This window comes from Oncorhynchus mykiss, chromosome 27 (genome assembly GCF_057628025.1).
Source record: "Oncorhynchus mykiss isolate SJ-2025 chromosome 27, ASM5762802v1, whole genome shotgun sequence".
NCBI lineage: Eukaryota > Metazoa > Chordata > Actinopteri > Salmoniformes > Salmonidae > Oncorhynchus > Oncorhynchus mykiss.
This window is the reverse complement of record NC_143048.1, coordinates 14,807,929-14,880,017: the sequence shown is the minus strand read 5'-3', so window position 1 is coordinate 14,880,017 and position 72,089 is coordinate 14,807,929. Positions and strand designations below refer to the sequence as shown.

The window sequence follows — 72,089 nt, the reverse complement described above, 5'->3', positions numbered from 1 at the left end:
CTCAGTTTGGCCCTTTAGTGGGAATCTGGCAACAGTAGCTTGGTGTGATAGCCTGTGATGATGACCTCATGTATCTGTCTCCTGTGATCAGATGCGTGTGCCAGCATCGCTGTGTACCAGGGACCTCCGAGGGAGCAGGACGACTACTCCCTGTTCACCATCCAGGACCCCAAGGAGACATTCCACACAGTGCAGCAGATCACACACATCCTGGAGGAGCTGCAGAGAGAGCACGACACTCGCAGCGGCACCGCGCAGTACGGCAGCCAGTAAGTACACGCACGCACTCTCAAATATACACATACATTTGTGTATACACAGACACTTTTTCACATGTACTGCCATGCACACATGGATACACACATGCGTAGACAGCCACTTAAATATTTATCCTCTTTGCTTTTCTGTGTCTTTCTAGAGAGAATCCGATAGTTGGGAAGACATCCTAACCAGTCTAGGTGGGTCTGTCTGGCCTGAGTTCAACACTGGAGCCCCAGGGTGGCACTGTCGGGATTGGTACTGAGAACGCTGCCTGCCTCCGCGAATACCAAGAACGCATTACCCCCAAGGTTGTGCTCTGCACCCCCTTCCCCGTCCACCACCGTGTGACTGGACGGACCGTCCAATAGAGGAAGTTAGAATTGTCACCTGACCCTGACCAGAAGCTCTCATTGGTTCAGAAGAGGAGACCCTTAGTTGTTTTTTTAAATTCTCTTTCCCCGCCTGTCTCCATCCCTTTCTCGTTCTCACACACCACTGCCCTAATCAGAGGAGAATGTGCTTGCTCTCGTCTTCTACTTGATTTGCACAACAAAACTCAATCATTTCATTGTAATCTCCCCTTTTTCTACAGTTCGGTGAAGACCAGACAACATCATTAGTTGGTGTGTGTGTGTGAATAGGCTGCTAAAAGAATCCCTTTTATACACTCAATGTTTTCGATCATCAACCATCAAGATGAAGCTCTCAATCTCTTGGGGCTTCACTGTTTGACGTCTGTTTACAACTAAACAGCAAGCTGATTTTGTTTATCTCATTTTCTATAAAAGGGAATTTTTCTCTCCTTCCTCCTCCTCTACCCACCTCTATATTTTGTGCTTTGAACAAATGCAGGTGTTTCAGAGTACAGTTAAGTGGATGAAACCGATCTGCCTTATTTTTCTTAATGGATGTATGTGTAAAAGTCTCTCACATCCGTCCTCGGGTTAGGGAATAATGCCCAAGCACTTTACATATTTGGAATATTCCAGATGGCATCATTTTAGATACGTGGTATCAGTAAACCCCCCCACATTGATCAGTTAAATGATCTCGTTTACGTTCTCGTTTCCATTCCTGTACGATGACGTTTATAGCCTGTAGATTTTAATAGCTATTTTTCTTACACCAAAGATGAAAATTTCGTAGGATCGACTTGGGAAAAAAGGGTATAAATGTATTTTGAATACAGACTTTTTGAAAATGGAGAGAAATGCAGGATATATTTAGTTCATGTACATTTTGGTAAATGCATTGTTCCTCCTTTTAACGATGTAGACGATTTGATTGAGTAACGTTCTAATGTTCTCTGGAAATGCAGAGGGACCGTGGTCGGTAGTCTGTGACAACCGCTTCACCATGTAGTGATGTCACTGCATATCAATCACCATAAATCACAACAAGATAGACAATCCCCTTCACTTGCCAATCTAGCCCCTTAGATAGCCATCACTGCATCACCGGCCCACATTAACTAGTAGTCAAAGCTCAGGGATGATAGACGAGTTTCCCACTAGTACACTGAACAAAAACATAAATGCAAGATGCAACAATTTCAAAGATTTTCCTGAGTTACAGTTCATATAAGGAAATCAGTCAATTGAAATGAATTCATTAGGCCCTAATTTTTGGATTTCACATGACTGGGAATACAAATATGCATCTGTTGATCACAGATACCTTTAAAAAAAAAAAAGGTAGTTGCGTGGATCAGAAAACCAGTCCGTATCTGGTGGGACCACCATTTGCCTCATGCAGTGCGACAATTCTCCTTCACATAGAGTTGATCAGGCTGTTGATTGTGGCCTGTGGAATGTTGCCCCACTTCTCTTCAATGGCTTTATAAAGTTTCTGGATATTGGCGGGAACTGGAACACGCTGTCGTACATGTCGATCCAGAGCATCCCAAACATGCTCAATGGGTGACATGTCTGGTGAGTATGCAGGCCATGGAAGAACTGGGACATTTTCAGCTTCCAGGAAGTGTGTACAGATCCTTGCGACATGGGGCCGTGCATTATGATGCTGAAACATAAGGTGATGGCAGCGGATGAATGGCACGACAATGGGCCTCAGGATCTCGTCACAGTACCTCTGCATTAAAATTCCCAACGATAAAATGCAATTGTGTTCGTTGTCCGTAGCTTATGCCTGCCCATACCAAAACCCCACCCCCACCTGTGGCACACATTTATATCAGCAAACCACTCACCCACACGACACCATACACATGGTCTACCATCTTCCCGGTACAGTTGAAGACCAGGATTCAATCCATGAAAAGCACACTTCTCCAGTGTGCCAGTGGCCTTGGAAGATGAGCATTTGATGTCAAACCCTGGTGAGAATGAAGAGCACGCAGATGAGCTTCCATGAGATGATTTCTGACAGTTTGTGCAGGAAGTCTTAGTTGTGCAAACCCACTGTTTCATCAACTGTCTGGGTGTCTTGTCTCAGACCATCCCGCAGGTGAAGAAGCCGGGTGTGGAGGTCCTGAGCTTGCGACGTTACACGTGGTCTGTAGTCGTGAGGCCGATTGGATGTACTGCCAAATTCTCGACAACAACATTTTGGTAGAGAAATTAACATTAAATTATCTGGCAACAGCTCTAGGGGTCATTCCTGCAGTCAGCATGCAGATTGCACGCTCTGTGGCATTGTGTTGTGTGATAAAACGGCACATTTTAGAGTGGCTTTTTATTGTCCCCTGCGCAAAGTGCACCTGTGTAATCATCATGCTGTTTAATCCGCTTCTTGAAATGCCACACCTGTCAGGTGAATGGATTATCTTGGCAAAGGAGAAACACTCACTAACAGGGATGTAAAGAAAAGTATAAACAACATTTTAGAGACAAGCTTTTTGTGCATATGGGAAATATCTGGGATCTTTTATTTCAGCTCATGAAACATGGGACCAATACTTTACATGTTGCGTTTTATATTTTTGTTCAGTGTAATTACGAGTTGGAGGGGCGTTCAAGTGGATTTTTTTCCCCCCAGTCGTATGTGGTAAATGTTTTTATTTGTTGCACACATAGATTCGCAGATGTTACAGCAGGTCCAGTGAAATGCTTATAAAGGATGCAGGTCAGATAAGTCTAATTTCTGGTGAGTGACCACCGATTTAATGTCCCAAAGTTGTTTTTGGTTGTAGGAAATAATACTACCTAATTCTACCACCTTCCCACTTGGTTATGAACACAGCAGTAGTCCACATAGTCGCACCGTTCTTTATCATTTTATCAGTCAACCCGTAGGAACGACAGTGTGTAAACAGTTGCCTAGAAACTTGATCTTGGATCAACAACAAGAAGGGAACGTGTATCACCGTTAGTACAGGGTTAACCATGTTTCAGATATATTTTTGTTTGGCTTGTGGAACTATTTGCTGTCAGAAGTTTTGTCTTTGGTCCGTCATATATTCCCGACATGCATGTCCTGTATATTTAACTGTATATTTTTTTATGAGTACATTTTGTTTGTATGTATGTTTGTTTTTTTAACACTGCAAAAAAATGTGTTGGTGTGTTACGGCACCTTGTTCTTTGTCTTCAGTGGTACTAGGAAGCTGGCTGCTTTTCATGTCAGTCTGTTTGGTAGCTTGCTGCGGAGTCTACATCTAATAGCTTATGCAACGTTACAGAATTTAACGTTGTCTGGAACACCAGGGTCGTGTTCATCACAGCACACAGCGGAAAACTTTTTGCAATGGGATAAAGAAAATGAGTATCTACCTGTTTGTCTGTTTTCTTGCGTTTGGTGCCTAAATGAACACAACCTAGGTTAGGTCCCACCTGACTTTGTTTGTCAGCAGTGTTGCTGAAGGCTCTTGGCCTCATGGTTCTTGTCCTTTGTCAGCCTATTCTAATGTGTAGGTAAAGATGTCATCATGAGTGAGCTTGTTGGTTCATTGGTTGTCTTTCACCAATCTCAAACGGTTTTCAATCATAAGGGAATTTTCAATCACCGCATCATCTCCTCACCTTACCTTTGACAGTCAGACGTTTTATCATGATGTATCTTTAACGTTGTCAGAACCTTTTTTGTTTTTCAAGCCATGAGAAACAGGCCTTGACTAACCCCCCCCAAAGGGAACAAGGATTATCAGAAACATGTCTTACATTATCTGTGTGTGTGTGTGTGTGTGTGTGTGTGTGTGTGTGTGTGTGGCCCATTTAACAAAACATGGGAAGTCGAGTGATGGTTAACAGTCGATCCCTCGACAGGCCTTCATGTGAACAGTATCTGTGAATTCATCGCCATGACATAATCAGCAGTCTTTTGAATGTTAAATTCAATCATTGCAAAGAGAATCGATTATTTTCATATTTCACCCCTGTAAACCTACCATTGCATACAGGACTGGAGTACCTATTTTTGTTATTTAAACTTTTTATTTTATTTTCCACAACCAGAAAGTCAAATCATATCTCCTGTTTTTTTGATTTGTTCATTTGAAATAATTTACAATAAACATGTTGCCAACCCTTTCACTTCGTGTGTGGTCTTTATTAAATGTCAACTCTAGGGGAGGCGGCGTAGAGTAGAAACATTAGCCTGGACCCAGATCTGTTTGTAAAACTTTGCCATCTCCTATGGTCATTGGAGTTGGTAAGATGGCACAAACAGATATGGAACCAAGCTATAAAGACATTGGGGGGAGAACACAAGAAGGGGCAATAGTATGTAGCAGGTTGCTGTTTTGGGATGAGTTTTGTTCTGGAGGCAGAACTGAGCGATTTCCACTAGATGGGCTGGCTGCGTAGTCAAAATTGGCTATATTGTAAAACTAAATGAGCTTATTGGTCAGAGTTTTAGGTTAGGATTAGCAGTGTGGTTAAGGTTAGGTTTAAAATCAGATTGTATGACTTTGGCTGACTGCTAGTGACCACTGCAGAGCTACCTGCAGAACTAGATTCATGATGCAATGCTAACCTTCTATCCTTTTCATGAGACCATTAGAGAGCTGTACAGTCAACTAGCCAACAGTGTATACTGAACTCTGCGATGTAGAAGTTGTTTTCAGTTTGGGAAATGGGTTTACTATTGGCAGCACTTCACATGGAACAACTAATCATCTGCAAACCTTCCCAGTAATTGCCTCTGTCACTTCAGTGGACTCGTCTCAATAAGAATGACTTGAACGTCTGTGGCATGTTTGGATTTAAGTCTCTTCCCCCAGATGTTCTCTTGCTTTTGGAAGTACTGTAGATGCTGTAATGTAGATTTGTAAATCAGTCTGTGTAGATCAGGGGTGCCCACTTGGAAACCCCTTAAACATGGTTTATCAATATATAAGATCATTCTGGAAGACTAGCAAGCCCAATCTAATTTTGTTGGGGGCCATGTTTGGCCCGCAGGCCCCACTTTCTGCTGTAGATAAAGAGGGAGAGACAAGGAATAGTGTGACAGCCCGCCTCCCCTGTCCTAACCAAGGACTGCCCATGTGCACAACAGCATAAGTTACTCTTTAGCCCTGGTACACTTTTCAAGCACCAGCTGCATTCTGCTGAAGGCACATATTGGACTGTCACTTTTGATAACTTCCGTGACCAACAAAAAGTACATCTTAATACATTCATCTGTGTGAAGACAAAGGCCGTTCTCTTTACACAACAAAGTTGTAACTGATTGACTAAGTCAGAACATATGTTGGCTGTTTTCTGCATTTGTTTTGTCCCTGTCATCGCACATTGCTTTGATGTGTTATTTCGATGTCGACCACATAGGGTGAGACTTCTCAATTTCCACCTGCAGTCTACTCTTCCCCTGCAGATTAACACCAGTCTTGCTTTTCAAATGAAAGGAAGCATGTAATATCAAAAACATGTTGCAACAAATCTTTTTATGATGCCAGAGCATGGCTTACGACGGATTTGGAAGCCATCCTTTTTCTGACACCAAACCAATTCCTTAAATAGCCTATTGAGAAAAAAATTACACTTGCCAAGAACAATGACTTTAAAATGGGTCAGTGTTCCCTCTGTGTTTGGACCAAAGAATTACATAATAGTGTCCAAACCACAGACGCTATCTGACACACACAAACACACACACCTCCTTGACCCAGACATTGACCTCCCCATCATGGTTTATTTGGTTGGCTCATCTCCATCCTTATCTGCCAGGGCCAGGTTTGCCGAACTCTGGGAAAGAGACCAATTTCTCAAGACTTCTCAGCTTCCCTGTATCTCTTGTCTCATCAGGTGATGCTCCAGCCCAGTACATAGTCTAGAGGGCCAGACGAAGGACCAAAGAATCGGACTTGAGACGAGCATACAGCATAAACCCCTCAAGGAACGTCTGGTTAAGAGAATCAAGCACCCCAAAGGACAGTGAAAAGAAGTAGACGGAAGTAGATTGTTTGCATGGAAGAGGTTAGTGCTAGCACTGCTGACCCTAGTGATGTGGGTTCATCCAACGCTTGAACGGATACTGGAGGTAAGAGACGAAACAATGACATTATTTTACTATATGGTTTTACTCACACAGGGTTGGGGAGTAACTGATTGCATGTAATCTGATTACAAAACGGCATCAGTTACGGTACCACCAAAAATATTTGAATCAGATTACAGATACCTTTGAAAAAGTAGATTACTTATTAGATTACTTGTCAATTCAGAAAGGATGTTTGTGAAAAAAATACGTGACACTTTCTGTTTTCTCAATGATATTCAATTCAGCATTGAAAAGGGTGCACGTTTGTTTGTTCCAGCTGAGCGAGTCTGACCACAAATCAGAGACGAATAGGATGACACACCAAATGCATTTTATGGATCTATTTTTGTCTTCTAATGCATCTTAAGGGGAAAGTAGTACAAGTAACAAAATAATCAGATTATGTTACTGAGTTTGGGTAATCCAGAAATTAGGTACTGATATTTGGACAGGTAAGGTAACTAGCAACCATAACGGATTACATTTAGAAAGTAACCTACCCAACCCTGCTAACACAGTTACTGTGAGTACACACACACACACATACACAGGTTTTTTCCTCCATCTAATTAGTGCAGCAATTGTTAGAAATTGTTTGGTTATGTAAACGTCACTCTTGTTGGTTTAGCTAGCGTTCCTATCATCACAAATTGTGCCTACATGAACAGTACTCTTGTGTTGTTTCAACCCCATAGCCATCACCGGAATGATACTCTTTTGTCGAGTCCAGGTCCTCATATCTCCTCTACACTAGGAAGAGCTTTTCTGGACGACAAGGTCACAGAGTTGACCAGGTAGACTATAGGGATCATGACACCACTGAGCACCCCCCCTTTCAGAACATTTAACCAGCCGGGGCACATCCGGCTGAACCACACTGACTGTACCAGGTCCCAACTAGTCTCTCATTTATATACACTGAGTGTCCAAAACATTAAGAACACCTTAACACAATCCATGTCTCAAGGCTTAAAAATCCTTCTTTAACCTGTCTCCTCCCTTTCATCTACACTGATTTGAAGTGGATTTAACAAGTTACATGAATAAGGGATAATAGCTTTCACCTGGATTCACCTGGTCAATCTATGTCTTGGAAAGAGCAGGTGTTCTTAATGTTTTGTGTATGCTCAATAAGAGGTAACGCTGTTATGATAATGTCTGTGTTTTGACATGTCTGTCCATCTGTAGCTTTGACTCTGGGTTTGAGCTGCGTACTCTGGACCCGGGGGGGGGGGGGGGGTGATATTCTTTGGGGACATCGACGGGCAGCAGAACTACTTCCTGCTGGCGGTGGTCCATGGAAACCTGAGCGTCCAGACGAGCCGCGGGGACGGACAGGTCCTCGTCACCTCAGGGCCAAGATTGGTGATGGGGAGTGGAAAAAGGTGAGGTCCAGGAACGGTACCCTCTAAATTACTTTGTGACAGTAGGCTATGTTATAACCATAACATAATTACCATGTGGAAAATGTACAGGTAAATGCCAAAATAAAGGAAACACCAACATAAAGTGTCTTAACAGGGCGTAGGGCCACGACAGCTTCAAGGCGCCTTGGCATAGATTCTACAAGTGTTTGGAACTCTATTGGAGGGATGTGACACCATTCTTCCACGAGAAATTCTATCATTTTGTGTTTTGTTGATCGTGGTGGAAACACTGTCTGGCGCGCTCCAGAATCTCCCATAAGTCTTCAAAGGCGAACATGGCGAACATGCATAAAGATGTCAAAATTCTAATATGACTTCATTGTTTTACCAGCATGCAATGAGGTTTTGAACTACGGCGCACAATATTGTTCAATGTGCCAATAAATCAGCATAATCTACTTTTTCGTTTTTTCTAATTGCCGGCATCTTGAAACTAAAATGGGGATCATGTTTACTGTGCTAGAGTAATGGATAATATACAGTCGTGGCCAAAAGTTTTGAGAATGACACATATTAATTTTCATAAAGTCTGCTGCCTCAGTGTCTTTAGATATTTTTGTCAGATGTTACTATGGAATACTGAAGTATAATTACAAGCATTTCATAAGTGTCAAAGGCTTTTATTGACAATTACATGAAGTTGATACATAGAGTCAATATTTGCAGTGTTGACCCTTCTTTTTCAAGACCTCTGCAATCCGCCCTGGCATGCTGTCAATTAACTTCTGAGCCACATCCTGACTGATGGCAGCCCATTCTTGCATAATCAATGCTTGGAGTTTGTCAGAATTTGTGGGTTTTTGTTTGTCCCACCCGCCTTTTGAGGATTGACCACAAGTTCTCAATGGGATTAAGGTCTGGGGAGTTTCCTGGCCATGGACCCAAAATATCGATGTTTTGTTCTCCGAGCCACTTAGTTATCACTTTTTCCTTATGGCAAGATGCTCCATCATGCTGGAAAGGGCATTGTTCATCACCAAACTGTTCCTGGATGGTTGGGAGAAGTTGCTCTCGGAGGATGTGTTCATACCATTCTTTATTCATGGCTGTGTTCTTAGGCAAAATTGTGAGTGAGCCCACTCCCTTGGCTGAGAAGCAACCCCACACATGAATGGTCTCAGGATGCTTTACTGTTGGCATGACACAGGGCTGATGGTAGTGCTCACCTTGTCTTCTACGGACAAGCTTTTTTCTGGATGCCCCAAACAATCGGAAAGGGGATTCATCAGAGAAAATGATTTTACCCCCGTCCTCAGCAGTACCTTTTGCAGAATATCAGTCTGTCCCTGATGTTTTTCCTGGCGAGAAGTGGCTTCTTTGCTGCCCTTCTTGACACCAGGCCATCCTCCAAAGTCTTTGCCTCACTGTCCGTGCAGATTGACTCACACCTGCCTGCTGCCATTCCTGAGGAAGCGCTGTACTGGTGGTTCCCCGATCCCGCAGCTGAATCAACTTTAGGAAATGGTCCTGGCGCTTGCTGGACTTTCTTGGGCACCCTGAAGCCTTCACAACAATTGAACCGCTCTCCTTGAAGTTCTTAATGATCCGATAAATGGTTGATTTAGGTGCAATCTTACTGGCAGCAATATCCTTGCCTGTGAAGCCCTTTTTGTGCAAAGCAATGATGACGGCATGTGTTTCCTTGCATATTTGACAGAGGAAGAACAATGATTCCAAGCACCACCCTCCTTTTGAAGCTTCCGGCCTGTTATTGGAACTCAATCAGCATGACAGTGATCTCCAGCCTTGTCCTCGTCAACACTCACACCTGTGTTAACAAGAGAGTCACTGACATGATGTCAGCTGGTCCTTTTGTGGCAGTGCTGAAATGCAATGGCGAAGTAGTTACCCTGGGGGTGAGTCTTGTTAACACCCACCTGACTGACAGGGAGTAGAATGGGAGGATGTGAGAGGACCCATGGGAAGGAATGTGTCTAGAGAGGGGTTAGGACCTAACAGACACAGCAGGGTTGCAGACAGGCTGGAGGCGGGGGTGAGAGATAATTAAGGTGTAGAAAGGGTAGTGCTAGCATGTTGTGGGAGGTTTTTGAAGGGAATTTGTGTCTGCACAGTAAAGGTTAGGACCTTTACATTCCGTGGTTAGGAGCAACAGTAATAAAACACAGGGTTGCAGATGGGGTAGGAGGCCGGTGGGACATTAAGAGAGAGCGTGAAGGGGTAGTGGTAAAATGTGAAGTGAGGTTTTTGGAGGAATATGTGTGACTGCAGAGGCCTCTTGAACAATGTTAGTAAGTACACTGGGGTTGCATCACAAAATACACCCTATTCCCTGTGTAGTGTACTACATTTGACCTATAAATCCAATTAAATGTCACATGCGCACAGGTGTAGACCTTACCGTGAAATGCTTACTTACAAGCCCTTAACTCCCGAGTGGCGCAGCGTTCTTAGGCACTGCTTCTCAGTGCAAGAGGCATCACTGCAGTCCCTGGTTCGAATCCAGCTGCATCACATCCAGCCATGATTGGGAGTCCCATAGGGCGGTGCACAGTTGGCCCAGCGTTGTCTGGGTTTGGCCTGGATAGGCCCTCATTGTAAATAAGAATTTGTTCGAATCCAGGCTGCATCACATCCAGCTGTGATTGGGAGTCCCACAGGGTGGTGCACAATTGGCCCAGTGTTTGATTAGTTTAGTTGTTCAGCAGTCTTATGGCTTGGGAGTAGAAGCTGTTAAGGAGCCTTTTGGTCCTAGACTTGGCGCTTCGGTACCTCTTGCCTTGCAGTAGCAGAGAGAGCAGTCTGACTTGGGTGACTGGAGTCTTTGACAATGGAATAACGTGCCATTTGGGACACAGCCTGGGTTGCGGAAGAAGAAGGGCATAGGGTGAAACATTGAAGGCTCACTAGTGGGACACTAGCTACTATGCCCTCCTTAATTATTGCGATAGTCAAGCATTTTTCATATTTTTTGGCTCTATACAAAAGTCTAAATTGAGTGAATTGGACCATTTTCCTGTCCTGCTAAGCATTCAAAATGTAACGAGGACTTTTGGGTGTCAGGGAAAATATAAATAGGAAAGTACAGATACCCAAAAAGTACTTTAAAGTATATTTACTTAAGTACTTTACACCACTGACTGTCTGTGGAGATGGGAGTTAACCAGGGATCTGTCTGGTTCTCATAACATTAGCTTTGCTCATCTAATCTGTGTGCAATGATAACCACTGTGCTCTTTCAAACACTAATAATGATTTTCAGAGTTGGGACCGCACAGCCTGAGCCGGTTCTCTGACACCAACTTTCTCACCATGATAAGAACAACAAGATCAAAGCAGAGCATATCCATGGTTAGGAGCAACAGTAATAAAACACAGGGTTGCAGATGGGGTGGGAGGACGGTGGGACATTAAGATAGAGCGTGAAGGGTCTCCCGGGTGGCGCAGTGGTTAAGGGCGCTGTACTGCGGCGCCAGTTTTGTCCTCAGAGTCCCTGGGTTCGCGCCCAGGCTCTGTCGTAACCGGCCGCGACCGGGAGGTCCGTGGGGTGACGCACAATTGGCCTAGCGTCGTCCGGGTTAGGGAGGGATTGGTCGGTAGGGATCTCCTTGTCTCATCGCGCACCAGCGACTCCTGTGGCAGGCCGGGCGCAGTGCGCGCTAGCCAAGGTTGCCAGGTGCACGGTGCTGCTGGCTTCCGGGTTGGATGCGCGCTGTGTTAAGAAGCAGTACGGCTGGTTGGGTTGTGTATCGGAGGACGCATGACATTCAACCTTCGTCTCCCCTGAGCCCGTACGGGAGTTGTAGCAATGAGACAAGATAGTAGCTACTACAACAATTGGATACCACGAAATTGGGGAGAAAAAGGGGTAAAATTAAAAAAATATATTAAAAAAGAGAGAACGTGAAGGGGTAGTGGTAAAATGTGAAGTGAGGTTTTTGGGAGGAAAATGTGTGACTGCAGAGGGCTTGGGAACAATGTTAAGGTCAACTACCCATAAATGTTTCCAAGGACCTAAAATATAGGTCCCAGAATTTTTCCCTGTCAGGGTGCGTGGTCAGAAAAAAATCCTGAGGGTTAAAGCCAACAGAGGCGACTCCAGGAAAGTAGGACCCAGGGGCAATATGGAATCCTGCAGGGTCCGCTCCAGGACGCTGGAGTCCTGACTGACCCAGTCTCAGCTCCACATGCAGCCATCCAGAAGAGGGTTCAGCTTGACAGACAGACAGACCGAGAGGAAATTGTATAGAAAAACAAGCCCCATGTGATTGCCCTTCACTACATAGCACTGTTTTTAGTCTAATTCAGATTAAGAGGGACAGTGGGTTCATTCAATGAACAGACACATGCTGTTTGTGTAGAGTATAAAATACAATGTTAAAATGATATGAACTGCAGTTCATGCTGTCTCAGGAGTGGTTGAACTCTGAGCTCTGCTTTGATCCTGTTGTTCTTTTCATGGTGAGAAAGTTGGTGTGTCAGAGAACTGTCCCAGGCTGTGCGGTCCAACTCTGAAAATCATTATTAGAGTTGACAAGAGCACAGTGGTTAACATTACACACAGATTAGAGAAGCAAATCTCACGTTATGAGAACCAGCCAGATCCCTGGTTAACTCCCATCTCCACAGAGAGTCTTGCATTCTTCATATAGTTAGTGTCCCAGTAGGAAAGCTTCAAAGTTCCACCCCATGCCCTTCTTCTTCTACAACCCAGCCTGTATCCCAAATGGCACCCTATTCCATTTATGGGTAAAACATAGGACACTACACAGGGAATAGGGTGTAATTTGTGATGCAACCCCAGTGTACTTATTAATATAAGTACTTTTGGGGGGATTGAAACAGTTCTGTTTGTCAACAATATCACTCAAAAATACATGTTTGACTTAGAATTAAAGATTTTGGTAAAGAAGTTTCCAACGATTTTATGTCATAGCTTTCATACTCCCATTCCATGCATCATTTTCTTCACAGGGCTTTACGTTAGAGCCTGTATCTGAATTTTTTTTTTTTTATGTTATAGATTTTCAAATATGAGAACAAAAACGGAACAACCCCAACCTCTCATTCTCTCATCCATCCATCCCTACTTCCTACCCTCCCATCTATCCTTCTCTCCAATCCATCCTCCCTTCTGCCCTCTAATCTACCCTCCCTCCCTCCAATCCACCCACCAACCAAGGCATCATACCAAGGATATACTATTAAAGTATGGAGTGGCAGGTAGCCTAGTGTTAAGAGCGTTGGACTTGTAACCGAAAGGTTGCAAGCTCGAATACCTGAGCTGACAATGTAAAAATCTGTCGTTCTGCCCCTGAACAAGGCAGTTAACCTACCTACTACTTCTGTTCCTAGGCGGTCATTGAAAATAAGAATTTGTTCTTAACTAACTAATAAAGGTGTAAATGAAATAGGACAGGAGCAAACAGAAAAAACGTTCATAAAAACAATAAAAATTCTTATCAGCACAAATGGCCACCAGAACAGACATGACTGCTAACCAAACTATGCAAGTTACTCTAAGTAAAAGACAGGCTCTCATCGTATTGTATTAAGTCAAACTTATGTTGGGACCCTAACCTTCCCCAGAGGCAGAGATGACATCACCTCCTTAACACACTGCATAAAGGAGGGCGGCTTTGCAGACTTCCAGTAAAAGAGGACAAGGCGGCAAGCCAGCAGCGGGGAAGTTCCCCAAAAATGGCAGTGAACGGGTTGTATTACACATGTGAGAGTGCCTAAAAAATGGGGTCCCACAGTCACCGGATACTTGTATTTAAATTCTAAGCGGAAACACAGAACTTCTCTCGCAGGAAGAAAACAATTCAGATTGGGTTAAAAATGTGTAAAGAATGGACCCTTTAAGAATGGGCCGCTGGTTAACTCCCATCTCATTTACATTTACCTCATTTAGCAGATGCTCTTATCCAGAGCGACTTACAGGAGCAATTAAGGTTAAGTGCCTTGATCAAGGGCACATTGGCAGATTTTCCACCTTGGCTGCTCAGGGATTTGAATCAGTGACCTTTCGATTACTAGCCCCACGCTCTAAACCATCTCCACGGAGAGTCTCACATGCTCCCATACTGTAGCTACTGTCCCACTGCATTTCATTCTTGCCATTACTTCACTAACTTCTGAAGCTGAAGTTTAAGTACTTGGATCTGGTACTTTCCTTGTTTTGTCAGTAATGTAAAAAGGGTGACGACATTCAATGGTCTGTTAAAGGAACACTGCATGGTTGTAGGAACAAGAAAGTGCACCGGTTAGGGTGCAGAATGATATGCATGTTATGTTTGTCTTTGTGTCTGCAGTGCTGCTGGGAAGCTCTTCAGCTGAGCCAGATGGTGCAGACTGGACTCTCTCTGTGGAGCTAGCTCTCAGAACCGTTTCAGCCAGAGGCTCTCTCCTCATCCTCGTAGACACTCAGAAGGACTACATTCTCTCCTTGAAACTCAACCACCCTTCACAGGTAACACACCGGAACTATACAGCCTCACGGCCCAACTGATCTGGACCAGCTTTTTGTTACGTTATAGTCTCTATCTTCTCTCAATCCTTCACTATTACTGCTTTGGAAATGTTTATGATCTTGAAGAATGGTACAATGGCAAATCCTAACAAATGGCAAAGAGATGGCCAACACATACACACAATACAGGTAACCTTATTTAACTAATACCTATTTTACAATGGCTGCCTACCCCGGCCAAATCCTAACCCGGGCGACGCTGGGCCAATTGTGCGCCGCCCTATGGGACTCCCAATCACGACCGGTTGTGACACAGCCTGGGTCACTCAAACACACATGCATGCATGCCCACACCCACACACACACACAGCAGCAGGTCACAAAGAAGTCTCTCACACACACACACTCCTGCCTCCATGGAGTCTGGGAACTGACTTGATTAGCCCAATGCTCGCATGTTGTGATGTCATGCCAAACATGAAGAGGTCAAACTTTCCGAAAGAGGCTTTGTTCAAATGATGTCACTGTCAGCATGCCATACTTTAAGATGATTTAACTCCTGGAAATCCAGCCACATATATACATGAACAGATCTCTGTTGGACTTCAACACATATTCTTTCTGCTGTGTGGAACAAACCCTGACTTTTACCTTTTACATCTTTTTAAGGCACAAACAGATGTGTTGCTGTTTCCTTTTGCAGGTTGTTTTGTTGATACCGATTGTTGATCTGGCATTCGCTGTCTCTGTTTATGAAATTTGTATCCATTTGACAATGAGTTAACAATTTTTCTGGACCAACGGAGATCCTATTAAACCCAAATGAAGCATTACCTCCAATCCCTATCCGAACACAGCCTTATGGGGTGATATAAAGCAAAAACAATCTCTCCTGGGTAAGTTTGTATTCATCCATTGTTAGTGTTTCCTGTGCCCTAGGAACTGATGTTGCGTTTGAGGGGGACTCTATTCTAGTTGCACAGCTACCCCCAGGCCCTCTGCTCTGGTGAGAGTCAGTTCCTGCAGCTGCAGGTGAGGCCAGGACAGCTGGTGATTGGCATGGGTGTAACCAAGGCAACCATGAAGTTGACAGAGGGGACTATGAGCTCCTGAAGAGGGTGTTGAGCCAACCAGGGAGCATGGTATACCTGGGGGGCGGGCCAGGTGAGAATTGAGACTCAAATGACACCCTACTCCCTAGATAATGTACTACCCTAGGCCAGATACTTTCTCTTCCAATCCTATTCACACTGTCTTCCCATAACAACTGATCCTATTCCTCTTACTCTTTCACCATTCTACTCTTACACACTTAAGAAGGCCCCAAAGCCGAAACATCTGTGTACGCTATCCCTGATGCAGTGAAATGAATCAAATCTAAAATAATGTAACCTTTATGCAGCATATTTTTAAGTGTGGACCCATCACACCTTTTTACTATTCTACTCTTCCCAGACTCTCTCACCCTCAACCTTTCCTCTTATTTTCAGCTCTCTCCTTCGTTCCACCTCATTCTTCTTGTTTCATTCTTTCTCACATACCATGTCCCAGAATCATTCTCTCTATCTCCTCACCATCTATTGTCCACTACTACTGCCCTCCCACTTTGCATAATTTCAACCCACATCTCCTCTCCATTATTTTCATCTCGCTGTGTTCATGTTTCCTGGATCACCTCACAAATCAGATAAACTAATTATCCACGTTTCACCCCAGAATGACCATATGCTTCCTGGTCATGTGGTGACATATAACCAATACAAAAAGGGTGACTACAGTACGTTCAGATGTCAAAATAAATAGAAAGAAAGTGCATTCCTTCCTCCTTTAAATGATGATTGCAAGTTGTGCTCTACAGTACCTGTCCAGTCATGTCTCATCAGTGATTACTTCTAGGAAGGAAGGAAGGAAAGATGCACAACTCAGATACTTGAACAGGGCCTCTCTTTTACCTTTGACTGTGTCCAGAGGGGGAGTCCAGCTTCCACGGCTGTGTCCAGGCCAAGATCCAGGGTGTCAACGTCGACCTTGACATGGCAGAGGTCAAACACAGGGATGTCCGATCTCACAGCTGCACGGCCGCCCTCGACATCCGAGATGGGAAGTGGAGACGCTGTTACACAGCACTGCTTATAAGACGACATGAGACCACTTAAACCACTGTTTACTGTTTGGCCATTGTCTGTCTCTCAACGTTTCACTCTGTCTCATATGGCTATCTATGTAACATCTGTAACACATGTTACTGCAGAGTGCATTAATATTGTATTTTCTAATAGTTGTAATTTTATTTGTATTGAAGCATCTCTAACATGTGAGGGATGTTCATTTGAAGAACAAGCAAAGGATTGCATTTTCTTTGTGTAGATCGTTTGGTATAACTTTTTTGGCAAACTTTGGTACGTTACCACAAAACCACAGCATGGCCTCTCACTTTATTTGCTGCATATGTTTCTGTCATTTCCAGCAGAATTCCCCTCTGAGGTAAAGCTAAACGGTACAGCTGAATTACCATGTCCACTCTTAAGTCTGCGAATGGCAATAAAGCATTTGCTGCTTTTTATAGCTATTTGAGTAGCATTGCATTTTTTACAGACGTGCTCAAATGTGTTGGTCTCCTTACAGCTGATTGCATTGATGCTTAATTCCTCCTGAAAATTGATTAAATTAAAAGCTATTTTATCATATATACTTGCATGCCTTTGGTATGTCATAGAATAAAGCAAAGAAGCTGTGAAAAGAGATTAATTGCTGTTTATTCTACAAATACATTCTAAAATGGCCTGGACACATTTGTTTCTTTAATTAGTATCACACACACGTCTCCAATCATGTAATCAGTCATTCAGCCTATTTAAATGGAGTAAAGTAGTAACTGTGCTGTTTGGTGTCATTGTGTGCACCACACTGAACATGGACCAGAGTAAAGTAGTCACTGTGCTGTTTGGTGTCATTGTGGTCACCACACTGAACATGGACCAGAGTAAAGTAGTCACTGTGCTGTTTGGTATCATTGTGGTCACCACACTGAACATGGGCCAGAGTAAAGTAGTCACTGTGCTGTTTGGTATCATTGTGGTCACCACACTGAACATGGGCCAGAGTAAAGTAGTCACTGTGCTGTTTGGTGTCATTGTGTGCACCACACTGAACATGGGCCAGAGTAAAGTAGTCACTGGGCTGTTTGGTATCATTGTGGTCACCACACTGAACATGGGCCAGAGTAAAGTAGTCACTGTGCTGTTTGGTATCATTGTGGTCACCACACTGAACATGGGCCAGAGTAAAGTAGTCACTGTGCTGTTTGGTGTCATTGTGTGCACCACACTGAACACGGACCAGAGTAAAGTAGTCACTGTGCTGTTTGGTATCATTGTGTGCATAGCTACTACAACAATTGGATACCATGAAAAAGGGGTAAAAATTCACAACAAAAAAAAGTTAAGGTCCATGGAACTGCAGCCAAAACTGCAGCCAACCTCCCTGGGCGCGGCCGCAAGAGGAAAATCAACCCCAGATTGAACAGAAGGAGAGTGCGAATGATAGAAAAATAACCAAGGATAACTGCCAAAGAGATCCAAGGTGACTGTTGTCACAGGAACGTCAGTTTCTGATCGCACCATTCGTCGCTTTTTGAGTGAACGTGGACTCCATGGAAGAAGACCCAGGAGGACTCCACTTTTGAAAGAAAAACAAAGCCAGACTGGAATTTGCTAAAATGCATATTGACAAGCCACAATCTTTCTGGGAGAATGTCCTTTGGACAGATTAGTCAAAACTGGAGTTTTTTGGAAAGTCACATCAGCTCCATGTTCACAGATGGAAAAAATGAAGCTTTCATAGAAAAGAACACCATGCCTACAGGGATGGTCTGTGGCTGTTTCGCTGTGCCTGGCACAGGGTGCCTTGAACCTGTGCAGGACACAATAAAATCTCCAGAATGCCTTGATAGTCTTTAGAGAAACGTACTGCCCAGTGTCAGAAAGCTCTGTCTCAGTTGCAGGTCAATGGTCCTCCAACAGGATAATGTCCCAAAACAGGATAATGTCCCAAAACAGGATAATGTCCCAAGAATGGATAAGAACAAAACATTTGACTATTCTGAAGTGGCCTTCTGTGAGTCCTGATCTGAATCCTATCAAATATATATGGAAAGAGCTGAAACTTGCAGTCTGGAGAAGGCACCCATCAAACCTGAGACAGCTGGAGTAGTTTGCTCAGAAGAGTGGGCCAAACTACCTGTTAACAGGTGCAGGGGTCTCATTGAGAGCTACAGAAAACGTTTGATTGCAATGATTGCCTTTAAAGGTTGTGCAACAAAATATTAAGTTAAGGGTCCCATTTTTGTCCATGCTCTTTTCATGTTTAATTATTTACAATATTATGTTGAGTAAAAAAATAAAAAGCAAAGTCTGATTTCTATTAAATATGGTATAAACAATGGTAGACCACTGTGTTGTTATTTGACCCTGCTGGCCATCTATGAACATTTGAACATCTTGGCCATGTTCTGTTATAATCTCCACCCGGCACAGCCAGAAGAGGACTGGCCTGGTTCCTCTCTAGGTTTCTTCCTAGGTTCTGGCCTTTCTAGGGAGTTTTTCCTAGCCACTGTGCTTCTACAGCTGCATTGCTTGCTGTTTGGAGTTTTAGGCTGGGTTTCTGTACAGCACTTTGAGATATCAGCTGATGTAAGAAGGGCTTTATAAATCAATTTGATTTGGATGCCAATCACTTTTGTCAGTTAAGTTATTTCAGAGAATTGTGCATTCTTGTTTTTTGTGGCTGGGTGCCAATACATTTGAGCACGTCTGTATATGTTGTAATTTCCCCCAAAGCTGTCCAGATGGTCAAAAAACATTGTATTCTTTCTCACACTAAGTTCCTGAACCATTTCTTAATGTACTGTACGGATGAGATGCAAGTGTTCTGTGTATTACCTTATACTGCCTATGAAACTAACTAAAGCAAGACAGAAGCGCCTGAGACAGAACAACTACTCTATATTCTTCATTGACATGAGAGTGACATGAACACCAAAACACAAGGCACTCATCTTCTTACCAGACAGAAGCTCTCACATCCAGTTGCAGACCTGGATTCAAATTTAAATAATTTCAAATGCTTTAGCTGAGCTCGATTGAGCTTGCCTGGCGCAATGGAACCAATAGAATAGTCACGAAGGTGCAAAACCTGCCCACCTGGCACTCCAAGCAGGCTAAAGCAAACGTGCAAAGTATTTGAAATATTTCAAATAGTATTTGAACCAAGGTTTTCACAGTTGCCTGAGAAAGGGAGGAGTCTAAACCAATGTTCTTCTGTTTTATTTTTGTCCTGCGAAATTCTTTGAGCCCTGGTGAGGAAAGAGGTTTTTTTTATTTGGAAAGAAAAACCCCAGATAATTACTCCATCCATCTTCTGTTTGTACATTTCCACAGTAGTTTCAAGTGGAATTGTGCAAGCAAATTACATTTGGATTTTGGGTTTATTGGTTTTTAGCCCTCACGAGTGGAACGTTTTATGAATCTGTCTTCGCTCCTTAAAATCAAAGGTGTATGTGTGTGAGTATGTCTGTCTGTCAATCGGAGGGGACATCTTGGGGAATTTTGGAGAATTGTCTCAGCTCTGTACCTTGTGTTTCTGTAACCAGGGGAAGCACATGGCAAACAACATGTCTAAAGAAGGAAGAAAAGACACACAGAAGTTTCAGTTTGTGAGGTATGCATTGATTGGCTACGGGCTTGATACTTCCGGACACATCCCCCTCTATGCCTATTGGGCTCAAAGAAAGAACAAAGTTCTTATCACTTAACGAGTTTTGGGCCCTAATGAAATAAAGGTCAACAATGTTACGGCAATGAAGAGGCCAGGCAGGCAACATCAAGCAGCATCTCTAATGAATATGAGTGTCAGTGGGCAGCACAGAAGAACCTAGAACAGTATGGCTGTCGGTCCATTAGTTAATTTAATCAGAAAAACAGACTTAACTAACATGACTTGTTATTACTTTATTAGCAGATACAGTTGATTTTAAGATGTAGTATAAAAAAAGTACATGTATTTTGTCAAACCACACATTTCACAAAAGGTCTTAAATAATGAGCCTTTTCACTCGTTTGTAGAATGCACATCATAAGACCAAAATAATTGACAAATCATTTGAAATAGCTCAACGTATTTACATTTCATATACAGACATTTTACACCATACACAACAACTATTCTAAAATAAACTCCAAAATACAGATCCCCCTGGATGTCTTGTGACTGTCATGTCTAGGGCCAGGAGTGCCTGGAGGAAACTCCTGGCCCTAGTTGTATGACAAGTTGGCAACGGAACGCTGGAATAGGGAGGTTCATTCAGACAGAAAAGCTCTGTGGTTTGTAGGGCAGCAGGTTATAGAGCGGGGCGAAGGGAGGGGGGTTGGGGTCGGGACGGAGGGGTACTGATGGATCACTCTGGGGGAACTCCTTCCCTGCCGCTGGGGCAAAGTATAAGGAGGCTCTCTGAAAGACGGAACAGAACAGAAAACACAAGCTTAGTTGGATTCAGCTTAAACAATATTGTTCCATTTGCTAATTTGCTCCATTTATAACTACACTCTACTTCTAGGTAAAGAATAGGTACAAAAATATTTAGAATTGAAACCCATGACCAGTTTGAATGGATAAGCAAATAAACGTAATAGATGCCAAATCAAACTAATCTTCATTTTAGGGAAAAACAATATTGTTCTATTTGTAACTGCACTAAACTTGGGAATAATTACAAACAGCAGGCTTTGAACATCACCTCTTTGAGTGGACAAAGGATAAGAAAGAAAACAAAGTTTAAAAGATTCCAAATTAAAAAAATTAGATTCCAAATGGAGGTAGGTCTAATGTTTCTCAGACAAGTTCTTGTTTTCTGGGGGTTTAATGGTTGGACCGTGTTCTTGTTGGATGCATGAACCTGGTATGATCTACTAGGGCTACTTGGTGCTTTCTGCCTTTCAAGCAGCCAGTAGTTGCAAAGCTGGGTTTTAATTCAGAGGGTAAGGTAGACAGACGGTGGGCAGAGGAGGGGAGGGCAACAGGACAATATGGGATGGTAGAGGGAGCTGAGTCCTCCCAGAACATCCGTGAGTTTCCATCCAATGTACTGTATCTCACTCCTTTCTCTCCCCTAGGGTTTTACAAGACCAATTACCAGTAACAGGACGACTTGAGCTCAAGACCGAAACATAGTTGCTGTTGAAATATAGTGCATTTGGATAGTATTCAGACCCCTTCACCTTTTCCACATTTAGTTATGTTACAGCCTTAATCTAAAATGGGTCAAATAAAAAGGGCTTGTAAGTAAGCATTTCACTATAAGGTCTACACACCTGTTGCATTCGGCGCATGTGACAAATACAATTTGATCTGCAGAGAAGAATGGAAGAAACTCCCCAAATACAAGTGTGCCAAGCTTGTAGCGTCATACCAAAGATGACTCGAGACAGTAATCAGTGCCAAAGGTGCTTCAACAAAGTACTGATTTAAAGGGTCTGAATACTTATGTAAATGTGATTTATTTTATTTTTATTTTTTATACATTTGCAAACATTTAAAACATCTGTTTTGGCTTTGTCCTTATGGGGTAGTGTGTGTAGATCGATGAGGGGGGGGGGGGGGATTCATCCATTTTAGAATAAGGCTGTATCGTAACAAAATGTGGAAAATGTCAAGAGGTCTGAACACTTTCCATATGCACTGTACATCTTTGGCGTCCTGGAAAAACCTTGGCAGGCTCTATTTTTGGCTGGTGTTAAGGCGGAGCTAGTGCCAAACGCATGCTCTTTGGCAATTTCGCATGCTCTATTTTCCAACCCTTGCACCAGCGTTGGTATTTTACCCTTCTTATATCAGCTTGCTTGCTCTGTGGGAGGAGTGGAGATATTTGAGATGTGCCAATTTCAAGCAGTGCTACTGGTGATACTTAAGACTCACCAAAAGCTGGTCTTAGCGGTAATGCAATTGGTTAAGTCAATAGACATTCCCGTTTTTTCTTTCTATTGGATATTATTATATTTTCTGATTGGCCAGTGAGTGGCCAAGTCTCGACACACCCACAACTTGTTTACTTACCAAAACTCGAGCCCGTTAGCTACTGCGCCAATCATTCTGATTGTGAAAATGGAAAAAATACAATCGGACACACCCTCAAACTTATAATGCTACTGCCAGATCTACCATTGCATTAGATGTATTAAAATAGAGCCCTGTATCTCCAGAAAGGAAAGTTTTCACAAACTGATTAGTTAAATATATTTTCAGATTGATTACCATACAGTCCCGGATATTCACAAGGTGTTTTGAGTGACTTTGATTAGTCTTAGAGTCATTCAACTTTCACTGCACATTTTTGTTTCTGTTTTTGTTTTTTTTTACACACATTGAAAGTAGTCATTCGCTTGAAAAAAATCTAAAAGGTTACAAGGAGATACAAGGTTTATCCAGGATGGCAATGATTTATTTCTACAACCTCCGCTTCAGTCTTGGGCTTAATTGATCTAGCAAAATCATGGCAGAGAAATGGGTCCGATTCATTATATAGAAACAGCAAATGTGTGTCATAAGCCTTACCTGTGTGGGTAGGCAAGCAGGGTTAGGGATAGGGACACACTTTTTCAGTAAAAGTCACTTCAACACTGAAGATTCAGTGGAAGCAGCAATTTTATTGTTGTGTTTTGCAATAAATAGGTTTCATGGTGTGTTTATCATGCAATTCATGTGGAAATAGTTTTTTTATGTGTTCAATATCTGTGAGAGATGTTTGCTTTGACACTTACCCAGTGGGGTTTTGCTCTTATCTGTTCCAATACTACTAACAGGAGTGGAGGGTGTGAGCAAACAGAATTACGAGTGTGTGTGTGTGTGTGTGTATGTGACTGACCGGGTAGAGGTGTTGGTGTCCTTTGTTGGTGTTGTCCATCAGCAGGGGGGCAGTGGGGGAGGAAAGACATCCACCCTCTGAGAGATGAGATGACAACAGGGTCACTGAGCTGCTCCTCTGTCAAACACATACACAAAGAGAGACACACACAAACACATTTTGGAATGTTGTGAAATGTGTTGTGATCCTCTTGTGTGTATTCTGAAATACACACACAATCACAAACACACATTACGGGTTGTGCTGGATATCTGAAATTATGTTGTCACCTGGTCTGGCATCAGCAGTCTGCCACATGGATGAACCCCCCCCCCCCCCCCCCCAAAACACAAACGCACAAACAACCGCTTGTTCACACACCCTGACACGCTGCTCATCAACCAGAAGTGGTGGGGAGAGAGATTTATAGCGATGCCGTGTTGTTTGGATAAGACAGGAAGGGTTGGGGGATCCTGGGGTGGAAGGGGAGAGCTCAGATTTCCAAGAAACAATTATCTCTGACGTTGATGTGTGTCTTCCTGGGCTATGCCCTGCTGTGTCTCCCAGCTCTATCGTGCCACAACACAGAACATAAGCTCCTTCTTCTAATTCAATCAGGGCCGGTTAGCTGTTCTCTTTCTACTGGGGACATTTAACATAGGATGATCGCCAGAGAGATATCTTTCTTTCCTCTTAAGTGAGTCGTGACATTTCTAATCTGGATTGCCAGGAAACTAAAAGACACACTTTTGTATTCGATTTGATCATCAGAAAGGTATGAATATGTCTTTCCCAACCCCCATCCACTCCTTCAAAGCTTTGCTCGGATATGATAGCAGACAGACCTGGGTTCAAAAAAGATTGTAAATACTTGATCTGTGCTTGATTGAGCTTGCCTGGCTTAATGGACCGATAAAATAGTTCCAAAACTGTAAACCCTGCACATCTGGCACTCCAGGCAGGCTAAAAACAACACTGACAGTATTTGGACGATTTCATAGCAGAAGAACAATGATAGCAGAAGGTCTTGTAAAGTTTAACGGCTTCCCGGCCCACACCCCTACCGGCTCACACTGTTCCATCTTGACACCATATGTCCATAGGAGTCCTCCTGATACATCATCTGGGAGATTGTCTGTAATTTGATACCTCTGCTACTCTCCACAACTATCTCTTGCTGTGTTTGTCCTCACCAGAGGCTTCACCTCCACTCCTCTGGAACACAGTACACCTTGTATGGACTCACTGTACTCTACTGTATCAACACCAGTCTCAACAATAGCACTATAGGTGTCAGGTGCGTGAATGAGGACCCAAAAGCGAATTAACAAACAGAGTTTCTTTAATGATGAACAAACGTGGGCTCAGATGGACAGGTAGATTCCGACAGGACAGGACAAGGTTGCAGCAAACACGATGATAGTCTGGTTCAGGCATGAGACACACAAACAAGAATCCGACAAAGACAGGAGCAGAAACAGAGAGAGATATAGGGACCTAATCAGAGGGAAAAAGGGAACAGGTGGGAAAAGGGGTGAATGAGGTAGTCAGAGAAGACAAGGAACAGCTGGGGGAAAGAGGGACAGAAACGGTAACCTAGTACGACCAGCAGAGGGAGACAGGGTGAAAGGAAAGGACAGAAAGACACAACATGACAATACATGACAGTACCCCCCCACTCACCGAGCGCCTCCTGGCGCACTCGAGGAGGAAACCTGGCGGCAACGGAGGAAATCCTCGATCAGCGCACGGTCCAGCACGTCCCGAGAGGGAACCCAACTCCTCTCCTCAGGACCGTACCCCTCCCAATCTACGAGGTACTGGTGACCACGGCCCCGAGGACGCATGTCCAAAATCCTACGGACCCTGTAGATGGGTGCGCCCTCGACAAGGATGGGGGGGGGGGGGGGGGGAAGACGAGCGGGGGCGCGAAGAACGGGCTTGATACAGGAGACATGGAAGACCGGGTGGACGCGACGAAGGTATCGCGGAAGAAGAAGTCGAACTGCGACAGGATTAATGACCCGAGAAATACGGAACGGACCAATGAACCGCGGGGTCAACTTGCGAGAAGCCGTCTTAAGGGGAAGGTTCTGAGGGGAGAGCCAAACTCTCTGACCGCGACAATATCTAGGACTCTTAGTTCTACGCTTATTAGCAGCCCTCACAGTCTGCGTCCTATAACGGCAAAGTGCAGACCTGACCCTCTTCCAGGTGCGCTCGCAACGTTGGACAAAAGCCTGAGCGGAGGGGACGCTGGACTCGGCGAACTGAGATGAGAACAGCGGAGGCTGGTACCCGAGGCTACTCTGAAAAGGAGATAGCCCGGTCGCAGACGAAGGAAGCGAGTGTGTGGGCGTATTCTGCCCAGGGGAGCTGTTCTGACCAAGACGCAGGGTTGCGAAAAGAAAGACTGCGTAAGATGCGACCAATAGTCTGATTGGCCCGTTCTGCTTGACCGTTAGACTGGGGGTGAAAGCCGGAAGAGAGACTGACGGAAGCCCCAATCAAACGGCAAAACTCCCTCCAAAATTGAGACGTGAATTGCGGACCTCTGTCCGAAACGACGTCTGACGGAAGGCCATGAATTCTGAAAACATTCTTGATGATGATTTGTGCCGTCTCTTTAGCAGAAGGAAGCTTAGCAAGGGGAATGAAATGAGCCGCCTTAGAGAACCTATCGACAACCGTAAGAATAACAGTCTTCCCCGCTGACGAAGGCAGTCCGGTGACGAAATCTAAGGCGATGTGAGACCACGGTCGAGAGGGAATGGGAAGCGGCCTGAGACGGCCGGCAGGAGGGGAGTTACCGGACTTAGTCTGCGCGCAGACCGAACAAGCAGCCACGAAACGACGCGTGTCATGCTCCCGGGTGGGCCACCAAAAACGCTGGCGAATGGAAGCAAGCGTACCCCGAACGCCAGGGTGGCCGGCTAACTTGGCAGAGTGAGCCCACTGAAGAACGGCCAGACGAGTAGGAACGGGAACGAAAAGAAGGTTCCTAGGACAAGCGCGCGGCGACGGAGTGTGAGTGAGCGCTTGCTTTACCTGCCTCTCAATTCCCCAGACAGTCAACCCGACAACACGCCCCTCAGGGAGAATCCCCTCGGGGTCAGTGGAGGCTACTGAAGAACTGAAGAGACGAGACAAAGCATCAGGCTTGGTGTTCTTAGAGCCCGGACGATAAGAAATCACGAACTCGAAACGAGCGAAAAACAGCGCCCAACGCGCCTGACGCGCATTAAGTCGTTTGGCAGAACGGATGTACTCAAGGTTCCTATGGTCAGTCCAAACGACAAAAGGAACGGTCGCCCCCTCCAACCACTGTCGCCATTCGCCTAGGGCTAACCGGATGGCGAGCAGTTCGCGGTTTCCCACATCATAGTTACGTTCCGACGGCGACAGGCGATGAGAAAAATACGCGCATGGGTGGACCTTGTCGTCAGAGAGGGAGCGCTGAGAAAGAATGGCTCCCACGCCCACCTCTGACGCGTCAACCTCGACAACGAACTGTCTAGAGACGTCAGGTGTAACAAGGATAGGAGCGGATGTAAAACGATTCTTGAGGAGATCAAAAGCTCCCTGGGCGGAAACGGACCACTTAAAGCACGTCTTGACAGAAGTAAGGGCTGTGAGAGGAGCTGCCACCTGACCGAAATTACGGATGAAACGACGATAGAAGTTCGCGAAGCCGAGAAAGCGCTGCAGCTCGACGCGTGACTTAGGGGCGGGCCAATCAATGACAGCTTGGACCTTAGCGGGATCCATCTTAATGCCTTCAGCGGAAATAACAGAACCGAGAAATGTGACGGAGGAGGCATGAAAAGTGCACTTCTCAGCCTTCACAAAAAGACAATTCTCTAAAAGGCGCTGGAGGACACGTCGAACATGAATCTGGAGTGACGGTGAAAAAAATCAGGATATCGTCAAGGTAAACGAAAACAAAGATGTTCAGCATGTCTCTCAGGACATCATTGACTAATGCCTGAAAGACAGCTGGAGCGTTAGCGAGGCCGAAAGGAAGAACCCGGTATTCAAAGTGCCCTAACGGAGTGTTAAACGCCGTCTTCCACTCGTCCCCCTCCCTGATGCGCACGAGATGGTAAGCGTTACGAAGGTCCAACTTAGTGAAAAACCTGGCTCCCTGCAGGATCTCGAAGGCTGAAGACATAAGAGGAAGCGGATAACGATTCTTCACTGTTATGTCATTCAGCCCTCGATAATCTATGCAGGGGCGCAGAGACCCGTCCTTCTTCTTGACAAAAAAAAACCCCGCTCCGGCGGGAGAGGAGGAGGGGACTATGGTACCGGCGTCAAGAGCTACAGACAAATAATCCTCGAGAGCCTTACGTTCGGGAGCCGACAGAGAGTATAGTCTACCCCGGGGGGGAGTGGTTCCCGGAAGGAGATCAATACTACAATCATACGACCGGTGTGGAGGAAGAGAGGTGGCCCTGGACCGACTGAACACCGTGCGCAGATCGTGATATTCCTCCGGCACCCCTGTCAAATCACCAGGCTCCTCCTGTGAAGAAGAGACAGAGGAAACAGGAGGGATAGCAGACATTAAACATTTCACATGACAAGAGACGTTCCAGGAGAGGATAGAATTACTAGACCAATTAATGGAAGGATTATGACAAACTAGCCAGGGATGGCCCAAAACAACAGGTGTAAAAGGTGAACGAAAAATTAAAAAAGAAATGGTTTCGCTATGATTACCAGAAACAGTGAGGGTTAAAGGTAGCGTCTCACGCTGAATCCTGGGGAGAGGACTACCATCCAGGGCGAACAAGGCCGTGGACTCCCTTAACTGTCTGAGAGGAATGTCATGTTCCCGAGCCCAGGTCTCGTCCATAAAACAGCCCTCCGCCCCAGAGTCTATTAAGGCACTGCAGGAAGCTGACGAACCGGTCCAGCGTAGATGGACCGACAAGGTAGTGCAGGATCTTGAAGGAGAGACAGGAGTAGTAGCGCTCACCAGTAGCCCTCCGCTTACTGATGAGCTCTGGCTTTTACTGGACATGAAGTGACAAAATGACCAGCAGAACCGCAATAGAGACAGAGGCGGTTGGTGATTCTCCGTTCCCTCTCCTTAGTCGAGATGCGGATACCTCCCAGCTGCATAGGCTCAGCTCCCGAGCCGGCAGAGGAAGATGGTAGTGATGCGGAGAGGGGGGCAACGGAGAACGCGAGCTCCTTTCCACGAGCTCGGTGACGAAGATCAACCCGTCGCTCAATGCGAATAGCGAGTTCAATCAAGGAATCCACGCTGGAAGGAACCTCCCGGGAGAGAATCTCATCCTTTACCTCTGCGCGGAGACCCTCCAGAAGACGAGCGAGCAAAGCCGGCTCGTTCCAGCCACTGGAGGCAGCAAGAGTGCGAAACTCAATAGAGTAGTCTGTTATGGATCGATTGCCTTGACATAGGGAAGACAGGGCCCTGGAAGCCTCCTCCCCAAAAACAGATCGATCAAAAACCCGTATCATCTCCTCCTTAAAGTCCTGATACTGGTTAGTACACTCAGCCCTTGCCTCCCAGGTTGCCGTGCCCCACTCACGAGCCCGTCCAGTAAGGAGAGATATGACGTAGGCGACACGAGCAGTGCTCCTGGCGTAAGTGTTGGGCTGGAGAGAAAACACAATATCACACTGGGTGAGGAACGAGCGGCATTCAGTGGGCTCCCCAGAGTAACACGGCGGGTTATTGATTCTGGGCTCCGGAGATTCGAAAGCCCTGGAAGTGGCCGGTGGATCGAGGCGGAGATGGTGAACCTGTTCTGTGAGGTTGGAGACTTGGGTGGCCAGGGTCTCAACGGCATGTCGAGCAGCAGACAATTCCTGCTCGTGTCTGCCTAGCATCGCTCCCTGGATCTCGACGGCTGAGTGGAGAGGATCCGAAGTCGCTGGGTCCATTCTTGGTCGGATTCTTCTGTCAGGTGCGTGAATGAGGACCCAAAAGCGAATTAACAAACAGAGTTTCTTTAATGATGAACACACGTGGGCTCAGATGGACAGGTAGATTCCGACAGGACAGGACAAGGTTGCAGCAAACACGATGATAGTCTGGTTCAGGCATGAGACACACAAACAAGAATCCGACAAAGACAGGAGCAGAAACAGAGAGAGATATAGGGACCTAATCAGAGGGAAAAAGGGAACAGGTGGGAAAAGGGGTGAATGAGGTAGTCAGAGAAGACAAGGAACAGCTGGGGGAAAGAGGGACAGAAACGGTAACCTAGTACGACCAGCAGAGGGAGACAGGGTGAAAGGAAAGGACAGAAAGACACAACATGACAATACATGACAATAGGTGCAATCAAGCAACAGTTATGCAATTTGCCTCCACTCACTTAAAGGAACCGATACTCTAGATCCTTCATCGCTCAAGTCAAAAGTTGTGCACTATAATAGGGAATAGGGCTTCAAACACATAAAGCACTTCAAGTGAGTTGTGTTTTCAGATCTCAGAGGCCTTCTATTGGGATAAGTCCATGTCCCAGGTCATCTCTTTTGTAGATTCATCTCGATCAAATGGAAAAGATAAGCACTCTGGGCTCCCGAGTGGCGCAGCAGTCTAAGGCACTGCCTCTCAGTGCTAGAGGCGTCACTACAGACCCTGGTTAGATTCCAGCCTGTATCACAACCGGCCGTGATTGGGAGTCCCATAGGACAGCACACAATTGGCCCAGCGTCGTCCAGGTTAAGTCGTCATTGGAAATAAGAATTTATTCTAACTGACTTGCCTAGTTAAATAAATAAAATTAAATAAATAAATGTAACTTCCTCTTTGTTGTGCTTATGTTTTCCATTCATTTGATGTTGAGGAGGCACATACAGTGGGGCAAAAAAGTATTTAGTCAGCCACCAATTGTGCAAGTTCTCCCACTTAAAAAGATGAGAGAGGCCTGTAATTTTCATCATAGGTACACTTCAACTATGACAGACAAAATAAGAAAAAAAAATCCAGAAAATCACATTGTAGGATTTTTTATGAATTTATTTGCAAATTATGGTGGAAAATAAGTATTTGGTCAATAACAAAAGTTTACCTCAATACTTTGTTATATACCCTTTGTTGGCAATGACAGAGGTCAAACGTTTTCTGTAAGTCTTCACAAGGTTTTCACACACTGTTGCTGGTATTTTGGCCCATAACTCCATGCAGATCTCCTCTAGAGCAGTGATGTTTTGGGGCTGTTGCTGGGCAACACAGACTTTCAACTCCCTCCAAAGATTTTCTATGGGGTTGAGATCTGGAGACTGGCTAGGCCACTCCAGGACATTGAAATGCTTCTTACGAAGCCACTCCTTCGTTGCCCGGGCGGTGTGTTTGGGATCATTGTCATGCTGAAAGACCCAGCCACGTTTCATCTTCAATGCCCTTGCTGATGGAAGGAGGTTTTCACTCAAAATCTCACGATACATGGCCCCATTCATTCTTTCCTTTACACGGATCAGTCGTCCTGGTCCCTTTGCAGAAAAACAGCCCCAAAGCATGATGTTTCCACCCCCATGCTTCACAGTAGGTATGGTGTTCTTTGGATGCAACTCAGCATTCTTTGTCCTCCAAACACAACGAGTTGAGTTTTTACCAAAAAGTTATATTTTGGTTTCATCTGAACATATGACATTCTCCCAATCTTCTTCTGGATCATCCAAATGCTCTCTAGCAAACTTCAGATGGGCCTGGACATGTACTGGCTTAAGCAGGGGGACACGTCTGGCACTGCAGGATTTGAGTCCCTGGCGGCGTAGTGTGTTACTGATGGTAGGCTTTGTTACTTTGGTCCCAGCTCTGCAGGTCATTCACTAGGTCCCCCTGTGTGGTTCTAGGATTTTTGCTCACCGTTCTTGTGATCATTTTGACCCCACGGTGTGAGATCTTGCATGGAGCTCCAGATCGAGGGAGATTATCAGTGGTCTTGTATGTCTTCCATTTCCTAATAATTGCTCCCACAGTTGACTTCTTCAAACCAAGCTGCTTACCTATTGCAGATTCAGTCTTCCCAGCCTGGTGCAGGTCTACAATTTTGTTTCTGGTGTCCTTTGACAGCTCTTTGGTCTTGGCCATAGTGGAGTTTGGAGTGTGACTGTTTGAGGTTGTGGACAGGTGTCTTTTATACTGATAACAAGTTCAAACAGGTGCCATTAATACAGGTAACGAGTGGAGGACAGAGGAGCCTCTTAAATAAGAAGTTACAGGTCTGTGAGAGCCAGAAATCTTGCTTGTTTGTAGGTGACCAAATACTTATTTTCCACTATAATTTGCAAAGAAATTCATTAAAAATCCTACAATGTGATTTTCTGGATCTTTTTTTCTCATTTTGTCTGTCATAGTTGAACTGTACCTATGATGAAAATTACAGGCCTCTCTCATCTTTTTAAGTGGGAGAACTTGCACAATTGGTGGCTGACTAAATACTTTTTTTGCCCCATTGTAGCTGGATCTACACAACCTGAAAACATCTGAGAAACTTTGAATTTGGAGTGTAATTTCCCTAAAATGTCCCTATAATGAATAACATCCTTGATTCAATCCATAGAGCTGAAGACCTGAACTGCAGCGCGATAGAAATTTAAAGGCAATGTTCCCGCGTTCGCAGAGACTGCATTTATGGTAAACGCTTAATACAGTATGTCGGCTCAATCGAAAATTATTTTGAAATTTAAATCGCACTACAGCTCAGACCTTCAGCGCTACGAATTGAATCAAGTCCAATATTAACCTGTGAGCCCGAGGAATGTACCCATATAAATAACACGGCAAAGTATTTCAGAACCATGGACAGCTACAGTTAGCCAGTGCAGGAGAAAGGCGCAAAGGTGAAAGGTGTCCCGCACCCAACACCGCTCATTATGAGCTGTTGCCACACACCTGTGGGCTACTGAGAATAATGTTTGGAATGGTCAGGAACAGGCCTGCAGGGCAAGAGAATGCCACCTGATTTTGATTATTTTTCCCAATCCCCTTTCTCCAGGTTTAATACAATATGGAATAAATCATATCCAGATTTTAACTGCAAGTACTGATTAAGACTCCTGATAGTACACCACAAACCTTTAAGCATTGCACAAGTACATTTGCGTGTAATTTTAGCCACAGTCTGTCTCTCTCACCTGGTCCTTGATGCTTCCCAGCACAGCAGTGGTCAGGATACCCAGGAAGAAGGCCACCAGGTTGAGGCTGGTCAGCACCCAGATCAACACGTACAGGGACAGCACGTCCCCGCAGCTCCGCACACCCACAAACTCATAGTAGTTGTTCATGTAGCCCCCACTACAAGACAGGACAACAGAATGTCACTAACAACAAATCCTTTAACAATAGTATTATATTTATGCTATTAATATGCCATTCATAGAATAACATTAGACTACTTTATAAAGCTATACTATTAAGCTAGTATGAAAGGAGTTGGGCAGGACCAGGAGTTCTCGCAGACCATTGTTTTTTATTTAACCTTTATTTTGACAGGGAAGTCATACTGAGACCAGGGTCTCTTTTTCAAATACAATATACAAAATTAGAAAACATATTAAGAAAAAGACACATTCATCAACATAGAGGTCATTACTCTGAACGGACCAAGTGAGACCAGTGCCCTCGTTTATAAATATTTTCTTAGATTTATACTTGAAGTTAGTCGTAAGATAATTTCCGACAGTGTGCTTACGTTGGATTCATAAAACATACTGAGCATAAAAAAACCTTGCTTACGCAGCTTCTAAGAAGCACATTTGTAACTTACACACCTGTGATCTATAAATCTCAAATTAACTTTGAATTGACGGCACCTGAACGTGCCTTACAATCAGCGATTTCCCCTTATAGAATGCTAGCACAAATGAGGGTTTAGTCAGGAATAGCCACGGACCGAAAGAGAAAAGCAAACTTTTTGGAAGTCGAGATCCTGGCGATGGTAGAGGAGATTGAAGACAGGCAACACGTATTATTCAGTGGACTAAATAGTGGGTTGGCAAACAAAGCCAAACAGGTATCTTGGGAGTGTGTCGCCGCTGCAATGAACAACGTGGGGCAGCAAGACAGAACTGTGGCTGATGTGAAAAAGAAATGGTCTGACCTTAAAACTGCAAGGGATAAAAAGAATCGCCATACATAACCAGCAGGAAAATCACCTACGTCAAGTCTAGACTTGGCATAGAGATAAGATCATTTCCACGTCAAAGTAAGGTTTCATAAATAACTACTTATATGTGGTTTTCTGCATAAGTCATACTTAAGATCAAAATTGATTGTAAGTCCGTTTTATAAATGAGGCCCCAGAGCATCCACATAAAGGGCACAACAAAAACTAAAATCAGCTTTCCCCAACTCTGTGGAGACCGAAGGGGCCTCCAGTGTTATTCAAGCCTGAGACCGGGTTTGGTCATTTGTCATTCAAGTCTAAATTGAATTAATGATGATAGATACATAAGAAGTCTCTGCATGAGTGCTTTTGTAGATAAACACATTAAAATGTTGCTCTCTCCTTACATACAAAGAGGCCCAACTATTGCTGTTACGGTGACATATTACCGCCACACTGGCGTTCACGAGTCATGACGGCAGTCAAATTCCATGTGACCGTTTAGTCACGGTAATTAGGCTTCTCCAAGCTCTGATGCTGCTGATGGTTATTAGTGGCCTACCGAACTTGCTAACTGCGACCAAACTTGCTAACTGGACTCTATTGTCCCTCTAATCACTCTGACATCAATGCAAATGTATTTGAAAATCTAATCACACTTCATGAGAGCCCATGAGCTCATGTTGCGCAACATTTCTATAGGCTATGCAATTGCGTGAGAAAACAGAGTGATGGTCTCTATTAAAAAGAGGTGGATCCCATCAGCTTTCTATAGGCTAGGCTTACTATATTTATTTCTCAACTTCCTAATATTAAGCACATTGCTTCTCTTTACAACAGGAGTATAGCCTACCTGGCTGGAATGAAAATGAACCACGGGAAAAGTGTCCTCCATTCGCTTTTTAAGTGCATAGATGACATGTATTTTTGCCTCTGCCCCTGTTTCGAGACAGGTGCATAGTAATGTCCCATTCTAAATCAAAACACATTTCACACATATATTATTTAGTATATGTAAAAACAAGATTAAATCAAGAACAGTCTGAAGGCTGACAATATTAGCCTTTCACTTGTGAATGATGCCCAGCTAGTGTGCAGTAAGGCAAGAAACAACGCATGCCTTTTTTTTTGCAATTTTTTCAAATCATAGTCGCACACCTCATGTAGTCTTGCCCATGGGCCTATATGTTTTTATAAGGTTTGTATCGCAGCTAAAGTGGCCAAATAACGTCTTAACATTAAGCACATTAATCTGCTTTACAACAGGTGTAGAGACTAACTGGCATACATAGGCAGTGTGTGAGTTTCAAGTTTGGGGAAGATCATTTTCACCATAAAAATGCACCTTTATAATAAACACATAGTCACGTTTGCAGTCACTTTTGAGAATGGTGTTTTCCCACTAATTGATTGCATTTTGGAATATTGGCGCTTATAGCCTACTGCCATATGCACATTGCTGCACTTATAATGTGAAAGAATAGACTAACAGTTTATCAACATTTTAAGCTAAACGTTCTGATCTGTTGCGTCAGCCACATTGCTCACATGTTTTTTTATGCTAGTGGTTCTATTCATTTGGGATCTATTGCATCCCACAACTGTCCCAGACTATGTTTGGAATATTTATTTCTTGCACAGAATAGGTCAACTTTTGCACAATTGGGATAGTAGATCTCCTGACATGCCAATGATGTGTCGTGATACTGTGTTGTTTGATGAAGACATTGTCTGTATAGTTTTTTGGGCTTTTTCCCCCAGCATTGTCCCAGCCATATCCACGGCATCAGGAAGAATTAAGTCCTCCACAATAGTACGGGGCTTGCCTGTCCTAGCCACTCGGTAGCTCACCATATAAGACGCTTCTAGCACCTTCTTATTAATGGTATCGGTTGCTATTATACAGGTCTTACTACTTGAAAATCGTCTTAATTCTCGCTCAAAAAACTCCCGTGGCTTATTTTTCAAATGAGCATGTTTTGTTTCTAAATGTCTGCGCAAGAGTGAAGGTTTCATCGAGCTGTGAGATAGTACTTTTGTACATAAAACACACTGTTGCTGAGGAAAGGCACTACTCCCAATATACACTACCATTCAAAGGTTTGGGGTCAATTAGAAATGTCATTAAAAAAAAAAAGAAAAACACATTTTTTGTCCATTAAAATAACATAACGTTTATCAGAAAAACAGTGTAGACTGTTAATGTTGTAAATCACTATTGTAGCTGGAAACGGCAGATTTTTTATGGAATATCTACATTGGTGTACAGAGGCCCATTATCAGCAACCATCACTCCTGTGTTCCAATGGCACGCTGTGTTAGCTAATCCAAGTTTATAATTTTAAAAGGCTAATTGATCATTAGAAAACCCTTTTGCAATTATGTTAGCACAGCTGAAAATGGTTGTTTCTGATTAAAGAAGCAATAAATCTGGCCTTCATTAGACTAGTTGAGTATCTGGAGCATCAGCATTTGTAGGTTCGACTACAGGCTCAAAATGGACAGAAACAAAGAGCTTTCTTCTGAAACTCGTCAGTCTATTCTTGTTCTGGAAAATGAAGGCTATTCCATGGGAGAAATTACCAAGAAACTGAAGATCTTGTACAACGCTGTACACTAATTCCTTCACAGAACAGCGCAAACTGTCTCTAACCAGAATAGAAAGAGGAGTGGGAGGCCCCGGTGCAAAACTGAGCAAGAGGACAAGTGCATTAGAGTGTCTAGTTTGAGAAACAGACACCTCACAAGTCCTCCACTGGCAGCTTCATTAAATAGTACCCGCAAAACACCAGTCTCAACGTCAACAGTGATTAGGCGACTCTGGGATGCTGGCCTGCTGGGGACAATAAAAGGCCAGTCTTAAATGTGCAGTTTTGTAACACAACACAATGCCACAGATGTCTCAAGTTGAGGGAGCGTGCAATTGGCATGCTGACTGCAGGAATGTCCACGGCAGAGAGTATGGCAGAGAGAAAGCAGAGGACGTTCTCACTGTATTGATCCTGCCTGCACATACACTATACGAGCCGGAGATTACCAACTTGGTGCTGTAGAAGCAAGCAGTAAATTGCAGAGCAGTGAGCCAAAACACCGGTCAACAAGTTAAAGAAAGACAGGTAGTAGAAGCATTCGCTTACCAACGAGCAGCGAGGTGTGAATGAGCGTGGAGTGAAGGAGCAGTGAATGATGTCTCATGAGGGCAGTGGGAAGAGAGATGAGTTGGTCTGTACACCATTCAACCTGGCTAGGAAACCCTCAGCGCTACTTTGAGCCTACTTCAGCTTAAATAGGGCACAATCACTCCATACCTTATCATCGTGATACAGTGCCTTGCGAAAGTATTCAGCCCCCTTGAACTTTGCGACCTTTTGCCACATTTCAGGCTTTAAACATAAATATATAAAACTGTATTTTTTTGTGAAGAATCAACAACAAGTGGGACACAATCATGAAGTGGAACGACATTTATTGGATATTTCAAACTTTTTTAACAAATCAAAAACTGAAAAATTGGGCGTGCAAAATTATTCAGCCCCCTTAAGTTAATACTTTGTAGCGCCACCTTTTGCTGCGATTACAGCTGTAAGTCGCTTGGGGTATGTCTCTATCAGTTTTGCACATCGAGAGACTGACATTTTTTCCCATTCCTCCTTGCAAAACAGCTCGAGCTCAGTGAGGTTGGATGGAGAGCATTTGTGAACAGCAGTTTTCAGTTCTTTCCACAGATTCTCGATTGGATTCAGGTCTGGACTTTGACTTGGCCATTCTAACACCTGGATATGTTTATTTTTGAACCATTCCATTGTAGATTTTGCTTTATGTTTTGGATCATTGTCTTGTTGGAAGACAAATCTCCGTCCCAGTCTCAGGTCTTTTGCAGACTCCATCAGGTTTTCTTCCAGAATGGTCCTGTATTTGGCTCCATCCTTCTTCCCATCAATTTTAACCATCTTCCCTGTCCCTGCTGAAGAAAAGCAGGCCCAAACCATGATGCTGCCACCACCATGTTTGACAGTGGGGATGGTGTGTTCAGCTGTGTTGCTTTTACGCCAAACATAACGTTTTGCATTGTTGCCAAAAAGTTCAATTTTGGTTTCATCTGACCAGAGCAGCTTCTTCCACATGTTTGGTGTGTCTCCCAGGTGGCTTGTGGCAAACTTTAAACAACACTTTTTATGGATATCTTTAAGAAATGGCTTTCTTCTTGCCACTCTTCCATAAAGGCCAGATTTGTGCAATATACGACTGATTGTTGTCCTATGGACAGAGTCTCCCACCTCAGCTGTAGATCTCTGCAGTTCATCCAGAGTGATCATGGGCCTCTTGGCTGCATCTCTGATCAGTCTTCTCCTTGTATGAGCTGAAAGTTTAGAGGGACGGCCAGGTCTTGGTAGATTTGCAGTGGTCTGATACTCCTTCCATTTCAATATTATCGCTTGCACAGTGCTCCTTGGGATGTTTAAAGCTTGGGAAATATTTTTGTATCCAAATCCGGCTTTACACTTCTTCACAACAGTATCTCGGACCTGCCTGGTGTGTTCCTTGTTCTTCATGATGCTCTCTGCGCTTTTAACGGACCTCTGAGACTATCACAGTGCAGGTGCATTTATACGGAGACTTGATTACACACAGGTGGATTGTATTTATCATCATTAGTCATTTAGGTCAACATTGGATCATTCAGAGATCCTCACTGAACTTCTGGAGAGAGTTTGCTGCACTGAAAGTAAAGGGGCTGAATAATTTTGCACGCCCAATTTTTCAGTTTTTGATTTTTTAAAAAAGTTTGAAATATCCAATAAATGTCGTTCCACTTCATGATTGTGTCCCACTTGTTGTTGATTCTTCACAAAAAAATACAGTTTTATATCTTTATGTTTGAAGCCTGAAATGTGGCAAAAGGTCACAAAGTTCAAGGGGGCCGAATACTTTCGCAAGGCACTGTAGCTAATGTGTGAAGAGCATTCTGGCACAAAATGCCTTCCAAGCATCACACAGGTGGGTAGGTGGGTTCTACACATTGCTGATGTGAGGGGTGAGTTACCACATATACTGTATATAAAGTTATTTTAGTTAGATGATTAAAGTTAGTTAGATTATTACCGGTTGGATCTGCAACTTATCAGACTTGCTTTCAATGAGAAATCTGTTGGGTCGTACACAAAGCTACATGATGGATCTTTAATGTATGTGCATCTTTGACTCACTTGGCACAGTCATAAAGGTCGCAGCAGTAGCAGGTCCCACTGCGCACCTTCATAGTACATGACTCTGTGAGACCCTGGCACGGCACCTGCAAGAGGAGGCAGACACTCTAATCAACAGTATTGAGTGACAGGCACAGTACAAGCAGAGATTAGTCAAAGGTGATAGACCCCTCCCGTAAAATATATTTTCCCCCTGCCAGACAGTATGTACTACACATATTTTCAGAATTGGACAGGATAGCTAACACAGTAAGTCATATTGCTATGCGTGCAGTTGTACTTACAGAGGCATAGTAATTCTCATAGATGTAGCTATTTCCACTTGTGTAAAACTGGCATCTCCCTGCTTTCAGAGGACGGACATCCTGGTGTGGGACAGACAGAGAGACATGATATCGTAATGCATGAGAGAATTGAATAGACTGCAGTTGTATGGTTTAAACACAGCTGCAATGACTCCATCCAATTCCAGCACATCCCTTTTGAATAGCATTTGCCAATTAGACTCCATATCGTTCTGGCATTGTAAAGATCTCCTATAAAACAGATGATGGATTCAGAGAGGGAATGGGCAAGGGAATGGGCAAGACAAAATATTTAAGTGCCTTTGAGCGGGGTATGGTAGTAGGTTCCAGGCGCACCGGTTTGAGTCTGTCAAGAACTGCAACGCTGCTGGGTTTTTCCACTCTTGACAGTTTCCCGTGTGTATCACGACCCAAAGGACATCCAGTGATACAACTATGGGAAGCATTGGAGTCAACACGGGCCAGCATCCCTGTGGAAAGCTTTACACAACCTGTAGAGTCCATGCCCTGATGAATTGAGGCTGCTCTGAGGGCAAACGGGAGTGTAACTCAATATTAGGAAGGTGTTCCTAATGTTTTGAACACTCAATGTATACTGTGGTGTAAAGTGCTTAAGTAAAAATACTTTAAAGTACTACTTAAGTCGTTTTTTGTGGGTATCTGTACCGTACTATTTATATTTTTGACAACTTTGAATTTTATTTTCACTACATTCCTAAAAAAAAGAATGTACTTTTTACTCCATACATTTTCCATGACACCAAAAGTACTTGTTACATTTCGAATGCTCATCCCTACTGCCTCTGATCTGGACTCACTAAACACAAATGCATAATTTGTCCATTTTGTCTGAGTGTTGGAGTGTGCCCCTGGCTATCCGTACATTTTAAAAACAAGAAAATGGTACCGTCTGCTTGGATTAATATAAAGAATTTCAAATAATTTATACTTTTACTTTTGATACTTAAGTATATTTTAGCAATTACATTTACTTTTGATACTAAAGTATATTTAGAACCAAATACTTTTAGACTTTTATTGAAGTAGTATTTTACCGGGTGACTTTCACTTTTACCTGAGTAACTTTCTATTAAGGTATCCATAATTTTACTCAAATTTGACAATTGGGTACTTTTTCCCACCACTGAGTATATACTGGAATCAGAAGATGGATGTAAAATATATATACTAAGGCATTGTAAACAGATAGTAGTTATGTACTACGCTGTTCAACACATACTGTAGATAAGTATATCAACAAGTTGGACACTACGTTGGAACAAGTCAAGTCAACTCTGTTATTGACATTTGTAAGTACCGAATGCATACATATGAAGGATGTTTATTTGATCACCCAGTTGCAGGAGAACCTTCCTGAAAGCAGTAAATGTAAAACTTTTAGTGCAATTTCCACTTTTAAATTTCAGACTTAATTTTCTCTTATGAAAAATGTATCAACCCCCACAACAATGTTGATGAATTCTAATCCACATAATAATTTACATTTCCTTTTGCTGCAGGATTACCTTCCTGCTGTAGCAAATATGCTCAAATTAAGATCCTGCATCTGTACAGTGCATTGGAATGTTTGTGACAAAAGCTAGCATATTATGTTACGTCTAGTCTATGAGACCAGGCTGCTATACCCAAAGACTTACTTCTGTCTGCTTTGGCTATATTCATTCTTGCTCACAGTTTAGAGAAAAACAGAAGAAATGCAGAATTTACATAATTAAACATTGCATAAGAAAACCCTCACTTAGACACATAATACATGGCATATTGACAAACCTTGTTCATTTGGAGGTGTTATTGGTGCTTTGAATTTTACAATTCAATCTCTGTTTCTTTAAATGTTTTTAATGGGGTTTTGATAGAGGCAAACAGTCCTAGCTGAAGCTTTGGGATCAATGGTCTAATAAAATAACTTGCTTGCTGGGTTTCCCAGCCCTCCTTCCACTACATACTAACACAGACACAGATGCCGTAGATAGATAGATAGATAGATAGACAGACAGACAGACAGACAGACAGACAGACAGACAGACAGGCGTAGGCACAATTCTGGACCATGGGTCATTTGCATCTTGGCATTTCCCTCGAAATGTACACATTAAGATTATATTGCAATGTCATTGTGTCCCAGAAGACCCATGTATTGATCCACTTTGAAATGTAAATGTGTTTAAAGTTTATTGCAAGTATTGAAGCTATATTGTGCTATGGATGGCAAACGGAACATTCGATCTTGTGTGAAATTTTCGGTTGGGTTGACACATTGAAATGGGAGAGGACGCTCTCTCATGACCACACTCATCTACAGGGAGTGAGACTCAATCCAAACTGCTTTCAACATTACAGACAGGGTGGGTCAATCTCCATCCACACACGATGAAACACTCATGCATGAACACTAATATTACAGCTATTCTCACAAACACTCTCATGCACGACATCAAGATCAGAGACTGGGGGAAGAGAAACTGAGATCAAGCCCTACTACTAACTGAGTAAATGAGAAATAAATGAGTTTTTCCCCCCTAAGATTGCTATTTTCACTCTGAATGAGAAATAAATTAGCTTTAAGTAAGATTTTCATTTACGGTCACAATTGTCTCAAACCCCCTGTGATCTTGTTGAGTTGAAAGACACACGTGGAGCAGCAACGTTACTCACCACGTTGAAAACAATGAAGACGCCATCCACCACCAGACACAGGAAGGAGGCAATGATCCCGAAGCTGAGGAAAACAATGGCCGCCACAAGCTGGAGAGAAAGGGAATAAGACATTATTAGAAAAGATAGAAACATACATACATGACTGAGCACATGCTAGTCGGACTAATGTTCAACAACAAAACTAGGAAGACAGTACACTGTATATATCCTCCCAAGTGGGTTGTAGCAATCCCACTGGGCACCAACATCAAGTCATCGTCTACTCCGCGTTGGTTCAAGGTCATTTACATGAAATGGCGTGGAAACAACGTTGATCCAACCAGTGTGTGCCCAGAAGACCAAATTATTGTTACAATAAACACACTTGGGAGCCTATATTGATTTAAGACATTATGTCAGACAAAGTGCAAACAGCTGTGTCAAAGCAAACTTTCACTCAACTCAAGTGAAAAGAGAGAGACGCAGGTTGAACGGTATGATGATGATTCAAATATGATTAAAAGAGAAACACAGTATGAAGGAACACAGAGAAACACATGTAAAAAAGCACAACTGTTTATGGTCAAAAGCATGTTATGTGCCCAGTGCCATTTAACCCAAGCTCTGTTGAGTAAAAACAGACTTCCTTTTTTAACATAATAGTATTTACTTGCAACCCATGACTGGTTTCTGTCTTGTCTGACAGTTCAGCTACCCTATCCTAACATCTAACTTGAGATCAGTTGTGTGAAATACAGTATAAGCAATCATATTCCATTGTCGAGGAACATTTTTCATCTTAATCCAAGTTGCTGGTACAAGAGTCTACTTAAACAACAAATCCACTCAGATCCACTCAGGAGATTCACTCGGTTTTCTTGGTCATCTCTGATCATCTCACATGGTCCCTAAAAGTTGTCTGGCTGTGAAATTATGTCCAAAATAGCTGAGTAGATTCAACAAAATGTCACCCAGTGTTAACACAATATCCCCACTGAGACAGAGAGCGAGAGAAAGAGAGAGAGAGAGAGAGAGAGAGAGAGAGAGAGAGAGAGAAAGAAAGAGAGAGAGAGAGAGAGAAAGAGAGAGAGAGAGAGAGAGAGAGAGAGAGAGAGAGAGAGAGAGAGAAAGAAAGAGAGAGAGAAAGACAGAGAAAGAAAGAGAGAGAAAGACAGAGAAAGAAAGAGAGAGAGAGAGAGAGAGAGAGAGAGAGAGAGAAAGAGAGAGAGCGAGAGAGAGAGAAAGAAAGAAAGAGAGAAAGAAAGAGAGAGAGAGAGAGAAAGAAAGAGAGAGAGAAAGAAAGAAAGAGAGAGAGAGAGAGAAAGAAAGAGAGAGAGAGAGAGCGAGAGAAAGAAAGAAAGAAAGAAAGAAAGAAAGAAAGAAAGAAAGAGAGAAGAGAGAGAAGGAGGATATGAAGGAGCTGTGGCCGCCAGCAGAGAAAAATAAACAGATGCGGGAAGATTTGTGGGAAGATTTTCAATGTTGTTTCCATGTCATTTCAAAAAATATATATTTCTGATGAAGTTGGATCAATGTGGAAAACTGATTTGATTGCAAAAAGTCATCAACGTCAGGGAGTTTCATATTTTTTTCACCCAACTTTTAACTTAAATCGAATGACATGGTGGGGGAAAAAATTACTTTGCAATCACGTAATTGACATATCAACAAAATATAAATCAAGACTAGACGTTGAAATTATATTTGTGCCCAGTGGGTAGGCAGCAAATTGAAGAAAACTGTCTGAAATTGGAAGGAACTACAGTACATTGACTTGCCTTCAGAAAGTATTCATACCCCTTGACTTATTACACATTTTGTTGCGTTACAGACTGAATTCAAAATGGATGAAATAAATAAAAAAATCACCCATCTACACATAATACCCCATAATGACAAAGCAAAAACATGTTTTTATAAATTTTTGCAAATGTATTGAAAATAAAATACAGAAATACAGTGGGGCAAAAAGTATTTAGTCAGCCACCAATTGTGCAAGTTCTCCCACTTAAAAAGATGAGGCCTGTAATTTTCATCATAGGTACACTTCAACTATGACAGACAAAATAAGAAAAAAAATCCAGAAAATGAAGTGTACCTACAGTGCCTTGCGAAAGTATTCGACCCCCTTGAACTTTGCGACCTTTTGCCACATTTCAGGCTTCAAACATAAAGATATAAAACTGTATTTTTTTGTGAAGAATCAACAACAAGTGGGACACAATCATGAAGTGGAACGACATTTATTGGATATTTCAAACTTTTTTAACAAATCAAAAACTGAAAAATTGGGCGTGCAAAATTATTCAGCCCCCTTAAGTTAATACTTTGTAGCGCCACCTGTTTCTGCAATTACAGCTGTAAGTCGCTTGGGGTATGTCTCTATCAGTTTTGCACATCGAGAGACTGACATTTTTTCCCATTCCTCCTTGCAAAACAGCTCGAGCTCAGTGAAGTTGGATGGAGAGCATTTGTGAACAGCAGTTTTCAGTTCTTTCCACAGATTCTCGATTGGATTCAGGTCTGGACTTTGACTTGGCCATTCTAACACCTGGATATGTTTATTTTTGAACCATTCCATTGTAGATTTTGCTTTATGTTTTGGATCATTGTCTTGTTGGAAGACAAATCTCCGTCCCAGTCTCAGGTCTTTTGCAGACTCCATCAGGTTTTCTTCCAGAATGGTCCTGTATTTGGCTCCATCCATCTTCCCATCAATTTTAACCATCTTCCCTGTCCCTGCTGAAGAAAAGCAGGCCCAAACCATGATGCTGCCACCACCATGTTTGACAGTGGGGATGGTGTGTTCAGCTGTGTTGCTTTTACGCCAAACATAACGTTTTGCATTGTTGTCAAAAAGTTCAATTTTGGTTTCATCTGACCAGAGCACCTTCTTCCACATGTTTGGTGTGTCTCCCTGGTGGCTTGTGGCAAACTTTAAATTACACTTTTTATGGATATCTTTAAGAAATGGCTTTCTTCTTGCCACTCTTCCATAAAGGCCAGATTTGTGCAATATACGACTGATTGTTGTCCTATGGACAGAGTCTCCCACCTCAGCTGTAGATCTCTGCAGTTCATCCAGAGTGATCATGGGCCTCTTGGCTGCATCTCTGATCAGTCTTCTCCTTGTATGAGCTGAAAGTTTAGAGGGACGGCCAGGTCTTGGTAGATTTGCAGTGGTCTGATACTCCTTCCATTTCAATATTATCGCTTGCACAGTGCTCCTTGGGATGTTTAAAGCTTGGGAAATCTTTTTGTATCCAAATCCGGCTTTAAACTTCTTCACAGCAGTATCTCGGACCTGCCTGGTGTGTTCCTTGTTCTTCATGATGCTCTCTGCGCTTTTAATGGACCTCTGAGACTATCACAGTGCAGGTGCATTTATACAGAGACTTGATTACACACAGGTGGATTGTATTTATCATCATTAGTCATTTAGGTCAACATTGGATCATTCAGAGATCCTCACTGAACTTCTGGAGAGAGTTTGCTGCACTGAAAGTAAAGGGGCTGAATAATTTTGCACGCCCAATTTTTCAGTTTTTGATTTGTTAAAAAAGTTTGAAATATACAATAAATGTCGTTCCACTTCATGATTGTGTCCCACTTGTTGATTCTTCACAAAAAAATACAGTTTTATATCTTTATGTTTGAAGCCTGAAATGTGGCAAAAGGTCGCAAAGTTCAAGGGGGCCGAATACTTTCGCAAGGCACTGTATGATGAAAATTACAGGCCTCTCTCATCTTTTTAAGTGGGAGAACTTGCACAATTGGTGGCTGACTAAATACTTTTTTGCCCCACTGTATCTAATACTTTGTAGAAGCACCTTTGGCAGCAATTACTGATGTGAGTCTTTCTGGGTAAGTCTCTAAGAGCTTTCCACGGCCGGATTGTGCACTATTTGCCCATTATTCTTTTCAACATTATTCAAGCTCTGTCAAATTGGTTGTTGGTCATTGCTAGACAAACAATTTTGTCCTGCTGAAAGGTATATCCCAGTGTCTGGTTGAAAGCAGACTAAACCAGGTTTCCCTCTAGTATTTTGCCTGTGCTTATCTCCATTCCAATAAAAAAAAAATATCCTGGAAAAACTCACATCCTTAACGATTACAAGCATACCTATAACCAATGTTCCCTCAAAAAAAATGTGGGCACTGAGCAAACTTCAGGTCTGCTGAGCGCAAACGTGAACGTTTTGAACATTTTGTGCAACTTCTGCCGTGCATTTACTGTGAACACTGAGGCTGTACCCGCTTTAAGTTACAGTTATAACAGTGGCCAAGTAGGCAAATGTGGCTATTTGATCATAATGAAGGCCTATCAAATGGAGAAAATGCATCTCATAACATTTTAACATGGAAATAGCTGTTCTATCATTCAGCCTACAGTAGCAGACAATGAGTGGTGTTCAATGTAGGCCTTCATTCCATGAGACTTTTGAAAACAATATATAATAACCTGTCTATCCACTTGTCCTTCAGACCAGATGGTGACTGAGATGTTATTGTTTGAGGCAAAAAAACACTTTACAAAATTAAATGCATTATTATTCCCATACCATTATTACAGAGAATCAGACAAAGGATGCTACCCTTTGCCTATTGGCTACTTAGCTTATTCAAGCCTGTCTCAAAATACAACACTGCCTATTACAGACTACAACGGAAAACACAGCCGAGAGCTGCCCAGTGACACAAGCCTAACAGACAAGCTAAATAACTTCTATGCTCGCTTCGAAGCAAGTAACACTGAAACATGCATGGGAGCATCAGCTGTTACGGACAACTGTGTCCTCACGCTCTCCCCAGCCGATGTGAGTAAGACCTTTATACAGGTCAACATTCACAAGGCCTCAGGTCCAGACGGATTACCAGGACGGGTACTCCGAGCATGCGCTGACTAACTGGCAAGTGTCTTCACTGACATTTTCAACATGTCCCTGTCTGAGTCTGTAATACCAACATGTTTCAAGCAGACCACCATAGTCCCTGTGCCCAAGAACACTAAGGTAACCTGCCTAAAGGACTACCGACCCGTAGCACTCACATCTGTAGCAATAAAATGCTTTGAAAGGCTGGTCATGGCTCATATCAATACCATTATCCCAGAAACCCCAGACCCACTCCAATTTACATACCGCACCAACAGATCCACAGATGATGCAATCTTTATTGCACTCCACACTGCCCTTTCACACCTGGACCAAAATTAACACCTGTGTGAGAATGCTGTTCATTGACTACAGCTCAGCGTTCAACACCATGGTGCCCTCAAAGCTCATCACTAAGCTAAGGACCCTGGGACTTAACACCTCCCTCTGCAAATGGATCCTGGACTTCCTGACGGGCCACCCCAGGTGGTAAGGGTAGGTAACAACACATACTCCACACTTATCCTCAACACGAGGGCCCCTCAGGGCATCATCATTAAGTTTGCTGATGATCAGTGGTAGGCCTGATCACTGACAACGATGTGACAGCCTATAGGGAGGTCAGAGACCTGACTGTGTGGTGCAAGTACAACAACCTCTGCCTCAACGTGATCAAGACAAAGGAGATGATTGTGGACTACAGGAAAAGTAGGACCGAGCACGCCCCCATTCTCATCAACGGGGCTACAGTGGAGCAGGTTGAGAGCTTCAAGTTACTTGGTGTCCACATCACCAACAAACTAACATTGCCCAAGCACACCAAGACAGTCGTGAAGAGGGCACAACAAAGCTTCCTGCCATCTAGGACCTCTATACCAGGCGGTGTCAAAGGAAGGACCTAAAAATTGTCAAAGACTCCAGCCACCCTAGTCATAGACTGTTCTCTCTGCTACCGCACGGCAAGCAGCACTGGAGCGCCAAGTCTAGGTCCAAGAGGCTTCTAAACAGCTTCTACCCCCAAGTCATAAGACTCCTGAATAGCTCATCAAATGGCTATCTAGACTAAGGACCCTTAGTCCCCCCCCCCCCCCCCCCCCCCCCCCTACGCTGCTGCTACTTTCTGTTATTATCTATGCATTGTCACTTTAATAACTCTACCTACATGTACATATTACCCCGACACTGGTGCCCCCGCACATTGACTCTGTACCGGTACCCCTGTATATAGCCCCGCTTTAATTATTTGTTATTCTTATCTCTTACTTTTTTTTAGGTATTTTCTTAAAACTGCAAATGTACACACAAATGTACACACAAATGTACACACCTGGCTGGCTACATGCAGCTCTTAGAAGCGCATCTACTCATGCTGTAAACACAGACCAGTTCAAAGTGACTGACACAGATCCATATATGGCAATGGTGTATTTGCATATAGGGATTCTGCAGCTCTGATTGATTATGGCGCACCGGTCTGTGTAGAGTATAGGCCTCAGTCGTGCCTGTCAATGCAATTGAATCCTACTCCAATGCGTTCTGCCTACACAAGAATCTCTTGCATAGTTTGCTTTGTTTCAGTATGTTGCATTGAAAGCGGCTAATATCGCGTTCATTTCGTTCACCATTCGCACAGTAGAGGGGAACGTTGATAATGTTAACTAAAGGGGGAAACTAGAAAGTTGAGTGAAGTTCAATCTCGTGCTTCTCTGCGCAGGCTGATATTTATTTTGCACGGCAGTCCTGGGGGAGCTGCACGCCTGCTCACATGCGCAGCTTAGAGGGAACATTGCCCGTAACATGATGCAGCCACCACTATGTTTGAAAATATGGAAATTGGTTGACAGTATCATGTTGTATTGGATTTGCCCCAAACATAACACTTTGTATTCAAGACAAAATGTGAATTGTTTTGCCACATTTTTTGCAGTATTACTTTAGTGACTTATTCAGTTTGGGAATACTTTTTTTATTCTGTACATGCTTCCTTCTTTTCACTCTGTCAATTAGGTTAGTATTGTGGAGTAACTACAATGCTGTTGATCCATCCTCAGTTTTCTCCTATCACAGCCATTCAACTCTGTAACTATTTTAAAGGCACCATTGGCCTGGCAACTGAGTTAGGAAGGGCGCCTGTATCTTTTCAGTGACTGGGTATATTGATACACCATCCAAAGTGTAATTAATAACTTCACCATGCACAAAGGGATATACAATGTCTGCCTATTCTTTTTTTTAACCCATCTACCAATATGTGCCCTTTTTTTGTGAGGCATTGGAAAACCTCCCTGGTCTTTGTGGTTGAATCTGTGTTTGAAATTCACTACTCGACTGAGGGACCTTACAGATAATTGTACGTGTGGGGTACAGAGATGAGGTAGTCATTCAAAAATCATGTTAAACACTATTACAGCACACCGTGTGAGTCGATGCAACGTATTATGTGACATGTTAAGCAGATTCTTACTCCTGAACTTATTTAGGCTTGTCATAACAAAAAGGTTGAATACTTATTGCCGCAAGACATTTCAGCTTTTCATTTTTAATTCATGTGTAAAAATGGCTAAAAACATAATTCCACTTTGACATTATGGGGTATTGTGTCTCAATTTAATCCATTTTAAATTCAGGATGGTACACAACAAAATGTGGAAACGGTCAAGGGGTGTAAATACTTTCTGAAGGCACTGAATATACACTGAGTGTACAAATTATTACGAACATCTTCCTAATATTGCCCTCAGAACAGCCTCAATTCGTCTGGGCATGGTCTACAAGGTGTTGAAAGCGTTCCACAGGGATGCTGGCCCTAGTTGACTCCAACCCTTCCCACAGTTGTGTCAAGTTGGCTGGATGTCCTTTGGGTGGTGGAACATTCTTGATACACACAGGAAACTGTTGAACATGAAAAACCCAGTTGCGTTGCAGTTCTTGACAGACTCAAACCGGTGCGCCTGGCACCTACTACCATACCCCGTTCAAAGGCACTTAAATCTTTTGTCTTAACCATTCCCTCTCTGAATGGCACACAATCCATGTCTCAATTGTATCAAGGCATACAAATCTTTCTTTAACTTGTCTCCTCCCCTTCATCTACATTGACGGAAGTGGATTTGACAGGTGACATGTATAAGAGCTCATAACTTTCACCAGGATTCACATGTTCAGTCTATGTAATTGAAAGAGCAGGTGTTCCTCATGTTTTGTACACTTAGTGTGTATATGTATAAAACATTGTTTTTTCCCCCTCTTTTGTTAATGAATATTACTAACAGAAACCGATTAAATGATTTTGGCCAAGGGATCACTGGAATAAGTTTAAAGGGTGTAATAAAATACAATGTAATATTATGAATCTATCATTTATGGTATTAACACTGGGCAACATGGACCTGGGAGACACTGGGATATTTGTAAAAAATACATTTTTAAAATACACCTGGTAAGTTTTCTCTCTGCCTCATTTGTAGAATTGCAGGAAATTAGCTTGAAAACTGCAATTCCAAGAGGCGAACCTTTAAAATGTTCCTTCCCAGGGCCCGAAACTTGGTTAGTCAAATTCATTGTAAAACTCCTATTTTCTTTATCTCACTTGAGTTGTGTTCTGATTATGAGGGGGTCCCCGATTAATTTGCTATTACAATAGGTGTCCCCAGTCCCAAAAGTTTGAGAACCCCTGCCCTAATAAACACTACCCTAGCCTCAGAGACCGCTCGTAGCAGAAATATTTAGCCATGGGCTAACCTCTGCACATCGTCAATGGTCTGTGATCTCTGATGGGAGATGAGCCTAAGTCAGTAAGTAAGTAGCCTAAACTAAACCAGGGTGGTCTGGCAGGACTGGAGCCCTGGTAGCCATTCTGGCCAATGAGCTAGTCCGTGACAGCCACTGAGGTAATGTCGAGTATATGAAAATATCAGTTTAACAGATAGCTGGTCTATCTTGGACATGACTACAGACATGATTAGAATTAGACAAAATAACAGTTGCCTGTTATACTGAACAAAAATATAAACGCAACATGGAAAAATGTCATTGATTTTACTGAAATAAATTAATTAGGTCTTAATCTATGGATTTCACATGACTTGGGAATACAGCTAAGCATCTCTTGGCCATAGATAGCTTTTTTTTTTTTAAATGGGCCTCACAATGGGCCTCAGGATCTTGTCACGGTATTTCTGTGCATTCAAATTGCCATCGATAAAATGCAATTGTGTTCATTGTCCATAGCTTATGCCTGCCCATACCATAACCCCCCGACCACCATGGGGCACTCTGTTCACAAAGTTGACATCGGCTAACTGCTCGTCCACACAACAACATACACGTGGTCTGCGGTTGTGAGGCTAGTTGGACGTACTGACAAATTCTATAAAACGACGTTGGAGGCAGCTTCTGGTAGAGAAATTAACATTAAATTCTCTGGCAACAGCTCTGGTGGATATTCCTGGAGTCATCATGCCAATTGCACTCTCCCTCAAAACTTGAGACATCTGTGGCATTGTGTTGTGTGACAAAACTGCCCATTTTCGAGTGGCCATTCATGGTCCCCAGCACAAGGTGCACCTGTGTAATTATCATACTGTTTAATCAGATTCCTGATATGCCACACCAGTCAGGGTGATTTTGGTGATTATGGAACATTTCTGAGATCTTTTATTCAGCTCATGAAACATAGGACCAACACTTCACGTTGCGATTATATTTTTGTTCAGTGTAATAATAACTGGCCGACCACACTCTCTACCCCCCCCCCCCCCCCCCCCAATCTCTGTTTACCTACATTGAAGTATCATTAAAAAGGCTTCTTTAACATTTATTATGATTTTGATTTTAATTTCTTATAAGATTCCAAGAACCGTAACAAGACACAGAAATGAGCAGGTGAGAATAATTAGCAGCAGACTGCTTTACTTCATATTACAAGCTCACTAAAGTTTACAGTTTTTCTAAATTCCAAGAAAACTGTGGTAAAATGTATTGATAACAGAACAACAGCTAACAAATACCCATCTGGAATAATTTTAAAGAATCATTAATGAACTATTGTTTGTTTGTTTTTGTTTTTGTGTGTGCGTGCGTGCGTGCGTGCGTGCGTGTGTGTGTGTGTGCGCGTGTGCACTGCAGGCATTGACATCCTTTCCAAGCCAGGCACATTTACTCCTCTATGCTGGGGTCCCGTTCTCTCTCCATCTCCCTGTCTTACCTCGACCTAACAAGTTGCTTTCTGTTTATACACTCAGCACCTCTCTCCTTTTTCACAATGTTTTCCTCTGCTGGATAAAATGAGATGGGATGGTATGGAGAAGCCCCACACGTACACATCAATCAATATCCTTATCCACTATACATGCATGCACACACACACACACACACACACACACACCACACACACACTACTCTGTCCATCTTCTCTAACTTGTTAAAGACTAGTCCTGCTGTGTGAGGTGGAGAGTCAACCCAACCGAACAGAGTACCATGGGATGTGGTTTGGACTGGAAAGACAGAGTTGGCCATGCTGAGTCTGTTGACTTGAGCTGGTTGAAGATCAGGTTCTATAATTTTGTATTATATTGATTGGTGTGTAAAAGATTGGAATGCTCAATCCTGAATTCTACCTTATAAACAGTGTTTTTGGTTGCAGCGATTATAAGGGCATATGTTTCACTTCAAATAACAGCTGGCTGCAATTATTTAAATATTTCTAGACATAGATCTTTCAATACTATTATCCAATGAGTTTTAGGGTTTTTCCTTTTATATTTTACAGGCCAGACCATATTTCTGGCTTTTACACAAAACAGAGGTTGTGGCTGTGGCTTGGATACCACACCACTCTCTATGCTTAATCATCCCCACTCTCTATGACAGATAAAATAAAATAAAAAGACAATTAACTGAAAGATGCAATATGGAAATACTCTGAAACCAAAACTCAACCCCAAGTAACCTCTTATAAAACAACTAATTTGGTCATTAGCCCTGTAAACACTGTGCCTTATTTCTTAACAAATGGTCCACTATCCGTTAAATCAGGTGTTATAGTGTTGGGATGGGAAGAAAAGCCTGCACACAGCCTGCAGTTACCCAAATCAATCTCTGCTGTGCATGGATGCAATTATAACCAAGAGGATGAACGAGAGAGATGGATCAGGCAAGAACATTATGGGATAAGCAGAGGAAGAGAGAGAGACCATTCAGGAGGAAGGTTAGTACAAATGTGACAAATGAGTGAGAAGTAGCAGAAAGGTACCAGCTGTTTTCGGTTTTCCTCCAGGCAGAGTCCAAGAACACCCAGGAAGGATCCAAACGCCAACTGCAGAGATCAAATAGAACAGCCACTGTTAGAGAGATGCCAGCGGTTGGCTCTTATTGTAGAGAACTTTATGCACTATTAAAAACCATGTAAAGTCAAGAGATAAATAACAACTCCGTTCACTGATGTTATTGTTATGCAAAGATTATCCCCTGGTGGACTACTACTACTACAGAATTGGAAGTGTCAATGAACTGTGCAGTTGAATCACTAATGTACCCACAAATCAGAATTGAGTTGCGGTGATCCAGCAGAAGAAATGCCAAGGTTTAAAACATGGACATAATAGAAAATGCACCTGTTAACAACATGGCTGTGGTGCCGTAGAACTCTCGGAAAGGAATGGGATGTGTGGGATAACGAGTAGCAGTAGTTCTGGTGTTTTGGGTTTTTCATCACTGGTTATTTGGACAAATGGCAATTTCGCAGTTGTTAGCATATTTTGAATTTCCGAAGGGAAGGGGACATTCGGGCCGTAACTTGCAAAGAGAGAAGGTGGAGCACCTCGTTCTAGCATCTCTTAATCCAATCTCTTAACACATATGGACCCACAACTTAATCGAGCAGCTGACCAATTACACAAAACTTTAGTTCTGGGTTAAACGAGATTATACACTTGGAAATGATCTGTCTTTAAATGTATATACAGTGCCTTGCGAAAGTATTCGGCCCCCTTGAACTTTGCGACCTTTTGCCACATTTCAGGCTTCAAACATAAAGATATAAAACTGTATTTTTTTGTGAAGAATCAACAACAAGTGGGACACAATCATGAAGTGGAACAACATTTATTGGATATTTCAAACTTTTTTAACAAATCAAAAACTGAAAAATTGGGCGTGCAAAATTATTCAGCCCCCTTAAGTTAATACTTTGTAGCGCCACCTTTTGCTGCGATTACAGCTGTAAGTCGCTTGGGGTATGTCTCTATCAGTTTTGCACATCGAGAGACTGACATTTTTCCCATTCCTCCTTGCAAAACAGCTCGAGCTCAGTGAGGTTGGATGGAGAGCATTTGTGAACAGCAGTTTTCAGTTCTTTCCACAGATTCTCGATTGGATTCAGGTCTGGACTTTGACTTGGCCATTCTAACACCTGGATATGTTTATTTTTGAACCATTCCATTGTAGATTTTGCTTTATGTTTTGGATCATTGTCTTGTTGGAAGACAAATCTCCGTCCCAGTCTCAGGTCTTTTGCAGACTCCATCAGGTTTTCTTCCAGAATGGTCCTGTATTTGACTCCATCCATCTTCCCATCAATTTTAACCATCTTCCCTGTCCCTGCTGAAGAAAAGCAGGCCCAAACCATGATGCTGCCACCACCATGTTTGACAGTGGGGATGGTGTGTTCAGCTGTGTTGCTTTTACGCCAAACATAACGTTTTGCATTGTTGCCAAAAAGTTCAATTTTGGTTTCATCTGACCAGAGCACCTTCTTCCACATGTTTGGTGTGTCTCCCAGGTGGCTTGTGGCAAACTTTAAACAACACTTTTTATGGATATCTTTAAGAAATGGCTTTCTTCTTGCCACTCTTCCATAAAGGCCAGATTTGTGCAATATACAACTGATTGTTGTCCTATGGACAGAGTCTCCCACCTCAGCTGTAGATCTCTGCAATTCATCCAGAGTGATCATGGGCCTCTTGGCTGCATCTCTGATCAGTCTTCTCCTTGTATGAGCTGAAAGTTTAGAGGGACGGCCAGGTCTTGGTAGATTTGCAGTGGTCTGATACTCCTTCCATTTCAATATTATCGCTTGCACAGTGCTCCTTGGGATGTTTAAAGCTTGGGAAATCTTTTTGTATCCAAATCCGGCTTTAAACTTCTTCACAACAGTATCTCGGACCTGCCTGGTGTGTTCCTTGTTCTTCATGATGCTCTCTGCGCTTTTAACGGACCTCTGAGACTATCACAGTGCAGGTGCATTTATACGGAGACTTGATTACACACAGGTGGATTGTATTTATCATCATTAGTCATTTAGGTCAACATTGGATCATTCAGAGATCCTCACTGAACTTCTGGAGAGAGTTTGCTGCACTGAAAGTAAAGGGGCTGAATAATTTTGCACGCCCAATTTTTCAGTTTTTGATTTGTTAAAAAAGTTTGAAATATCCAATAAATGTCGTTCCACTTCATGATTGTGTCCCACTTGTTGTTGATTCTTCACAAAAAAATACAGTTTTATATCTTTATGTTTGAAGCCTGAAATGTGGCAAAAGGTCGCAAAGTTCAAGGGGGCCGAATACTTTCGCAAGGCACTGTAAAATCTACTGGAAATATTCACTGGCTGTGATGCAAATAACAGCTGAAATATACAGTATGTTGTTTGTCTGTCATGTGCGATAAGATCAGGGTTTGTTCTCACGACATTTATGAGACTTTAATTGTCATTTGGAAGACATCTTGTTTTGCGGACAACGACTCACAAACCACAGTTTCCCCATCTGTCAATCATTTCTGGAGACCTGCCTTCTTGGCATTGCAACTTCTTTATTTTCTTAAGGTCTGTGTTGTTTTTTTTATGACAAAAAGAGAGAACATTTGTGAAAATGTGTTTGTTGTTATTAATAGTTAATTTATGTGTATAGTGAGTAATTTTCAACAAAATGGCAGATGAACATAAGTATGATGATGATGATAATGATGAAGATGTACTTACAATGACTCCAGAGGTGTATCCGGTGATGCTGAGGCTCTCTGTGCGAGTGGTGGTGTAGATCCCCAGAATGACCAGGACCAGGGACAGACAGAGCATGACCAGTACCAGCCATATCGCCATCCTGTTCCTCCTCTTCATCAGTTCTGAACCCACAGATGCATAATCAGTCACAATACCATTTCACTGTACAATGTATACCTAGTCCAGGTGAGTTAAAGAAGGGTTAACACTTGGGGTCCTAGGAGGATAACCAGAAGGGGCCCACTAAGATTTGTCCTCAGTATCCACATTGGCCCCACATGTGATTGCCATGTTGGGTTTTATGTGGGCTCAAATTGGGCTTCATACCCACGTGTGGGGCCAACCTGGATCCTGAGGAAAAAAACGTTTTGGATCCCAGTTGGGTTTTACTCATGGGGCCTGAGGAAAAGCCATTCACTAACCCATTTGGGCCCCACATGGAAATGTTGGATGGGACCATTTATGATAAAAACAAAATAAAAAGTGACTTTACTGAGAATCTTGCACAGAGAGGGAGCAGATATGGTCCAGTCCATGATTTACTTTTTCAAAATAATATAGATTATTAATATGATGGTAATAATAACATTTAAAAATATATTAGGCCTAATTTATTGTGCTTACTGTCACACTGAAAAGGCAGTGTAGATCATACATATTAAAAACTCTCAGACAGAGAATAACTCCACATCTGTAAAACAGCTCTACCAAGTCTGCAAATCGATAATTAGCCAGTATAATAACCACAATAGGCTGAATTCTAATTTGCGATCAGTGCATGTAAAAATCTCCTAACGAGATCAATACTTGAGTTACACGTCAGTAAGTCTTCTTTCTATTGGCAGGTCTCAAATTACAACAATGTAAATCTTAAAAAATGAAATGTAAAACCTGCAAATAGATGTCATATTTTCTTTATTTGATTAATGATTAGGCAAAGCTGCTTTGGGGATTATAGGCTAGGTCAAAATCCTGCACACATAATGTTTTTAAATAAGCATATAACTTACATAGTTTTCATGTACACAGACAAAAATCACTTGCATTTTCCTTCACCAAAACGAAATCCTTTCAACTAAGCTATTTAATTGTTGCTGTCATAATTTACAAAGCGTAATATGGTAAAAAAATATATAAAAAAAATCTAAATCGTCGGCCTAAGTCAAGTACAGTAGTTTACACTAATTCGCAGTATAGCCTACCTGCTTGACTGAGAGCGGGCTTCTCCCGATCCGCTGCGTCCCGAATGGCTCCGGTTGTCATGCTCCCCAAACGGATGCTCCACGGAGTAGTATAATATCCACAATATCCCTGAGTGAGCCAATGCGCTACGTCTACTGTGATTATATCAGAATACCTCCGCACGGTCTGTTGCGCATGGAGCTCTTCAAATGTTTTATAAGAGCACTGCGCGCACGGTTGGCCAACTTGTTACCAAATATGCACGCGTAAAATCCCGCTCCTAGTAGGCTACAGCTGCGATGATGCGCTGCTCACTTGTTACAAAAGGACTAGGCTAATAATGGGCGTTTTCTTCTTATGTCATTGAATCTTACTGTGAATGCTTTTATGGTTTATTCAATTGTCCGGTTAAAAAAACAACCGCTAATCTTATGAGAAATTGCATGGGCTATTTTTTACACTCCTACATTACTATACCTTGAGATGTTTAAACTAAAATTAAGATGAACCTGCATGTGTTTTAGATTAAACATCATGTATCTATTAGTCGTGGATGTTTCTTTGTTTTTGATATTTTAATTATGAATCTAGATGGATGAGATTGCATGGACAGAAACTAGATTTAGACATGAGTACCGCTGATTTCCCTTGTTTGGGAGAAACACTCATAATTTTCAGAGTAATACAACGCAATAATGTGGACCATTAAACATCATTATTAAATATGTTCAGCTAAGCTGCAGTTCATGTCAACATGCATACATTTTTTATCCATGCATTTGTAATTTTGAATGGGAAAAACTCTAGGCCCAATTGGTACAACCTACCTAGTAGGTCTCAGTCTCAGAGTTGTTGTTCCTGGCCATGCTGGGTCATGTAATGTATGTAATATCTTATGCAATACCTAGATGTGCACAATGTTACATTTTTCAGTACATCTAAAGGATGTAATTTTCACTTTATGGGTGATTAGGGTTGCAAAACTACCAGTAATTTACCAAAGTTACCAGCATTTTCAGACACTTTGATAATTAACAGGCAATCTATGGTAACTTTGGTCATTTATACTTGAATAACTAATATTTTCATATAAAGTATTAATTTTGTATATCCGTATTGTCCATGAATATCTAGTGGATCAAACATATAGTTAAAATAGCCTAATTAATGAACAAAGCATCTAATCAACAATGGCATTATTTTCTATTCACTCCAACTCTTCCAACTATAGACTTATTTCGCAACTGCCACCAGTTCATCACCAAAATATTTGCAACAAAGACATTAATATAGCTAGTTAAATAAATAATTGGTTAAAAATATAAAGGATATTTAAAGCTGAAACCTAAATATTAAACACCAATGGTATTCACTAAGTAGATTAGTTATATTTAGGATCATGTTTTACAGTTTTATCGTTCTATTATATATTTTTTGTATTATATTTTTTTATGGGCTATATATACAGTGGGGCAAAAAAGTATTTAGTATACTTATTTTATACTTATTTTCCACCATAATTTGCAAATACATTCATTAAAAATCCTACAATGTGATTTTCTGGATTTTTTTCTTCTAATTTTGTCTGTCATAGTTGAAGTGTACCTATGATGAAAATTACAGGCCTCTCTCATCTTTTTAAGTGGGAGAACTTGCAGAATTGGTGGCTGACTAAATACTTTTTTTGCCCCACTGTATATTGTACCTGTGATAAAGCCAAACAGGGGGCGGAGATAATCATACACTGGATAATCTGAAGTACCCAAAAAGCCCACTAGATGTCATCTGACAACTTTCAAGGATTTTATGTAATTTACTCATAATTCTGGTGTTTGAACAGGAGCTGTGTATCGGCGCCTCAAATGTTCAACTGCTTGAGTTCCTGTTCCTCTGAGAATATAAGCTCAAAAGTATTGTCAGAATGAATATATTTCCACAGCTGAATATCTGTAGACATAGGAGGGCTATCCATATCAACATGAAATTATATTTACAGACACTAGCATTTTTTCCCCCCTGGCTGAGTATATAGAGAAATATGCTGTCTCTTACTGAAATCCCTTGTGAAACCTAACTAGCGAACCATCCATTGATCACATTTAAACATAAATTATCTGGGCTCCCGAAAGGACTGATCGCTATAATATATAAACACCTTTTGGAAAGCTCATATTCTGAGCTAACCATTAAAAAGTATAGTCCACAGATCTAATTGAATCTGAACAACCCTTTAACTGGAACAGAATATGAATAAATATGACCTTAGCATCCAGTAATCCAAAACCTCCATTTATTATTTTTAGTTTGTTCACAGATTATATTTAACACCAAGGAAATGATTCACGATGAAATTGGCACCGACTCCCAATTGTTCATAGTGTCTGCTAAATCAGGTACACATTCCTTCATATGATGTGGGCGTGCCCTGCAGTTAAATGCTTCTGGATCAAAGTTACAAAATACATTTTTAAGCGCATGAATTCAATGCTTTGCATCTACTATGTTACAGTTGAAGTCGGATGTTTACATACACTTAGGTTGGAGTCATTAAAACTCGTTTTTCAACTACTCCACAAATTTCTTGTTAACAAACTATAGTTCTGGCAAGTTGGTTAGGACATCTACTTTGTGCATGACACAAGTCATTTTTCCAACAATTGTTTACAGACAGATAATTTCACTTATAATTCACTGTATCACAATTCCAGTGGGTCAAAAGTTTACATACACTAAATTGACTGTGCCTTATAACAGCTTGGAAAATTCCAGAAAACAATGTCATGATTTTAGAAGTTTCTGATAGGCTAATTGACATAATTTGAGTCAATTGGAGGTCTACCCCTGTGGATGTATTTTAAGGCCTAACTTCAAACTCAGTGCCTCTTCGCTTCACATCATGAGAAAATCAAAAGAAATCAGCCAAGATCCCAGAAAAAATAATTGTAGACCTCCACAAGTCTGGTTCATCCTTGGGAGCAATTTCCAAATGCCTGAAGGCACCACGTTCATCTGTAAAAACAATAGTAAGTAGGTATAAACACCATGGGACCACGCAGCCATCATCCGGCTCAGGAAGGAGACGTGTTCTGTCTCCTAGAGATGAATGTACTTCGGTGCAAAAAGTGCAAATCAATCCCAGAACAACAGCAAAGGACCTAGTGAAGAAGCTGGAGGAAACATGTACAAAAGTATCTATATCCACAGTAAAACGAGTCCTATATCGACATAACCTGAAAGGCCGTTCAGCAAGGAAGAAGCCACTGCTCCAAAACCGGCATAAAAAAAGCCAGACTACAGTTTGCAACTGCACATGGGGACAAATATTATACTTTTTGGAGAAATGTCCTCAGGTCTGATGAAATAAAAATATAACTGTTTTGGCCATAATGACCATCGTTATGTTTGGAGGAAAAAGGGGGAGGCCTGCAAGCCGAAGAACACCATCCCAACCGTGAAGCACAGGGGTGGCAGCATCATGTTGTGGGGTTGCTTTGCTGCAGGAGGGACTGGTGCACTTCACAAAATAGATGGCATCATAAGGAATTTAAAATTATGTGGATATATTGAAGCAACATCTCAAGACATCAGTCAGGAAGTTAAAGCATGGTCGCAAATGGGTCTTCCAAATGGACAATGACCCCAAGCATACTTACAAAGTTGTGGCAAAATGGCTTAAAGACAACAAAGTCAAGGTATTGGAGTGGCCATCACAAAGCCCTGACCTCAATCCTGTAGAATATTTGTGGGCAGAAATGAAAAAGCGTATGCGAGCAAGGATACCTACAAACCTGACTCAGTTACACCAGCTCGAAGGGCACCTATTGGTAGATGGGTATAAAAAAGCAGACATTGAATTTCCCTTTGAGCATGGTGAAGTTATTACACTTTGGATGGACAACCAGAACTTTCTAACTCAGTTGCCGGTGAGGAAGGAAACCGCTCAGGAATTTCACCATGAGGCCAATGGTGACTTTCAAACAGTTACATTGGCTGTGACAGGTGAAAACTGAGGATGGATCAATACATTTGAGGTTACTACACAATAATAACCGTCAGTGCCTTCAGAAAGTATTCAGACCCCTTGACGTTTTCCACATTTTGTTACGTTACAAACTTATCCTAAAATTGATTAAATACTTTTTTCCCTCATCAATCTACACACAATACCCCAGAATGACAAAGCAAAAACAGGTTTTTAGAATCACATTTACATAAGTATTCAGACCCTTTACTCAATACTTTGTTGAAGCACCTTTGCCAGCCATTACAGCCTCGAGTCTTCCAAGCTATAAGCTTGGCACACCTGGATTTAGGGAGTTTCTCCCATTTTTTTCTGCAGATCCTCTCAAGTTCTGTCAGGTTGGATGGGGAGTGTTGCTGCATAGCTATTTCCAGGTCTCTTTAGAGATGTTCAATTGGGTTCAAGTCCGGGCTCTGGCTGGGCCACTCAAGGACATTCAGAGACTTTTCCCAAAGCCACTCCTGCATTGTCTTGGCTGTGTGCTTAGGGTCGTTGCCCTGTTGGAAGGTGAACCTTCGCCCCAGTCTGAGGTCCTGAGTGCTCTGGAGCAGGTTTTCATCAAGGATTTCTCTGTACTTTGCTCCATTCATCTTTCCCTCTAACCTGACTAATCTCCCAGTCCCTGCCACTGAATAACATCCCTACAGCATGATGCTGCCACCACCATGCTTCACCGTAGGGATGGTGCTAGGTTTCCTCCAGACGTGATGCTTGGCATTCAGGCCAAAGAGTTCAATCTTGGTTTCATCAGAGCAGAGAATCTTGTTTCTCATGGTTTGAGAGTCTTTAGGTGCCTTTTGGCCAGCTCAAAGTGGGTTGTTATGTTTATTTTACTGAGGAGTAGCTTCCGTCTGGCCACTCTACCATAAAGGCCTGATTGGTGGAGTACTGCAGAGATGGTTGTCCTTCTGGAAAGTTCTCCCATCTCCACAGAGCTCTGTCAGAGTGACCATTGGGTTCTTGGTCACCTCCCTGACCAAGACCCTTTTCCCCTGATTGCTCAGTTTGGCCGGGTGGCCAGCTCTAGGAAGAGTCTTGGTGGTTCCAGACTTCTTCCATTTGAGAATGATATAGGCCACTGTGTTCTTGGGGACCTTCAATGCTGCAGAAATGTTTTGGTACCCTTCCCCAGATCTGTGCCTCGACACAATCCTGTCTTCAGATCTCTAAAGACAATTCCTTCAACCTCATGGCTTGTTTTTTGCTCTGACATGCATTGTCAACAGTGGGACCTTATACAGACAGGTGTGTGCCTTTCCAAATCATGTCTAATCAATTGAATTTACCACAGGTGGACTCCAGTCAAGTTGTAGAAATATCTCAAGGATGATCAATAGAAACAGGATGCACCTGAGTTCAATTTCGAGTCTCATAGCAAAGGGGTATTGTGTGTAGATTGCTGAGGATTCATATTTATTTCATCAATTTTAGAATGAGGCTGTAATGTAACAAAATGTGGAAAAAGTCAAGGGGTCTGAATACTTCCTGAAGGCGCTGTAAATGAAAGAGTGAAAAGATTCCAAAACATGAATCCTGTTTGCAATAAGGTACTAAAGTAAAACAAACAAAACATTTGCAAACAATTAACTTTATGTCCTGAATAGACACATCACTGAGTCCCACTTCATATTTTCAAGCATAGTGGTGGCTGCATTATGTTATGGATATGCTTGTCATCGGCAAGGACTGAGGAGTTTATTTAGGATAAAAGAAATGGAAAAAAGCTAAGCACAGGCAAAATCCTAGAGGAAAACCTGGTTCAGTCTGCTTTCCAACAGACACTGGGAGACAAATTCACCTTTCAGCAGCAATACCCTAAAACACAAGGCCAAAAATACTCTGGAGTTGCTTACCAAGTCAACATTGAATGTTCCTGAATGGCCTAGTTACCATTTTGACTTTAATCGGTTTGAAAATGGCTATCTAGCAATGATCCACAACGAACTTGACAGAGCTTGAAGAATTTTAAAAATAATAATGTGCAAATATTGTACAATCCAGGTGTGCAAAGACTAACAGCTGTAATCACTGCCAAAGGTGATTTTAACATGTATTGACTCAGGGATGTGAAGACTTGTGTAAATTGCTACTTACGTAAATTTGCATATGCAAAAAATGTTTCCACTTTGTCATTATGGGGTATTGGAAGAAAATATTTAATCCATTTAGAATTTAGGCTATAACACATAACAATGTGGAATAAGTTAAGGGTATGAATAAAGGTTCATTAAAGGCACAAAATAAAAAATGAATACTTTCTGAATGGACTTTATATACCTATTTGTATCTTTTCTGACTTCTTTGCTTTCAGGCCCATGGGGAGTAGTGGCATGGGGAGGGTGGCTGGTCTGAGGGGTGATTGATGGGGAGGGGTGGGAAACATGGTTTCCGGAAGTAGGTAGTATTGGGGGGGGTTGGATGGTTGGCTGGATGGGGTTGGGGGAATGGGATGGGAAGTTGGGGATGGAGGCCTACTTCTTTTTTGTTTACCTTTCCTGCTTAAATCAAATGTATTATTACTTAACTCTGTATGTATTGTTTAATAGGCGTTGTTTCTTATTTTGAGTGGCAGTCTACGGGTACAAAAAACTTAACCGCAAGGCCATGGATTATTCATTTGTAGAGATAAATTGCGATCTGGTCAATGTGGTTCTGGACATTGTTAATGCTGAGATAAACTGGACATCGGGAGTGTGAAGAGCGCCATTTCTGGGATTTTTAAAATTCATATCCAAATATATTCCAAAAATTGTCAATCGTCTGACTTGGCTGCACATCTTGTTGCAGGAGGATCCATATGGCAATATGAGAGCAGCAGCTGCCTGTCTGCCAGGGTCTAGGACTTTCACACTGAAATAATCACTGCTGGCCCTATGTGATCCCTATCGCATCTCTGTTGAGGATGCTGAATTAACTGTGTATATTCAGCAACTGCGTCGGAAAGCCAGGTGGAGGGCAGGAATTCCCATCCCTTATTGAAGTTTTGGACAGCTGCAGCCCTGGCATTTTCCTCTTCTGCACTACAGAACATATGAAAACATTCATCAGATCTTGCATGCTGACCGCATGTCTCAACAATCTAGCCCTGTCATTTGAAAGGGAACTCGGTGACTCTTTGGACTATGATGAAATAATCTCCATCTTCAACACCAAGCCTAGGTGCCTTGTGTTATAAAACATGAAACGCACAAGAAAGGTAAGTCTGAATACTGTTTATTTATGTCTGCCTTGGTAGGACAGGCCACGTTTATGTTTGCTGTTTCAAGTCATCTACTGTATTCACACCTACCGTGTTTTTAGGCTATGTATAATGATTTCATGTTTCGTGCCTGAATGTCTATACAGTAGTGTTTGCTTATTCAAAGTGAGCTATTCATTTCATACCCGCCATACAGTTCAAGATATAGGCCTAATGTGTCTGTATTGTATTCTGCATGTCTGTTTTCATATGGCAAAAAATGTGTACTTTCCATTCTTCCTTGCTTCTTTCTGCAGTAAGCTGTTTGCGAATATTCCAATCCAATGCCACACTGACGTCTGGACGATGCGCTGATCATGGCCCTAAATCCACCTGTTGTGCCTGTACTGTAGAATGTTCCTTTGAGTTGGGAGTGGTTATCTGATCAGATAATATGTTGATTATTTCATGACATTTGGACTGTCGAACTGAATACTTCATCCATTATCTGTATTTTGTGAGTATAATTTTTCCCATTTTATCACTGCACTTGTCTGCTGCTGTAGAATCTCTCTCTCTCTCTCTCTCTGAATTTGCAGGTGATAGACATGTTGTATAATTCATTATGTTTGTTTACTGTCGGACTCGGACACAGTAGGCCTGTTTAGTCAGTGGTGTTGTCGTAAGCGGTTGTGTAGTTGCGCAATTGCACTGCCTATTTGGCAATGACAATGGGTTTGTTAGATAAGGGAGATTTGTAGTGTTTATTGGTCACATTTATTATGTGTAATGTGTTAAATTATCTCATTTTCATTTAAATATGTTGGGTTATTCTTGTGGGAACATTTTTGCCCAGCCACTTTTACATACACCCAGCCACACATCCATTTCTGCCTACACAGCTGGCCACCACACCATGATGAGTTGCCATGATAATATGCGAAAATCCTCTGCTTTGCTTCCATGGCTTTGCTTCCATGGCTTTGCTGTGGTTTTGTGATATGTTCCCAGTGTCTGTGATTATTTATAAATGTATAATTCACTTTAGTCATTGTACTTTAGTCATTGCTTTGGTCTGTGTTTTCAATTTATCAGACAACAATGTGAGGAATAGGCCTATTTTTGTCCCCCTTCCCCCCAATGTGCCCTCCAAATTGTTCTAAAAGGTTCTGCTGCTGGTGAAGCATGTGACAATAACAGAAAATGCATGTTTAAAGGATGGCTCACAGCCTAACTTGTCTACTCATGTTCCACACAACATGGTGACACGTAATTAATACATCATGATTTATGGCTATTTCAGGCCTATTTCAGACCATCTGTTTTGCACATGCTGATCGAGTAGTAGTTGGATTATACGACTAGGATGCCTGGGCAACTCCCCGTTCATGATAGATGTTGGACCTAGCCTAGGCCTACCTTGTTGTGTTGTAGCCTGTAACTGGAAGATTTACCGTTGCCACTAGAGCTGCATAGTTTAGGCTATGCTACTGCTTGCTTCTCTGCGTCGCTGTCGCGCCATTTGAGGAGCCGCGAAGTTGCATGCAGGTGCTGGCTTACACTATGTCCCGGGCGTAAAATGATTAAGCCTTATGGGTCTGTGTACATGCGAATAATGTATTTACTGCGTTACAACGGAGCAATCAGCAGCGTTTTTCGAAGAACTGGAAAATTGCTTGTTTTTGTTATCTTGTTTTTTTTACTTTATATTTACATTTTCACAAGTGGGTGGAGTTAAATGTGGAATGCTTGTCATTGGTCAAATGCACAGCCAACCATTCCTGTCCTTTCAAAATAGCAGTTAACATTTCTAACTTCATTCTATTAATCTACTATCTATTAATAGCTATTAATTCATACATTAATGCCAAGATAAAGTGATATTTCTCCAATTATATTCTAGATTTAAAATGATAAGATAGTCACAAAAATTATAGTGTTTATCGACCTATTCATGAACTGCTGTTACGTTTTTTCCCCTGTTAAAACAGGCAGAGCAAAACAGTTAGCATAATCTCATGGGAGCTGCACGGCTAAAAACACAATGGGTCTTCATTAATTCAACTACAGTGCCCTCAGAATGTATGCATACCCCTTAACTTATTCCACATTTTGTTGTGTTCACACAATACCCATAATGACCAAATGTAAACATGTTTTACATTTTTTTTGCAAATATATTGAAAATTAAATACAGAAATATCTCCTTTTTACAAGTATTCACACCCCTGAGTCAATACATGTTACAATCTCCTAACAGTGATTAGAGTTGCTGTCTTTCAGAGTCTCTAAGAGCTTTGCACACCTGGATTGTACAATATTTGCACATTACTATTATTTTAATTCTTCAAGCTTTGTCAAGTTGGTTGTTGATCATTGTTAGACAACCATTTTCAAGTCTTGCCATAGAATTTCAAGCCGATTTGAGTCAAAACTGTAAATAGGCCACTCATGAACATTCAATGTTGTCTTGGTAAGCAACTCCAGTGTATATTTGGCCTTGTGTTTTAGGTTATTGCCCTGCTGAAAGGTGAATTTATCTCCCAGTGTCTGGTAGAAAGCAGACTGAAACAGGTTTTCATCTAGGATTTTGCCTGTGCTTAGCTCCATTACATTTATTTTTACCCTAAAAAAAAATATGTTGTCCTTGCAGATGACAAGCATAGCCATAACATGAAGCAGCCACCACCATGCTTGAAAATGTGAAGAGTGGGACTCAGTGATGTGTTGGATTTTCCGCAAACATAATTCTTTGTATTCAGGACATATAGTTCCTTTCTTTGCCATAACTTGTGCAGTTTTAATTTAGTGCCTTGTTGCAGACAGGATGCATGCTATGGAACATGTTTAGGCCAGTTACAAAAAAATCTCAATTTAACCATTTTAAATTCAGGCTGTAACAAAATAAAATGTGGAAAAAGTCAAGGGGTGTGAATACTTTCTGAAGGCACTATAGATGAGCCATGACTAGAATTCAATATATACATAAAAAGTGAGTAAAACAGTATGTAAACATTATTAAAGTGTCCAGTGTTCAATGAACATAGGGCAGCAGGGTAGAGTACCAGGTGATAGTCACTGTTACTAGCCGGCTAAGGTTTAGGACAGGTTACTGGGCGTAGGCCGGCTAGAGGTGACTGCTTAACAGTCTGATGGCTTGGAGATAGAATCTGTTAATCAGTCTCTTGGTCTCAGCTTTGTTGCATCTGTACGGTCTCCTCCTAGATGGTAGCAGGGTGAACAGGCCGTGGCTCAGGTGGCTGAGTTCCTTGATGATCTTTTTATCCTTCCTGTGACACAGGGTGCTGTAGATGTCCTGGAGGGCAGGCAGTTTCTTTACCTCACTGTCTGAGTGAAGGGACAATTTCGGGTTGTCAGTGATGTGTACGCAGAGGAACTTGAAGCTTTTGACCCTCTCCACTGCGGCCCTGTCTACAGTGGGGCAAAAAAGTATTTAGTCAGTCACCAATTGTGCAAGTTCTCCCACTTAAAAAGATGAGAGAGGCCTGTAATTTACATCATAGGTACACTTCAACTATGACAGACAAAATGAGAAAAAAAATCCAGAAAATCACATTGTAGGATTTTTTATGAATTTATTTGCAAATTATGGTGGTAAATAAGTATTTGGTCACCTACAAACAAGCAAGATTTCTGGCTCTCACAGACCTGTAACTTCTTCTTTAAGAGGCTCCTCTGTCCTCCACTCGTTACCTGTATTAATGGCACCTGTTTGAACTTGTTATCAGTATAAAAGACACCGGTCCACAACCTCAAACAGTCACACTCCAAACTCTACTATGGCCAAGACCAAAGAGCTGTCAAAGGACACCAGAAACAAAATTGTAGACCTGCACCAGGCTGGGAAGACTGAATCTGCAATAGGTAAGCAGCTTGGTTTGAAGAAATCAACTGTGGGAGCAATTATTAGGAAATGGAAGACATACAAGACCACTGATAATCTCCTTCGATCTGGGGCTCCACGCAAGATCTCACCCCACGGGGGGGACCTAGTGAATGACCTGCAGAGAGCTGGGACCAAAGTAACAAAGCCTACCATCAGTAACATACTACGCCGCCAGGGACTTAAATCCTGCAGTGCCAGACGTGTCCCCCTGCTTAAGCCAGTACATGTCCAGGCCCGTCTGAAGTTTGCTAGAGACCATTTGGATGATCCAGAAGAAGATTGGGAGAATGTCATATGGTCAGATGAAACCAAAATATAACTTTTTGGTAAAAACTCAAATCGTCGTGTTTGGAGGACAAAGAATGCTGAGTTGCATCCAAAGAACACCATACCTACTGTGAAGCATGGGCGTGGAAACATCATGCTTTGGGGTTCATGTTTTTCTGCAAAGGGACCAGGATGACTGATCCGTGTAAAGGAAAGAATGAATGTATCATGAGATTTTGAGTGAAAACCCCCTTCCATCAGCAAGGGCATTGAAGATTAAATGTGGCTGGGTCTTTCAGCATGACAATGATCCCAAACACACTGCCCGGGCAACGAAGGAGTGGCCTAGCCAGTCTCCAGATCTCAACCCCATAGAAAATCTTTGGAGGGATTTGAAAGTCTGTGTTGCCCAGCAACAGCCCCAAAACATCACTGCTCTAGAGGAGATCTGCATGGAGGAATGGGCCAAAATACCAGCAAAAGTGTTACAGTTAAGACTTACAGAAAACGTTTGACCTCTGTCATTGCCAACAAAGGGTATATAACAAAGTAATGAGAAACTTTTGTTATTGACCAAATACTTATTTTTCACCATATTTTGCAAATAAATTCATTAAAAATCGGGGATTGGGGCGTGCTCTCTCTGCTGTCCACAATCAGCTCTTTTATTTTGTTGACGTTGAGGGAGAAATTATTTTTCTGCCAGGGCTCTCACCTTATCATTGTAGGCTGTCTCATCATTGTTGGTAATCAGGCCTACTACTGTTGTGTCATCAGCAAACCTGGCAATTGAGTTGGAGACGTGTGTGGCCACACAGTCATGAGTGAACATGGAGTACAAGAGGGGCTGAGCACACACCCAAGTGGGGCCCCAGCGTGGCGGAGGTGCTGTTGCCTACCTTCACCACTTGGTGTCAGCCCGTAAGGAAGTCCAGGACCCAGTTGCACAGGGAGGGGTTCAGACCCAGGTCCCTGAGCTTATTGATGAGCTTGGAGGGAACTATGGCGTTGAAGGCTGAGCTGTAGTCGATGCATAACATTCTTACACAGGTATTTCTCTTGTCCAGGTGGGATAGAGCAGGTCAATGGCGATTGCGTCGTCCATGGATCTGTTGTGAGGTATGTGAATTATAGTGGATTTAGGTTGTTGGGTAAGATGGAGGTGATATGGTCCTTAGCTAGCCTCTAAAAGCACTTCATGATGACATAAGTGAGTGCTACGGGGCAATAGTCATTTCGTTCAGTTACCTTTGCGTTCTTGGGTACAGGAAAAATGGTGGACATCTTGAAACAAGTGAGGACAACAGACTGGGAAATGGATACCAGCCAGCTGGCATAAACATGCTCTGAGGATGCGGCTTGGGATGCTGCCTGGGCCGGCAGCCTTGCGAGGGTTAACACGCTTAAATGACTTACTCACGTCAGCCAAGGCGAACGAGAGCACACAGTACTCGTGAGCATCGAGGGCCTGCGTCGGCGGCTAGATGTTGTTTTCCTCGAAGTGGGAAAAGAAGGTGTTTAGCTTGTCCAGGAGCAATGCTTTGATGTTTGCAACGTCCCGGACACATCTTGTGTCTAAGCCATTGAATTGCGACTCCACTTTGTCCCTGTACTGTCATTTTGCCTCTTTGATTGCCTTACAGAGGTCATAGCTGGTCTGTTTGTAAACAACCATGTTACCCGTCACCTTTCCATGGTCATGCTGTGGTTTGCGCTTTCAGTTTTCCACGAATGCGGCAATCTGCCTACGATTTTTGGTTTGGATTTAAAGTTTTAATCGTCACAGTGGGATTAACATCCTCTATGCATTTCCTGATGAACCCAGTCACTGAATCAATGCATACGTCGATACTATTCTCAGAGGCGAACTGGAACATTTCCCAATCCTCGTGATCAATTAATCTTGAAGCATAGATTCCGATTGTTCAGACCAATTGTGAACAGTTCTTACCATGGGTGTTTCCCATTTAAGTTTCTGCCTTTAATTGAGGAGGAGCAGAATGGAGGCGGGATTCTGATTGCAGAAGTCAGGGCAGGTAGGGCCTTGTAGCCATCCTGGAAAGTGAGAGTAGCAATGATCCAAAGTTTGTGATGCGCATGTAGCACAGGAGATGTGTTGATAGAACCTCGGTAGCGTTTTCCTTAGATTTCCATTTGTATTTTTTTTTTTTTATTATTTTATATTTTACCCCTTTTTCTCCCCAATTTCGTGGTATCCAATTGTTGTAGTAGCTACTATCTTGTCTCATTGCTACAACTCCCGTACGGGCTCAGATACACAACCCAACCAGCCGTACTGCTTCTTAACACAGCGCGCGTCCAACCCGGAAGCCAGCCGCACCAATGTGTCGGAGGCTACACCGTGCACCTGGCAACCTTGGTTAGCACGCACTGCACCCGGCCCGCCACAGGAGTCACTGGTGTGCGATGAGACAAGGAGATCCCTACCGACCAATCCCTCCCTAACCCGGACAACGCTAGGCCAATTGTGCGTCGCCCCACGGACCTCCCGGTCGCGGACGGTTACGACAGAGCCTGGGCACGAACCCAGGGACTCTGATGGCACAGCTGGCGCCCTTAACCACTGCGCCACCCGGGAGGCCCAGATTTCAATTTTTAAAGTTCCCAGCTACAATAAATGTGGCTTCCAGTTTGCACATAGTCCAGTGTAGTTCCTTGAGAACCGTCGCGATTCCGTAAAACAGAGTATGTTACCGTTCCTGATGTCTCTCTGGAAGGAGATCAGCGCCCTGAGCTCATCTACTTTATTGACCAGGGCTGAACGTTAGCGAGTAATATACTCTGAAGCGGTATATGGTATGCACGCCACCTGAGTCTGACTAGGACTTCCTCGGCGTTTTGAATAGAGCTGCCTCTGGAAGTTCAAACAAAGGATCCATGTCAGGGATATTGAATTTCTGCTCTAATGTCTGGTGAGTGATCACCGCTCTAATGTCAAAAAGTTATTTACGGCTGTAGGTAATAATACAAGAAACATTCTGAGCAAATAATGTAAGAGATAGGAGCTAGAAACAGGGCAACCGTGTCTGTCGGCGCCATCTTGTCATTATTCTGTTTCTTGTTGTTCAACAAAAAAGCAAACTGTTTACAGTGCTTTTGTTACGTTACAGCCTTATTATTTCCCTCATCAATCTACACACGATACACTATAATAATGAAGCGCCATTTTAGACATTTTTGCAAATGTATTAAAAATAAAAAACAGAAATACCTTATTACATAAGTATTCAGATCCTTCATATGAGACTCGGAAATTGAACTCCGGTACATCCTGTTTCCATTGATCATCCTTGAGATATTTCTATAACTTGATTGGAGTCCACCTGTGGTAAATTAAATAGATTTGGAAAGGCATCTAAGTGTCTATATAAGGTCCCACAGTTAACAATGTTTGTCAGAGTAAAAAGCAAGCCATGAGGTCAAAGGAATTGTCTGTAGAACTCTGAGACAGGATTGTGTTGAGGCACAGATCTGGGGAAGGGTACCAAAACATGTCTGCAGCACATTAAAGGTCCCCAAGAACAGCCAAGACAACACAGGAGTGGCTTTGGGACAAGTCTCTGAATGTCCTTGAGTGGCCCAGCCAGAGCCCGGACTTGAACCCGATCGAACATCCCCATCTAACCTGACATAACTTGAGAGGATCTGCAGTGAAGAATGGGAGAAACTCCCCAAATATAAGTGTGCCAAGCTTGTAGCGTCATACACAAGAAGACTCTGCTTCAACAAAGTACTGAGTAAATGTATAACATTTCTAAAAACCTGTTTTTGCTTTGTCATTATGGGGCATTGTGTGTAGATTGATGAGAGGAAAAAATACAATTTAATCCATTTTGGAATAAGCCTGTAATTTAACAAAATGTGGAAAAAGTCAAAGGGTCTAAATACTTCCCCGAAGGCACTGTATGTGGTTTGATTTCAGATT

General features: G+C 42.5%; 2 protein-coding genes and 1 pseudogene across 4 annotated transcripts in view; 2 read left to right on the top strand and 1 right to left on the bottom strand.

The window, feature by feature from the left end:
• The window catches only part of rasa2 (RAS p21 protein activator 2), a 56,417-nt gene extending 51,669 nt beyond the window's left edge, over nt 1–4,748 (top strand). The window contains exons 23-24 of the mRNA XM_021587711.3: nt 92–269; nt 419–4,748. Of these exons, the coding sequence (XP_021443386.2) occupies nt 92–269; nt 419–449 (209 nt within the window). The 3' untranslated portion in view covers nt 450–4,748. The remainder of the gene's footprint in view (nt 1–91; nt 270–418) is intronic.
• Nucleotides 4,749–13,784: 9,036 nt separating this feature from the next.
• LOC110507078 (vitamin K-dependent protein S-like) lies at nt 13,785–16,846 on the top strand (annotated as a pseudogene). Its single transcript, XR_016492421.1, has 4 exons — nt 13,785–13,812; nt 14,399–14,556; nt 15,496–15,720; nt 16,525–16,846. The product of XR_016492421.1 is annotated as a vitamin K-dependent protein S-like (transcript).
• Nucleotides 16,847–20,551: 3,705 nt separating this feature from the next.
• Nucleotides 20,552–57,112, bottom strand: LOC110507616 (transmembrane protein 255B). Of its 2 annotated transcripts, none has more exons than XM_021587716.3 (9): nt 56,791–57,112; nt 55,568–55,710; nt 52,841–52,903; nt 41,732–41,821; nt 39,035–39,115; nt 38,751–38,836; nt 32,573–32,732; nt 23,474–23,590; nt 20,552–21,063 (listed from the first exon to the last, which is right to left on the bottom strand). In XM_021587716.3, exons 1-9 carry the CDS (start codon nt 56,849–56,851, stop codon nt 20,917–20,919), a joined length of 948 nt encoding a protein of 315 aa, XP_021443391.1. In that variant the 5' UTR covers nt 56,852–57,112; the 3' UTR covers nt 20,552–20,916. The 2 variants fall into 2 exon arrangements, with proteins under 2 accessions (XP_021443391.1, XP_090080648.1); XM_090224522.1 differs by having other exon boundaries at nt 23,474–23,550; nt 56,791–56,993.
• Between the last annotated feature and the right edge of the window lie 14,977 nt (nt 57,113–72,089).

Excerpts from the sequence above, each read along its gene's own strand:
- LOC110507616 (XM_021587716.3), bottom strand. The coding sequence starts at position 56,851 with ATGACAACCGGAGCCATTCGGGACGCAGCGGATCGGGAGAAGCCCGCT. Across the intron at positions 52,904-55,567 it reads GATACACCTCTGGAGTCATT|TTGGCGTTTGGATCCTTCCT; the intron begins GTAAGTACATCT and ends TGATCTCTGCAG. Across the intron at positions 41,822-52,840 it reads AGGAAAACCGAAAACAGCTG|CTTGTGGCGGCCATTGTTTT; the intron begins GTACCTTTCTGC and ends CTTTCTCTCCAG.